Source organism: Erpetoichthys calabaricus, chromosome 8 (genome assembly GCF_900747795.2).
Source record: "Erpetoichthys calabaricus chromosome 8, fErpCal1.3, whole genome shotgun sequence".
Lineage (NCBI taxonomy): Eukaryota > Metazoa > Chordata > Cladistia > Polypteriformes > Polypteridae > Erpetoichthys > Erpetoichthys calabaricus.
The window spans coordinates 66,764,571-66,836,659 of NC_041401.2; the positions used below are offsets into that span (position 1 = coordinate 66,764,571).

Sequence of the window (72,089 nt, forward strand, 5' to 3'; positions counted from 1 at the left end):
ACTTTCAGCTACACTGTAATAATGTGAAGAAGCTGAATGTTATATTGTTATTTTTTAATTGGTGAATGAATTGTAAAAAAATAGATTTTCGTGGTTCCTAATATCACACAGTGATGGCTGCAGATTTTAAGTAGCCAGATGTTTTTTTTTCTCTCTCCAACACTTAAAGCCTGGATATAAACTAATAGTAGATCAAGCAATTCTCACAAAGGCAAAATCCTTTAACCTTGTTACTTGGTGCCTCACCTTTTCCACATCCATGTTAAGAATGAAGACTTTAAGAAAGGTTGCTTCCTATTTGTTTTTCAGTCTTACAGGAAAATTAATAAAAAAGCATAAATACTCATCTTTTTTATTAAAATTTATTAGGCTGGGGCAGCCTTTTTTTTTTTTATTTAAAAGTCTATAGGTGAATAAAAATTCCTACAAAGGTTCATGCTAATGCTCCCATTGGATCCCAGGCTGGGAGCAACACTGGCTCTTGCTTCATCACTTCCAGCACCTCAGCAGAGCAAAACTTCTTGTCCACAACCACCTCGTACACATACTCCGAGAACCACTCATCAGTCATTATCAAGTACCCTGTAGAAAGAAAAAGAAAATTTCTTAAATAAGGATTTTCAGATGCAGGGAAAGAGTATAGTGAGGTTACCAAGAAAAGTACACCCCAATTTAAAAAAAAAAAAAAAAAAAAAGTGGAGATGAGGTTAGAGCTTTCCTTTACTATATTAATTACCACATCACAAATACTTAAATGCAGAAAACATTTAATATCCACAAATGCAGTTATGTCTGCTCCATGGAGCAGCAAACATATTTCCTTTACTTTGTTTAAAACTTTGGTGGCATCCTCCTTGCACAAGACTAACATGTCTCTGGAATAGCCTCATTTTATTCAGATCAAAAATGGATCTCAAAAAGACTCTTCAGAGCTGAAGCAGAATCAATTTGTCTCAACAATAACACTTTCAGGTAAATCCTGTTTAGAATCACAGGTAATCACTTTTTGAAAAAAGCATTGCTGTGAAAAAGACGAAACAAAAACTGATAACTCATCCCTTAGCATCTTATATACCTTGAGGTTTCTACTTGCTTGATATTATTAAACACCATTACTATGAGAAACATAAAATAGAAGTCCTCTGACGGAAACATTCTACGGTAATGCTGTCTTTCTTAATAGTGAACACTTAAATATTAAGTCAGGATTAAAAGAGGCAGACAAAGCTAATTTGAACACCTGGTGGTTTATATTAGAAATAGCAGGCTCAATATGCACAGTTGGGGTTAAACACAATTTGTGACTGGGCGTCTAATCTGTGAAAGAATGTTTCAGCACTGGAGTCTCAATAAACATCTTTCCTTGATCTTGTTTCAGCAGCCCACACTACAGCAAGCATGTGACTAGGAAAGGAATTAATTTCACTGATTCATGATCACTCTGGAGAGAGTAGGAAAAAAGAATTGGGAAACCGAAAAGAGGACATGCTAAAAATGACAAAAGTAAGCCACATGTTGGTCTCAAAGGCATTAAACCATAAACAAACCTCCCATTTCAAATAAAATTTAAGGCACCAGAACCCTAGGTGTCCTTGAGTCACACTGACTAAATAAATTAATCATCTGAACATAGCTCATGGAAAAGCAAAATGACATCTTGCATCAGATACATAAACAGAAGTGGTATTTTCTTGGGTCATAACAAGTTAAAAAAAAAAAAAAAAATTATAAAAAGTTACGAGAATATAACAAAAAAGCACTGTTGTCCATATGATGTTAGGTTGAAAAAGCTCACTCTATTGAAAAAGGTGTACGGGCATGCTAAAATCTCATGTTACGAACGAACGGCGTGGCTGGAATTTTAACTTGGCTACATAACACGTTTTTTTGTTTTCTTTTTTTAAACTTTAAGCTGAAATTTGCTGAAGTATTTTCAGGCTCATAGCATATAAAGGAACAAAGTAACTTTGTTTTGCATAAGATGAAAGTGTTGCTATAAAGTACACCTTTATACAAGCAAAGACCTTGCAGTTTCTCCATTACAAATTAATAGCTTCTAGCTTTTTAGCCATTCATTCAAAAACGGGTAATAAGATGAATGTGTACAGAGGAAGCTGCTCAGTAATGTATATGTTCAGGAAGCTAAGACAGATTGTTTTCGATCTCACCTTTGTTTCCTCGATCATCTCCCCAAGAATTTTCAACTCTCCATTTCTCATAAGCATCTTCCTTATTCTCCTGAAAAATAAAACCACACAGTATTATTTAGTTTATCTGTTGGCTTTCCTGACTATACTGGCAATATCTGATGCCTACAAATCACTATGCCAAAAGGCTTCTGTAAATCTGAAATATAAAGCATGCAACTTTACATCCATTAGTTATATATGTTTGTAATTTATTCTGCACAATACCAAACACAAGCAAACAAAAATATTCTGTTTAAAGGACTAGATGTGCTAGATTTACTTGGCTATAAATAGTTGATTTCCCAACTGAAACAAACATAATATCAAAATATGTGAACTATTAAATAAAGGAAACCCATCACAATAATGTTTTATATCATAATAGAAAAAAAAATTCTTTCACCTGTCAAAACAAAGTTTCTTAAACCCAGTTGAGGGTTGGGGCAGAGCTATTTGTAGAAATGGTCCCATATTGCACTTTGGTATATGCCTGATAATTAGTGATAAGGATTCTTTGTCTTTTCTTTTAAAAGTACATGTACATGCTGAAATTTGCTGAGGACTATAAAGTTTTATCAAAAGGCCACCCAACTGGCATTTAAATGCTAAGCAAAAAGTGGTTACCTTGTCAGTAACTGCAGTTAGGACCATGGCATGTGTCATCAAGGAGTCCCCAAATATTAGCCTCTCTGACTTAGACATATTCTTCACAGAGATTCCAAATACTAGCTCATGATTAAATCTACAAGAAATGAATATCCACTTAATAAAAATCTTTAAAATCCTTGATGTATATAAAAAATATATAACATGTAAAAGAAGTACACCAAACTATATACAAAATTTTACTGCAAATAATCTTTCAGGAACACAATCCACTGGATAAAACAGGGTTTTGGTTTTTGCAGACCTACTCACACATTCATGTCATTAATGCCCAGTTTTCCATGGAAGTGTTTTCCGACATCGCAGCCAAACCATACCGCCTATAAGGGGGAAATCCAATATACAAATTACACAAAATTAACAACAGAATCAGAGAAGCTCCTAACAGTTCTACTCTTTTATGGAATTTTTGTAAAGCTTGTTTCAATGAAAGATTAAATAAATACCAATCTCAAAAAAAAAACCAAAAAAAAAAAAAACACACACACTACTGAGTGCAAAGAACCGAGTTAAATATTCAACCGTTGTAATGGCATGTCGGCTCCAACTTCCTTGCCAACATCTTATATAGGGAATCTGTCTTCAGCATCTTAATGTATAATCCTGTAACATTCCTCACCTATGGATAAGGACTTATTTGTTGACCATTGTTGGGAACAGGATGGAGATTAGAATATCAAGATTAGGAATGAGGTAACAACTGGTAAATAAACTACTTTCTTGAGAATGTTACTTATCCATTATCGTTTGTAGTGGTGGTAGAAAAACATTTTTATGTCATGTTTTCGTGGAGAAAAGACAAAGATTTGAATTTAACAGAATGCAAAGGTAAGCAACTTGGGACAACAGCAAATGATGCAACAAACGCCCATCGGGGGCTGGGGTGGATTCTCACATAACGTTTGTTGCATAACCAACATATCTGTTTGTATTCTCAGAATGTGCAAAATTCATGCATTTTGAGACTATGAACAGATAAGAGACATATGGATTATGCAACACAAGTTATGTGAGACTTTTTTTTATTTTTCATTGACATTTTTCACGTTGTTTGCTGTTGTCCTGAGTTGGTCATCAATGGGTCCTGTTCAATTTGAATCTTTTGATATGTCTTTTCTCCACAAAAACGTGACATTTAAGCATTTTTCTTGGTCACCACTATGAACTACATGGGGCAATTAACACATTAAAAAAAATATATTTTTGGGTGGGTATTCCTTTAAGTACACTTAGAATGCAGCACTTGATAATCCACTTCTCTGCCTACAGCTTTATTTTAATGCAAGTAGCTTTTTAAAACAAGTAACTTCAATAAAAATGTGACATCAGGGCAGTGAAAAGCTGACAGCAAATTTACTTACAGTGCTTTTATAACATTTTCACTGTAAATGAAGATTAAAAACATATTGGATGAATGTAATTTTAAAGCTAATTAAGGTGAATATTTAGCGTAAAGGGTACACTATTCTTTGATGGATGCACAGTTGTATCTACAATCCAAACAGGCTCATGTTTTCCTATTAGCAGTTATGCACACTAAAGAAAGGCAGTCCTGTTTACATGAATATTACCTTAGTTTTTCAGAGATGTGCAAACCAGAATTAACAGAAAATAAAACAAACTGTCCTTTGCCCAAATTTAGCAAACCCTTGCAATAAGCAACCTGTACAAGCAGAAAGAGGTCACTATATACTATGATAGATGTACATATTCAAGTAGTATGTACTACTTTCATATTCTGAATAGTAATCGGACTCCTACTATTATTTTGCCAACTCAAGTCAGCTCTATTCCGTTTAAAAAAAAACAAATCCACTATTTGTTGTTTGCTACAGAACCACATAGCCCATCATGAATATACTATCTGAAACAAGAGAACAGTTACCAAAACTAAAAAAAAAAATTACTGTTCCTTTAAGCGACACATCAAAGAGTCAATGTGTGATACTCAAATCGGATCCTCTCTAACTTGATAACTGAACCACCACAATTTGATCTGCCATATCACCTTTGACTCTCAGGTGGATGGCTGAATGAATAGCTCTGCAACTTGTTCCTCCAAAGCAGACGCAGGTCGGGCAGCATTTCTCTCTAGGTTGGTTTACCTCGCCCTCTTTGATGGAATCAGCTGCCACTTTCTTGAGCTTCTCAATGGGCTGATTGTTGTAAAGAGTCTTCCGCCCACCAACCATGTTTCCCAAGTACTCCACACTATACAGCTTTCCATAGGGGTTCTGTGGTCGAGGATCATTTACCAAACAGATCTACCAAGAAACAATGGCTACAATCAGAAATCAGACACATTAAAAGCTTTATCCTGAGACATGCTTCTCATCTCACTTCTAGTAGTTCGAAAGACAACATCCCAGTCTAAAGAGCTGTGTATGTTTTGTCTGACTTTCAACAAATGGGCTATAAAATAAATATATGCGATCAGATAGACAGATGGTACTTTACTGCAGCTGTGTAGAAATCTCACCTTCTCTTCGACATTGTATAGCGGCTTAACATGTTCTCTATAGAACTCCAGGGGGGTTAGTGGTCCAATCCTATGGAAGTTTTTCTCCTTGTCCCGGTATTCCCAAGTAAATGATTCAGGAGGGCTACCAAGGCAAATATTCACCACTCGATAAACCTAAAAGTGGAAAATGAAGAATTTCATACAAAGTTCCTTTTTGATCATGTCTGAATGTATTCCTCCAAGGGAAACAATTCAGGAAACTGTGTAATATTAAAAAATATACTGTACTCTTTTGCACAATGCTGCACACTTTTATAAACAACTAAAAATAAAACATCTACAGTACATTACATTAAAAAAGTATATCATTTTAGAATAATATTTTGTAGTTACCCTGTATATATTCATGCACTATTTGGTATTTACTAAACTGTTTACGTTACATCTTACTTCTATATGAAAAATATGCAGAGGTGTCTGAACTACCCCTAGCTGTTTGAATCTTCACTTCAACTGCACTCTGCAGGAAACACTGAACAATATAATTTGACCTGTCCTGTGGTATATGAAAAGATACTATCAGTGAGGATAAGGACGATTTTCAATGCTGGCACAATTTATTGGTGGCCCAAAGGCAGCTCTTTTCTGGTTGTTTAATCAGATGGAGTCCAAATATTTCTCAGTGACAGAGTTTTCAAAACTGATACAGAAATCTAAGGAATTTCCTTCCTTCCTCTCCTTCATCCCTATCAAAGCAAAGCCCTGCTTTCCTAAACACACATAAACATACAGCAAGTAGCCTATTAAGTTTTCCATTCCTCATTCTATCTTTGGACCTGTTTTTGGGCCTATTTTGTTTGTTTTCATATAGCGCTCTCCCATGGCTCTGTGTAAATTTTGCCCAGCTGCCTCTAAGACACATTTATAAATATTAAAAAAAAATCATGAAAGCACACTAAAGAGACACCTTGTAGTTTCTTTTCCACCTTTCAAAAAAGAGTGAAATTCCTTTTTAAAGCAAACAGTTGGGAATCTGCTAGTTCAAAGAGAAGAAGAATGAATTATTGCTCTAATGACGTCAAAAAAGTGCCAATAATTACATGTCCACCCTCTGACAGAACAGAAGAGCATCTGGAACTAGATATTGCTACATGGGTAACTTAAGTCCTTAAATTCCCCTACCACAAAGTAAAACAACAACAACTTGTACAAGTAAATGCAACACACTCAACCATATACGTCAATGATAGCATTCCTTACAGGTTTCTTCTCTTATATGTCTACTTTTTTATTGTTTATACAAACCTAAAATTAGTAATGTACATTTAACTGTGATAAATGCATAAGTACAAATAAGTCATCTCAACTGTTAAAAAATACATGTAAATCCAAAACCCTTCTGTACAGTACTCAGATCAGCATAAACGGAAACACTGATTTACATAACTTGCAAAATTTAAAGACCCAAACGTTGCACCAAAACGTCTGATGACTGAGGTAAAATGTAACTTTTGAAAGGCTGCTGTCGCCATCAAGTGGTTAAAAGGAGGAAAATGCAATATTTTCAAACACTCCAAGAACTGGCATAAACAAGATCAAGATAATGGTGTACAGACATACTGCATTGAAATAATTAATTAGCAAAAAAGCCATTTGACATTATAATGAGCATTTACATTTTAAAAGCAAGCTCTGCATTTTTTTGTGATTAAACTTAAGCACTGCACTGTTTTGCACTTCTAAACTGTCTTAACTAGAGAAATAAACAACTACTTGCAAACTCATCTTTGGAACAGCTTGATTTGAATGATAACAGAACGAGTTGCTAATGCTTAAGAGTCTAATTGATTGTCTTGATCCTAATGTGGAACAGGGATTAACCTCTCTATTCTGGTTGAGGTCAATAATGATTAACAAAATGATACAAAACCAACAGACGGATCACAAAAATAAACATTCTATTAGAATTCTTTTGAATAGCTGTTTAACACAGAAATATTGAAGATCATCATTTTCACGGAACAGTTATATAAAGGAAGTTTTACTAACAAACGAGAGAAAAAAAAATAGTCTTACCTCCTCCATCATGCCATCAATGGCATCTGAAATTTCAGTTTTGAATGCTTGGCTGGTTACCATGTTCCTCAATCGTAGACAATATTCTCTCATCTGTAAATGATACTTATGCTTAGAAAGATGCACATGTATGATTAAACATAAAACTTGAACATAAAGGAGAGAGAACTTGACTGATTACTCCTTTACTGTAAAAGTCAAATATTAAAAGGGGTATTTTATAATTATTTCTGAATCTCAGGTTGATGGAGGATAGAAATGCTCTCAAAACTGGATTTAAATTACTCCAGAGTATTGGCACTATTTATTTTGACTCATTTATTTTGTCAAGAAATGTAAAGGCTAGCTAAACTATAAAATGTCCAGCAAAAGCTTGGTAAAAAGTTGTTGGGACTTGTAAAAATGCTACGTCTGGCATCTTACAATAAGTATGATCTTGAAACAATTAAAGTGCTTGTATGTAAAACAATAAAACTTGTTTTCATATTGAGTTTGTAGAATCCTAAACCATTTTCAGTCGAAATTTTAGACGCACATCACTTACCTATAAAAACATTCACATATGGCCAGGAGTTTCTCATTAAATTCCTGTGCTAAATTTTGATCATTCAATCATTTACATTTTTCTGAGGAGTATGTGGGTATTGGGGAAGCATCAATGCCAAACAGGAAACTAGTGAGGTGTCTGTAATCACAGGGTGATAAACCACTGCTACCTTCAGCATTCCCTTGCAATGCATGTTTTCTGAGGAACAATATTAATTGATGAGAAATTTATCCCAGAGATTGCTTTGAATTATGTGAGTCTTGCCTTATGGTCTTTAGAGAGACATGGCTTTGCCCTGATATCCTTGAATCCAAGGTTGATCTACAGGGCTTCTCAATGGAATGTCCCGAGAGAACTGTGCACTTGAGTTGGGAGGGAGGCAGAGCCTCTGTATTTACACCAAGCATATGTGGTGCACAACAAATAAGATGAGAGAGACCATTTGTACACCTGACATTATATTTTTGCAGGATATTTTAAGGCAAAATTACCTATCCAGGGAATACGGCGAAAAAAATCTACTCTGCCTTATATATTTGCTTACTAAAGGCAATCCAGCTAATGCATCTACTCCGTTGCTGACTATTAGTTTCTCTAAACCCTGAACCTGAATACTCTTTTTGTGGGGAATTGTAATCACTGTAAGCTTCAGCTCAAAAAGCAGGAAAAGGAACAGTAAGCTACATGATAAATGCTATGGCAATGTTTAAGATATCTGTACTACAAATATTAAGCCTAATCGCTTGAATTCAGATCAGTAATGTTCACTTTATATGCACATATAAAACCACGGGTAAGAATGGTGAATGTACAAATAACTCAGAGTAAAAACCTTGTGGAGCAATTTTCTTTGCACGGACTAGTCCTAGTGTCACATTATGGACATGGACACTGCCACTGAAAACTATACATATAATTTTTGTGTAGATGTTCCAAGAACACATTACAGCATATATCCGAACTACAAATTTTACGTAAGTGGAAATGAAGAATTGTACAAACTGTGAGAGAGACTGGGTTTTAGGAAAAATCAGGTCGGGCCAGGTTGGGGAGCATACACTGGTACAGCGTGTTGCTGCACCCACCACATGACAGAACAGCTTGGGATCCTGGTGGCAACCCGTGGTCCGGTCCTACCCTACAGAAATTACCCTCTGTCTGCCTCAGCCAGGTGTTACGTGGGCATCCCCTTGGCCTGGTCCAGCCACTTGGGTCCTCAACAATGAGGATTCTGCAAACCAGATCACTCTCGGGGAATCAGCCACATGGCCATAGTGCCATAACTGACGCTACCTCACAATGCAGGTAATGTGCCTCATTAAGGACCCCATGAATAACTGCTCATTTTACACAAATCAAACCAGCGGTACCAAGGATTCTTTGAAGAGACACAGTCTGTTGAGAGCCCCGATCAGAACCTCCATTGACTCCATGAAGATTCACAGCATCATTGGCAAAGTCAAGATCAGTAAGTCTTCCTTCAACAGATGCCCCACAGTGGATGAAACCCACAACCTTGCCTAACACCAAGTCTATTCAAGCATTAAACAGAGCAGGAGCAAGAACACACACCTGACAAACTCCAGAATCAACTGGGAAAAATGAAGAGGTTCTCCACTCACAGTACCAGTGTTTAAAGCTGATCCTCCACCTAGGATATTGGATATAACTGGGTACATGGTTCTTGAGGCTGATCCTCCAGTTAGCTGTGAACCACCCAATCTCGCTGAGATTGCACAGGGATCTGTGGTATCTGGGGTGAACTTCTCCAGGCTGGTGGTAAGGCTGTCCTTCTGGCATTGTAAGCAATCTTTGTTTCCATGTGGGAGACTGGCATCATCTCAACTGACTAGAATACATAACTTGTCATCCCTGTTGGGAACTTGCAGGGTGATCACCTGGATTGTGGCAACTGCAGGGGGATAACACTGCTCTCAGTGTGGGGTAAGGTCCTTGCTAGGGTTGTCCTCAATAGGATCTGTGATCACTTGCTCACCTAACAGCGACCAGAGCAGTCTGGTGGCACTGAGGGTTCTCATGGAGCGCAAATGCGAATATTGGCAGACTTTCTTTGCAGCCTTTGTCGATTTTCATAAAGTGTTCGACTCAGTTGATCGAGCTGCCCTGTGGGGACATCCAGAGACTTTCCGGGATCCTCTCAAGGTTTAGGAAAAATGACACATTAGAATTTAAACAAGGGGGGCTCTGCCCCCTGCTCGCTTCGCTCGCCTACCCCCGAAATTGGGTATCCTGAAATACATTAGTCGAGCTCGTTCGTCTTGGAGCCGTGCCCGCTTTTGCTTGTGGCATTTCAGACGCGCGTTGTAGGCGCCTGCGTTCATTGATCTTATCCAGGTGGGCTCGTGTTTGTATCGTTGAGCTGTATTGTGTTTGAATTTGGTGTAAAGCGTTAAGCGGTTTGTACAATCCCAAGCAGCACATTATTCCTAACTTCACTCCGCAGTAGTGCCACTCACAATATGGCGGGGACGCCTGCACCTTTCGTACTATCATTGTGGACCTGCCGTAGCCTCTTGTTTGAATCTGGGCTGCAGCAAAGAATCCTCTTTTCTGTGTGGCTGTGTCGTTAGTCATTAGCTATGGGCGTGTTGTTGCTTCATTTCTCATTCACGTCAGTTCACCTCTTTCGTTTTTGGGCCGTGACTCCTTCGTTTGCAGTGGATACGACTTCGCATGCGGTTTATGAGATGCGCGCTGTACGCGCCTGCGCAGTATGTCTCATGGTCCCATCGCCGTGTTTCTGCATCCATGCCATCCGGTTTACCATTCTCGCCGTGTACCTGCGTTCATGCCATCCGGTTTACCATTCTCGGTTAGTAATATGGATCAGTAAAACAACAGCTATGACAAAAGGTTAAGAGAGGCCAAAACACAACACAGAGACATGTGTAGCAGTACTATGCATCAATAGACTCCAGAAACCTTTGGGCCACATTGAAATTTCCATTAATGTCATTATCTCTTGTCTCAACTGATGATGTTTTTTGCTACCAATCTGAGTGATTTTTGTTTTTTTACTGAGGCTTTTAGTATGCCATTCCCTATAGTTGACGTGTATTGGAGTAAGACTACAGATTGCCCCTTGAAATGTTAACGAGGCTGCTTTAACATATCACGTAAAGAAATCACCTGCCCAGCTGACATATCAGATAGAGATAGATAGATAGATAGATACTTTATTAATCCCAATGGGAAATTCACATTTTCCAGCAGCAGCATACTGATACAATAAATAATATTAAATTAAAGAATGATAATAATACAGGTATTTAAAACTGAGCAAAGGAGTCAACTCCTGCCTGGTGTTCAAATTTCCAGATGTTTGTGGATTTCCACAGTGTTCCTTCCTTGTGGAAAAGATATAATTGTCCATGTTCCCAAAAAGCCATACCCAAGGGAATATAAAGGATTTTAGAATAGTTGCATTATCAGTAATTATTATTATTTTTTTTAAAAAGACTTATTAGAAGGAAGTTGCTACTCAGATCTATTTCTACATGCTTACAAGCAGATGTGATATACTGGGAATGCTATCAAATATTTCACTTGTTATAACCAAATACCTAGAAAACCCTAAATCCTATGCACAGCTTCTTTTCGTTGTGTTCATATTTAATACTTTGCATCCTTAACGTCTGGTTTATCAACTAAAAAAATATGGGTATCAACCATTTCATTATCAACCGGTATTATACTTTGCTCACAAAGCATATGTAGCAAGTTGGAAATTATTAAAAAAAAAAAAAAAATGTATGCAGGTTTTATATAAATTAGCACTGAAGCCCCATGGAGCTGTATGAATTTACCTGTAGTCTCCTTGTTACACACAAATGAACGTAGTCATAATAACAAAGACAAATATAACATTGTCTTTTAATTATACTGCAATTCTTTGTTTACTGAATAGACATGTCTAATATAAATTAAAAATAGATAGGCATCATCTATTCTTAATATTGAAAAGGTACAGGAAATATTTGACCTTAATTTATTGGAAACACTATTTCCCTAGGAGTTTGCATGTTCTCCCTGTGTCTGCGTGGGTTTCCTCTGGGTGCTCCGGTTTCCTCCCACAGTCCTAAGACATGCAGGTTAGGTACACTGGCGATCCTAAATTGTCCCTAGTGTGTAGGTGCGTGTGCCCTGCGGTGGGCTGGCGCCCTGCCCAGGGTTTGGCTGGGATTCGCTCCAGCAGACCCCCGTGACCCTGTGTTAGGATATAGCTGGTTGGACAATGACTGACTGACTATTTCCCTATAGTGTTAAATGATAAAAACAGTATTCTGATTATACCTTATAAGGACCTGGGTGCACACATTGACTGACAATTAAGATAGAATATTCACACTTAAAAGTACTTGCTCTAGGGTCCAGCAGAGAATACATTTCCTTTGGAAGGTAAGGGTTTTTGGACTTGCGCAAAATATCCGAATTAGAGGTAGGTTTTACCCATTTATTGCCCATAATTAACCATATGGAAAATAATTGTATCTTCCACTGTACAGGCCATCTATGAGCAGGCTGTTATCAAATAAGTATAGAATATGGGTCTGTGACTCTTGCTATATTTTGCCCAATTAATATCGGCTCTTAACCAGAAGGAAAAAGTTCCTGAATGTATTGCAGTTCCATAATGTACCCTGTACCAATATAAACTGTCAATTACTCCTAACGGGCGGCACGGTGGCGCAGTGGTAGCGCTGCTGCCTCGCAGTTAGGAGACCCAGGTTCGCTTCTCGGGTCTGCCCTGCATGGAGTTTGCATGTTCTCCCTGTGTCTGCATGGGTTTCCTCCGGGCGCTCCGGTTTCCTCCCACAGTCCACAGACATGCAGGTTAGGTGGATTGGCGATTCTAAATTGGCCCTAGTGTGTGCTTGGTGTGTGGGTGTGTTTGTGTGTATCCTGCGGTGGGTTGGCACCCTGCCCGGGATTGGTTCCCTGCCTTGTGCCCTGTGTTGGCTGGGATTGGCTCCAGCAGACCCCTGTGACCCTGTGTTCGGATTCAGCGGGTTGGAAAATGGATGGGTGGATTACTCCTAACAGTATGAGAGTTCTTAAGAACTTAAGAAGTGTTACAATCATCTTGTAAATATCTAGACATCTGGGAAGTAGACATATTGGAACAGAAAATATGTATCACTGCAAAAAGATAATTATGTTTTACCAGTGTTTTAAAATCCATCCATCCATCACAGCCAACACAGGGCGCAAGGCAGGAACAAACCCTGGGCAGGGCGCCAGCCCACCGCAGGGAACACACACACACACGCACGCACACACACACACACACACACACCAAGCACACACTAGGTACAATTTAGGATCGCCAATCCACCTAACCTGCATGTCTTTGCACTGTGGGTAGAAACCGGAGCACCTGGAGGAAATCTACACAGACACAGGGAGAACCCGGGTCTCCTTACTGCGAGGCAGCAAGGCTACCACTGCACCTCAGTGCCGCCATGTTTTAAAATTATTTACAGAATTACTAGTAATGTGACATAACATTATTAAAATAAAAGGAATATTGTCACTATGCTTGTCAGGAAGAACTATGAAAGCAAGGAGCTAAACAGTCTGTACATTTTACAATCTTTTATTATCAATACTATAACTACAAATGCCCTCTACATAGTCATAAAAAATGTTTCTCAAACCTCTGCAATTTACAATGGCCTCTACAATTTACAATGGACAAATATTAGTAAGGAATGTTTAAGTCCAAACATATGTAAAAATCACATCATTATTGTAACCTCCCAGCTAATGTGCTGGTGATAAAGATTTTTCTCTCTCACACACGTAATTAGTATATTATATTAAAAATATACAGTGCATCCGGAAAGTATTCACAGCGCATCACTTTTTCCACATTTTGTTATGTTACAGCCTTATTCCAAAATGGATTAAATTCATTTTTTTCCCCAGAATTCTACACACAACACCCCATAATGACAACGTGAAAAAAGTTTACTTGAGGTTTTTGCAAATTTATTAAAAATAAAAGAAAATGAGAAATCACATGTACATAAGTATTCACAGCCTTTGCTCAATACTTTGTCGATGCACCTTTGGCAGCAATTACAGCCTCAAGTCTTTTTGAATATGATGCCACAAGCTTGGCACACCTATCCTTGGCCAGTTTCGCCCACTCCTCTGCAGCACCTCTCAAGCTCCATCAGGTTGGATGGGAAGCATCGGTGCACAGCCATTTTAAGATCTCTCCAAAGATGTTCAATCGGATTCAAGTCTGGGCTCTGGCTGGGCCACTCAAGGACATTCACAGAGTTGTCCTGAAGCCACTCCTTTGATATCTTGGCTGTGTGCTTAGGGTCGTTGCCCTGCTGAAAGATGAACCGTCGCCCCAGTCTGAGGTCAAGAGCGCTCTGGAGCAGGTTTTCATCCAGGAGGTCTCTGTACATTGCTGCAGTCATCTTTCCCTTTATCCTGACTAGTCTCCCAGTTCCTGCCGCTGAAAAACATCCCCACAGCATGATGCTGCCACCACCATGCTTCACTGTAGGGATGGTATTGGCCTGGTGATTAGCGGTGCCTGGTTTCCTCCAAACGTGACGCCTGGCATTCACACCAAAGAGTTCAATCTTTGTCTCATCAGGCCAGAGAATTTTCATTCTCATGGTCTGAGAGTTCTTCAGGTGCCTTTTGGCAAACTCAGGGGGCTGCCATGTGCCTTTTACTAAGGAGTGGCTTCCGTCTGGCCACTCTACCATACAGGCCTGATTGGTGGATTGCTGCAGAGATGGTTGTCCTTCTGAAAGGTTCTCCTCTCTCCACAGAGGACCTCTGCAGCTCTGACAGAGTGACCATCGGGTTCTTGGTCACCTCCCTGACTAAGGCCCTTCTCCCCCGATCGCTCAGTTTAGATGGCCGGCCAGCTCTAGGAAGAGTCCTGGTGGTTTCGAACTTCTTCCACTTACGGATGATGGAGGCCACTGTGCTCATTGGGACCTTCAAAGCAGCAGAAATGTGTCTGTAACCTTCCCCTGATTTGTGCCTCGAGACAATCCTGTCTCGGAGGTCTACAGACAGTTCCTTTGACTTCATGCTTGGTTTGTGCTCTGACATGAACTGTCAACTGTGGGATCTTATATAGACAGGTGTGTGCCTTTCCAAATCATGTCCAATCAACTGAATTTACCATAGGTGGACTCCAATTAAGCTGCAGAAACATCTCAAGGATGATCAGGGGAAACAGGATGCACCTGAGCTCAATTTTGAGCTTCATGGCAAAGGCTGTGAATACTTATGTACATGTGCTTTCTCAATTTTTTTATTTTTAATAAATTTGCAAAAACCTCAAGTAAACTTTTTTCACGTTGTCATTATGGGGTGTTGTGTGTAGAATTCTGAGGAAAACAATGAATTTAATCCATTTTGGAATAAGGCCGTAACATAACAAAATGTGGAAAAAGTGATGCGCTGTGAATACTTTCCGGATGCACTGTACATTATTCTAATTTGTATACATTATATTTATTACATAATACAGTACAGTAGGGTCCACCTAAGAGCACATGACCTTAATCTTGCATAAAACGTCCTACATTGTTGCAGTGACAAAAGGTTTTTCTTTTTTTTTTTTTTTAAATCACAAATAGAAGCAGTAGCTAGCCATGGCAACTGGCATAAACAAGGTGTGCTTTACAGTGGGTCTGTACTGTGCTACCAGATATCCTAGTGGGTATGTCCCTATAACAAGGAATGAAACAAGAGGAAGCAAAAAAAAAAAAAAAAAAATACCCACACAGGAATGCTGAAGGTCTTGAAAACTGACCGTGTCCAGCCTGAGAATCAGAAGTTACTAATTATATCACTTGTGGATGTGTGTGTTCTTTATATATAGGCACAATTTCCTAACAACATGACCAAACCACCTCAACTGACATCTCTCCAGAGAAGCAACATTTCTACTATGGGGTATTGAGATTCAAAAAGTTTCCTGTATCATGATGGTGCAACTATTGAACATCTGTAATGAAAATGTAACTCAAGATAATAAGGATTTATGATGTACAGAACAGAAAAAAAAAGAAAAATAATTCAGGCTAGCATCTTTTAACTAATCATTGTAACGCCTGGACAGCTAAACATCTCTGATTATACAGGAAAAAATGTCCTATGATGCTGCCATTTGTGATCTTCAGAAAGCTACACACCAAAGTTGGCAAATACTGAAAACATGTATGAAGTTCTTTTTTAGACAGTGACTGTTTTTGTGCATTATTATTCATTTTTAAACAAAAAATATTTGAATTAGAGCTTCAGTTTGAGATTTGAGTTTAACACTACAGTGCAAATACTGCCAGCCTATGACAGACGTTTGTTAACATTACTGAAAGTTTTCTGCAATTATGCCATTACTTTCACTTTTCAATGCTTATACAGTATTTTCATCTAAAGAATACATCCCTATTATAGCCTAGGGCAGTGTGGGGAAAATGGACTTTACAATCTGCTTTTAGATAAATTAATCTGAGTCATTTATAGATAAAATACACTTTTATCATGTGTAAAACAAGGTCTTGATTAACCCCAAATTATCCATTGCACATACATTTTGGAAAGTCAGGGTCATAATCTAGATACACATTCTTCTTGACTCAATCTGTGAAAGATTCTGTCATGTTTAGCCCCTACTGAAATTTAAATATGGGGATCATTATCATATATTCTTAATAAGATATTACTACTAAATGCAAAATATATTGTGGTTGACTTAAATTGCACTACCAGCATGAGGTCCTTGCATTACTGAATTCAATTCAAGACGGCATCTTTTTAGAATCCTAAAAGGCATTAATTAGTGCTTTCAACAACTAATAAAACATGCTAAACCACTGCTAATCTTTTGGACATTTAAGTTTTTTTTGAGTAATTATTACATATTAAATGTATATTTTTGTTTGATCTGAATAACAATGTATGTATTGTAATGAAATGTGAATGTCAATTATTAACATTACCATTTTAACAGAATTTTTTTTATCTCATACGCATTTTTTTGATGAGCGTTTTGTTTAAATGAGATCTCTCAACTCATATTATTCTTTTGCCATTTAACCATGCTTTTCACAGCCTCTCTTAAATCCATGTCCTGCAAAATAAAACCTTACCTTATGGTTTAGGATTTCATTCATTCGCCTAGATGCCTCAGAGCTGTGAGATTCTGGGAAGCACTTTTTTGGCATCACACCATATTTTTCTACAAAATTATCAAAAAAAGATAAAATCAGTCAGAATGCCACAGTTGTGGAACATCGACGTAAAACAGAAGTTTCAGACTGCAGGCTATTGAGGTTTCATATCTCTGCTTTTTGTGATGTAGGTTACTATATTGTCTAAATAAAACTTGCAATTATGTTAAAATGCAAATGTAATAAAGGAAAAAAGTACCCAGAACATACTTTGTTTTTAAATTTAGAATACTGTATGGAACAAGTTGCCTCAAATTATCCACAGAACACATTCTCTTGTAGGATCTTTTAAGCTTTGACACAAAAATGAATCCACTGTGTCTGATGTTACATTAAACTTGCCAGACATTTAAAAGGTAGTGCTTTGGAGTGCAAAAAAAAATTAAACACAATATCAGAACCTTTCAATGTAGAGCAGTGTTTGTTTAAACAAATACAGCAGTCATTAGAGTCTCGTAAGTACTTTACAGGTTCTCTGGCATTTAGTATTGCAAGCTGGAAAACATATAGCACAGAGGAAAAAAGATGTTAAACTGTCACAATGAAAATGAAAGTCTTTAGAACAGAGGAGCCCTTACAAGCATTTTGAAGTAATTACAGACTACACATAATGCCATCTTCACATAGTGTACTATAAATATGTGGACTACAAGATGGTTACTACCATAACACAGGCTACAGCCTAACTTTTGACATGGGTTTTCAGAAGTCATCAAATTAAAACACACAATTTGATGTCAGAGATATGAAAAAATAGGAAAAACATTAAAACTAAAAGGAATATGTTGCATACACTAAGACTGACTACTGTTTTTTTAATAGCATCTATTTTAACATTTAGTTACATAACTTGATTAAGCATACTGCTTATAACTCAGTTTACCACAACAGTAAACCATTTTGTGCTACTTGATTTAGCCGAGGCAATATTAAGTATTTGAACTGAACCAGCGCTTTCAATTAAAACCACTAATTCAGCAAATTGTTTTTCCATTTTATATGTAATTGAGGAAGAAATAAATTTGAGCCTTACCAATAAGATTAGTCAGCATGTCCCACTGACCCCCGTCATTGGTTGGGTTAGAGAGCAAGAACTGAACCAAGCGTCCATCTACTGGTTCTTCACGCTGGGCTGTTTCCACAAATACATGAAGAAAAAAATAGAAGCGTTCTATCTAAAAATAAGCACAAGCAGTGTTTGTATTTAATGGTAACGGACACAATAGGCGCCATAATCTATAAACAGATTAAGTTAATCATTACTGCATAATAAAATTTTCAATGTAGGAAGTCATGGCAACATATTGGAACAGAAAAAATTAATATCAAACACAGCATGCAGCTATCCTGGGGCATTCAGAACATGAATTCTTGAATTGTGGAGGAAAAAAAATACTTATCTAAAACTGGGGTTTTCACCCAGAAAAAGTACTAACACAACAACTTGGAGAGATGAAGCTCTACTATAAATGTAAAACCCCATGAACAAAGAAACTGGCAGGGATAAACTGCTGTTAATCTGCGGCAAAAATCAGTCACTATCAGCACATGCTTTAGAAACGGAACACATTAAAATAAGTTAATGAATAAAAGCAGTCACTAAAAACATTGGTTCATTTATGACTTAAAATTTTAGATAAAATCACTGTGAAATGCCAAGAGTTTGGAATCAGCATGCAAACGTTCTGGCATCAAACGGAATACACACAAGAAACTATACACAATAAGGTTGCATACACCATACAAAAGAGTCAACATCAGCAATTAAAGTATAAAGATTTGATTTAAAAAATTAAACATATGGACAGAGAAAAGAAAAAAAAAATTGTAAATGAACATTTAGCAGTACTAATGCTGTGGGATGCTGGGAGTCAGCAAGAAGTCCAGTATCACAAAATAATCCTGTAAAAGTCCAGCCATAAACACAGTAGGTAGCAATATCAGTTATTTTGTGGTCATCAGCTTTGAAAGTCACTTTGAAGAAACTTTTAAATAAGACATAAAGCCAGAGTAGGCAAAGTGGTAATGGGCACTGTTTGAGCTGAATCAGTAGCAACTCAAAATGCTACATAAAGGGAGATGACTAAAACTAACGCAGCAGAAATGTGATGAAAGCAATGCAGAACATTTCTGCTTCTGAAATGATGAGGTAATGCAGAATTTAGGAGATGTTTAATAGATGAATGATGCTTGGACAGAGAATAAAAAAAAAATCCATGACTAGGACCACTCCCACCAAGTACAGGGTTCAGTTACTACAGTAACTTTTGCCGTTAAGTAAATGGGTTGATGATAAAGGACAGCCTTGAGCAAAGAGCACGCTTAACATTCTCTGGCCACCAGAGGAATAAGAAGCTTCGTGAGACTCCCCTTGGTGGGAACAGAAGAAATCTTGGTCAAAAATTATGTTTTAATGCTGATGACGACCTTGAGGAATGATATTTTGAGCTTTCCATCTTTTCTCAATTGTGTATAATAAGTTAGATTCTCTAAATATCCTGTAATAATCAAGTGTCTGCAAATGCTTTCAATATTAAGATTGTGCTCCTTTTGTTAATACGGAATGTTGTTTGAAATGCTTTATATAATATGGTTATTATATTCTTATAAGTCTTACCATGTCAAACCAAGGAAAAATCATCTGGCATTAATTGTTTAAAAAATCAATTTTTTTAGTCTAATAACAAAAAATTATATATATTGTGGGGAACAGCCCGGACACAGACAGGAAGACATCGTTGTAAGTCATCACACACGCTTTATTTACAATATTTACAAATATGCCACACACAACCCAGTGCCCCTGTACCAATCACCCACAAAGTCCAGGCCTCTTCGCAATGCCTCTCTCTCTCTCATCTGGTCCGCCTCCACTCCTCTCATCCAAGCTCCGTCCTCTTCCACCCGACTCCAGCCACCGAATGGATAGAGGCGGCCCCTTTTATATCCACCCGGATGTGCTTCAGGTGCCTCCCAATGAGCGACTGCCGGCACACCCTGGTGTGGCGGGACTGCTGGATGTGCACCCGGAAGCACTCCGGGTGTCCCTGGTCTTCTTCCCCCCAGCACTTCTGGGTGTGGCGGACAGGCATCGGGGCACCCCCCTGGCGGAGACCACGGGATCCTATAGGGCTGAGTTTCTAAGCTCTGTACCCGTGGTCCCCAAAGCCACCAGGGCAGTCGCCCCCTCGTGGTCTGGAGGAGGTGTAAGCCCTCCTCCGGTCCTTCTGAGTGTCCCACCTGGGTACCACCCCCAGCCACAATATATATATTATATATAATAATATCAGCCAAGCTTACTTAAATAGATTTCTCACGCATTAAACTAACTAACTTAAATGGTGAAACGCATAGCAAAAACAAGAAAATGGGGAATAAATGCATTAATGACGAAAACAGGAAGGTGTTCTGTATAAAGGGAAGGGAGTACAGTGCAGTGGTTGACATGCTAGACACTAAAAGTTTGCTGTTTCAGTTCCTGACTCTTCCAGTTACTGAAGTATCTGTAAACATTTGTTAGTGTAGCCTCACCAAAAGTCACTGTGGATAAAAAATGTCAGTCAGATATACAATAGTAATGATAATAAATCAGGTTTAATGTTAAGCTGTTGACTCCCACTTTGTACCAAATGGAACTGAGTTAGCTCCCAATGATCCTTAACTGGGTAAATGGGTCAGAAAATGCATAAGTGGCCAAAACAAGCAACATACCTGTGTTTCTGGACAAGAAAATTGCAGCAAATTAACAGTCCCAAAGATGGGATCCAATGACAATTACAGAAGCTGAACTGGGAGTAATGGTAAACAAATTGGTATTGCTCAATACACTGTAATTAGCATTAAATGATGAATATACACAGCTGCTTGGGAAGCATGTGCCATTTAAGCCTTACTCACCTTATCCCAAAAGAACAGATAGGACTGGCTGAATTCAAATTCTTCTATATTGAATTTTTTCATAAATGGAAGTCGCATCACGTTCAGACAAGAGAATATCCAGCACCTTCCTGAAAGCAATAAGAAAGGAATAAACAGTAATAGGCCTACAGAAATAAACTAGTTGTATATAGCACAGTTAAAGTGTCCAGGCAAACAACACGGCAGGAAAAGAAACATGCAATATATAGTGCATATGGCCTGGTATTTTAATTGAGCTAAAGATTCCAATATTTGTTTTTGAGCACAACTTTACTTAGCTTTTATTTACTGGTTTTCTTCATTAATTCATTTAAATGGGTTCTTTTGGTTTTACCTTCTGTACATTGCCTATGTGTACTTTGTATTCTGTGATGTTGATAGAGTATTTCATTTTTCTCTTGGATATTATTAAACCAGTATATAGTATTTAATAAATCTGTACTTTTCTTGCAAGTGTTCACTGAGTAATGCAGCTTTGGAGAAGGATAAATTTAACCCTCTTGCAGAAATTCACATTTAGCTGAAGTGGACTTAAAATGATTGCGCCATCACTGATTCTTAATTTTCTACAATTTTTTATGAAGAATATCAGGATCATGAATTAGTTTGCATTCATCCATGGAGATGTACAGTGTTGAACTGAGACAAACGGCTGCATTAAACTAAAGATTCCAAACATTTCCCTTTATAATGACACTTTTTAAATAATTAAAAAAAAAACAAAAACAAAAAACTAATTACCTGCAAATACAATCTCATTTATTATCAATATTCTTTCTGTCATCCAATTTTGAAATAAGTTTAGCTTTTATACTAAAATATGTTAGGTATTGGTCACATATAAAATGTATGTCAAACAACTTTTGTCAACTACAAAAATGATCAAAATCATGTTATTTTAATAGGTTAAAGTAGTTTTCTCTATCTCGCTGTCTCTCTCTCTGTCTTTTACTCATAGATTAATCCAAAATGAAATTTATTTTTTATTGCCATTTGTTCTTATTTTGTAAATGTAAATATTTAAATAACACTTTCTAGCATTGGTACAGTGCCTAAGGGTCTGGAAAAGCAACCAATAAGTCATTAAGCCAAGTGAAAAATATTCTTGCAGATGGTAAAGTTCAAAAGACAGTTCAAACTGAACACCATCTGTTTTTTTTTAAACTAATAAGAAAAATACAAATAATGTGCTAAAACAAATATTACACACCACACACACACACACATACTACAGCTAACAACTATCAGAAGATGGTATTTAACAGAAAATTACTTTGGCATTAGATTATCAGGTGCCACATCAAACTACTACCTTTCATCTTACTACCTAAACATAAAAGGGTTTAACAGATTGCCACATGGTGGCAGAAATATTGTGCAGTTCCATTCACTGGGAAAACTCTTCTTTAAAAGTTATTAAGCACAGTGATGAAAAAATAATTCAGTTAGCAATATTTCCAATTACTGACTACCCAATGGACAGTGCACCTCAAAACACACCCTTTGCCATTGCTTAGTGACCAGATTCATCTGGCACATTTGGCTTCTGTAATCAGAAATTAACCAATCTTTGCAGTTCACCGGACGACCACCACATGTTATCACCATGCATCTCTCTAGTACAATTACAGTAAGTAGACAATGAGAAGAGACTCTCCTATGCATGGACTGCACAATGACAGACTCCTAACACCTTTTATAAGTCTCTCATATCAGGGCAAGGTGGACTCTGCCCACAACATTGAGGTAAAGGGACTTTACACAATATATTTTAATGGTTTGACTGTAATTATACAGTACATTTTAAAAAATACATTACATTAAAAGTTTTTATTGCACTTTAAATGTCTACCCAGTGTTGCACATACATTCTTTAGTAAGTCATCTCTTCAAATAATTAGACTACCTTGCTAAGCAGAAGGTCTTAGCATTTGGTATTCAAAAGAAAGGGGTAAAAGGATGATAATGGTTTAACTGGTTATACTAAATACTAATTAAAAAGCTCATTATTGCTAGGTTACAGGAGGAAGTTAAAGGGTTAATGTAGAATGTGTACGCATTTTGCATGATGTTTTAGTCCATTACTAAGTAATTTTCCATGAAGGAAATTTCCTTCATGTTCACTATTCATCATCACTATTATCCCCAAGCAGTACTGTATGATGTTGGCAGATATTTGCATTAGAATTTTGACTGAAATTGCCACATAGGCTCTAAAACATGCAACAAAAACATCTAAACAAAAATATCAGATGTTAAGGCACTACCTTATACTGAAACCATTTTTATTTAATAGGCAAAGGGAAAAAGTGCATCTAAAATTCAAATGAACCTTGGAAGAAATGAAAACTAGTTTAACAAAGATGAATAATGCATCATTTCAGTTCACAAACTGATCCCCTTGTGAGGTGGTTTCAATACCTGAATTCTTCTGGTTGGTCACAGGTTTACCCTCTGCAGGAATGACATGTTGAAAAACATGATTAGTGTCCTGCACTGTCTTTCTGTGCAGACAAACTTCCAATGGATCATTGCACGTGGAAACATTCTGTGCTAGTATGTAGCATTGTTCAGATTTCAGATTCTTGGAGAAAGAGGAGATTTTCTCGAGACTCAGACCTAGAATCGAAAACAAAATACTAATTTCTTTATTTCAACATATATAACTTTACTTCATTACTTCTGTGATCTGTACTTTGCATGTTAGAAGCTGAAAGAATTTTATAAAAGTTTTTCATAAAAACTAGAAAAATTTAAAGCAGTATTACTGATGTCGAAGGAATACTTGATCATACATGAAAATTAATGAAAGCAGAAAATAAAACATCAAAATGAAAGGAGATGTAGTTAATTAGATTAGAAAACAAAGGGCAGTGCCTCTTAATTCCACCACTTCATCATAAATAAAGTCATCATCAGTTTATCACCATTACCCAAACATTTGACATGACCATCAGCAACTCTCAGGGACAGTCTTTTCATCATGCTAGGCTTTACTGTCCCAAGCTAGTTTTTGTTCATAGACAACTATGTGGTTCTCATAGGAGAAAGAAGCCATGAAAGTGTCTGCATCCACACAAATACAAAAGACCAAGGCAATATTTTATCTGACTTTACAATGAGGGGAAACACTCTGTTAAGCCAATGTTGCCTCTTGGTTGGATTCTTGTAGTTCCCCTGAATGATCTAGCTACATAAAATTAACCAATTAAAGCAAATAAACTGTACTGCTGAATTCTTTGCATAATTTGAATTTCTGATTCATTTTGAACATTTCTTTTTTAATACCTTTCCTATATTAATATAGACATCAAGGTGCTGTTATCTAACTTGCTCAGTGCCCAGATTGCTACTGAATATTTAATTATTTTTTATATTCTAATTGACAGGATATCTGTTTTTCTATCTTATTTTTTCATTAATTAATAATAAGGATTCAAATTACCTAATGTAATTAGTTATACAGTTAGGTCCATAAGTATTTGGACAATGATAAGATTTTCATAATTTTGGCTCTGTGTGCCACCACAATGGATTTGTAATGAAGAAATAAATTACATTATTGGAAGTGTAGGCTTTCAGCGTTCATTCAAAGGGTTTAACAAAAATATCACATGAGCTATTTAGGAATGATAGACATTTTTATACATGGTCTCCCCATTTCCAGGAGCTCAAACGTATTTGGACAATTGACTGACAAGCTGTTCCAGAGCCAGGTGTGAGCAGATCCCTCATTATTTAATTGACTATTAAGCAGGTAGAAGGTCCGGAGTTGATTCCAGATCGATTTCTAATCATTTTAATTTTTTTTATTTCATTTTTCTGGAAAGTTTCTGTAATACATTTCCTGGTAAAAGGAAGCTTTCAGGGTGACTTCCAGTGAAAAAGAAATATTGTATTGAGTAATTCAGAAGTTCCAGGGGACCAATTTTGTGCAAATTCAAAAAACTAAGACTCTTTTAGAATTGTAACAACACCATTTGAGTTATGAGACGCAATGAGAGAGACACCCAAACATACGCAGAAGTCATACTGGACACGGTCAGATAATGTTTGGGGGTTTCGGGGGGTTGGGGGGGGGTGTGCCTGAAATACGTATATTATTAGTATCTGAAAATTGAGATTTTAGCTTCATTACAATAACATTTTTTTGAAAGTGGCAGGTGAACTGATCAAAACAAGACTAATCCCTTCTTATTGTGAAATACGTATCATTTCAGATCCACAGGAAAACTACATTTGTACTCTTTAGCATATAAATAAACAACTTGGTGTAATATTTTGCCTCTGGTTACTATCTGTTGTGAATTTAAAGCCAAACTCTATCAAAAATGTGAGTGATTTGCTTAGGAATGTTGTTCCTGTATCATAAGAAGGGACACATTCTCTGACTCTCATGAGTGAAATCATATGGATAACGTATGCTGCTAAAGAGTTTTTTGTTGTGTTTTTTTGGGGATTCTCCATGGATTTATTGTAGCATCTACAGTAAATGCTTTTGTTGAGAAGCAGCCAAGGCTGATATCTACCTCTGCTTCAAGCCAGGGTAAACTGCTTAAAATAAGATATAGCCATGAATATTCTAAATTACCCCTCATAAGCTACTCCATAAAACAGCAGTTAAATTTAATTTACTTTTAGGTAAAGTGTTTGAGGAGTAACAGGGTATTCCGATTTAATAAAGATTTAGTTGTTTCAGAATGGTACATTTATGTAATTCAGTGAAAATCAAAAAATTGTCCTGTAGTTTCCCCTGTAAGTTACAATTAACCATAGTTTTTCAAAATAAAATAAAATGAAATGATCATGGCAAAACTCATCTCCATTTAGATCTGATGTTGGGGCACATTTTTTTCTATTGGCTGGTAATTCTAGCAATAACTGTATAATCTAAATCGGCCAATTTTCACTAAAAGACTCTATTGGTTTTCGGTGAAACTGGCCATCACAAAATCCGATCTTTTCAACCCCTGCTTTTCTGGGCTTTATGGTAATTTAGTTGGAGGGCTCCTTTTACGTGAGGTATTGTGGTAGTTGACCTGCAGCAAACATTTTTTTGGTATTTTGTACCTGTGGATGACAGAAATAAACTGTAATCTTGCTTAAAGAAATGTCATCTTTAACTTTATGCCTTTTGGTGATCAGTTCATCTTCTGCTCACTTAACTCTTCACAGTAACAGACATTTTAAGCAAGGGTGCCCAAACTTTTGCATAGCACTGTATATATTTATTATACACACACACTTTGTGTTGTTAGAGAAAACTACTTTTTTAATAAGCTTTGTTTATAGGTACATTACAGAAAAAAAAATGACAGCTTTGAATTATGAGATGCATTTTATTTTCTTTTATGCCATATTATGGAAAAATATTTTTTTTACATATGATTTAAGGAAATTTTGCTTACTGTATATTAGTATTTTATGGTCACTGAGCAATAAGCCTATAGAACTTTATTTTGTTCATAGAAAATGAGCTGTCAACACCTGTGGTCAATAGTCTAATTATAAAAATACAATTTAATATAGGACATAAGCCATCTGGTTATGCAGAGGCTTAGTGCAAAAAGTTTTTTAAAGGGATAAAGGGGGAAATAAATTGGAATCAGAAGATCAAGTAATATGAAATTGGTGATCGGTATTGGCCTTAAAAATCCTTAACGGAGGATCCCTATTTAGAAACATGACATTAACACACGGATGCCAGATGTGCCACATGACCAACAAGCACACCAAGAATTCATACACAGCACATATAACTTTAGTACAATTGTGATTTTCTAACAAAATATCAAGTTGATTTTTTGAAGGTCTCTACAGTACTACTCTTCACTACACCGCTTGGTAATTTATTCCAGTTGTCAGTATTTCTTTCTATGAAGAAAATTATTTTTAATTCGGGAATAGCGGATTGAAAATTAAATATCCTAGCAATTGCTGTAAAACATAAGTATCTGTTCTGAACTAATTGTGATCTTATGTGACTGATTACATGTAACTAATATAAACAATTGGCCATTAAAAAAATGATAGTATTGTGGGCTTATTTATTTAATCTTTATCTGCAAGATGACCCATAGCTTTATTTTAAAGTCTGAACATATTCTAAGAAAGGGAGATTTGCTAAGTGGATATGGAAGAATCTTCACATAAAGTTTACCGTATTGTTTAAACATTCTGGATGATTGCTGACTTGGAAGCAACAGTGTGCTTTCAATGCTAAATGCTAATTACAGTTTGTTACAATATAGTGGTTACAACCAAGGACAGCAGTGGATGGTGCAATAATACACGGCAAAGTCCACAATAGCACTTCTTTGATGACTGCCAATGTCAGAGTAATAAAAGAGCAGAAATATAGATACAGTGTTGGTTTAAGGCTACAGAACATATTTTATATAACTCATTACAAAGCCTGTTTATTGAGGACCTATATTATGGTGAGAAACCATGTAGAAGTGGATGTTAATGTACCAATGTCAACCTGTAATCACATCACTATTGACTTTTAAAAAACGGTTTGGACCAATTAATAATCTTAAGCATAATGCCTTTAAATTGAATGTAAACATTAAATGTTCACAAAGGGTTCTTCTATTTAATTATTTACAGAAACCCGACTGTTTAGAGACAAGTCTGAACAGCACACATATAAGTAGGGGAATAGTTAAGTTTACTGGAACATACTGAAATGTCAGCACTTGTGCAGTCTGTCCTACTATCTATAGTTCCTGCTCTCCAACTAATGAGGATTAGTTTAGCATCTCTCTGTCAAAAATGACAATACTAATGTCAAAACAGTCAGTGCATAAACATTCAACATGGTGTCAAGCAGGTGGCTTTGATTTCTTCTCTTGCACAAAAAAAAACCAATCATTTCATATACTGATAACCAGGCAGGCATTTAGCCAAACTAAGGTTATTGTTTTTATCTACATAAGTAGGGTCTCCTAAAATAAAATAAAATCCTACATACAGTGGAAAGCCTGGACACTCAAAGGCACTTGATAAAGCAATCGTTAGTCGAAAGATGTGCAGTAAATTGGGTTTGGGTACAAACACTGGAACTGTGGAAGGTCTCCCTGTCTCCCATTTAACTTGCAGAACCGGTTTAAAGACAAAACAACGTGTGCGTTCTAAAACATCGCCCGTTCCCATAGTTACCGCTATACTACGCAAATAAGTAGCTTACTTCAGCATCCTGGAGTGTGGCATGTTTGCCAACGAAATTAACAAGTGTGTCCGCATTAGGCAAATCACAGGACTGTCTCGTGTGCCAAACATGTGCGTATAATGTGACTTAATCCGATGAAATGCCAATGTCGCAATTTATTCCGTGTTGTGCATATGTAGTGTGCCAACTTTGCAAATGAACTTGCCCAATGTACTCGCGCTTGGCTGGACAAACCTTACTTGGAAATATTTAAAACAACAGCCTTTGTCCCAGGCAGGGGAAACAGATATGGCTGAACTTATTTTACCATTTAAGCGTGTCTGTTAAATATCGGGGTTCGTATTGTGCTACGGATGTGAATATACCAGTAAATTAAACTGGTGCACACGCACTGGGTCGGACAAAAGTCGTCTACAATCAAAGCAGCTGCCCATTTCTCTTTCGACTTGCTGATGAGGTTTATTTGCACAAATTAATACATGCCTTTTAAGATGTTCTATCTGCCTGTCATCGCATAACTGTGTGCATAAACCGAAGCCCGGATGTTTGCTGGCAGCCCAGAACACACAAGACAAGCACGGCACCCGTTCCGGAGAAGACGGCCATCTACTGCTTGTCTTTCAGCGGGTGCACGGCCTCTTGTCGCTCTTATACCACAGCACACGGTTTTCAGTTAAATCTGGTCACTTTGTCATGTGGTCCTTGCCTACTGCAAGCGAAGATGTCACGATACCCTCCCCCAGCCTGACGCTTTATTCGGGAGCCCCACTACATCGCTCTCACCACAGTCCGCCATGGTTCGCGCAGGCGTCTTCTTGAAGAAATCCACTTCTGGCTTGAAGGCTGCGTCGATCTGCCGGTAGCCTGCTAAACTCTTATAGCTGTGCCGGCCGCGGGGTTTTGTCTGCGGGAGTGAGTAACGGAGCGCCTCCCTCTTGCACCGGTTCGTCCTTACACCCGGAAACAGGAAGTTAAAAAAGAAGAGGAGGCGGTACTTTTTGTTATTTATTTTTTTGATTAGCAAGAAAAGTTTAGTTTTAGGTCACCTGTCACTTCACGTTTAACTGCCTGTGTGAGACGTTGGACGGATCAACTTAACTGTTCAAATCTGTTCAAATGTCCTAAACATGATTTTACAATGCATCCCTATGAAATTTGATGACTTAGTTATTATAAGCTCTACTTCTTCTCATATTTTTCGTTTATTTAACTGTTTTTTTGCGTTAGTGTTTAATTGCCGCCTATGTAACGTTTGGGTCAATATGGCCCAATATGGTAATTTATTCCTCTAATATGTAATGTTTTTTGTACAAGGACGTAAAAGAAATTATTGTCTTAACACGAAATATATTTAACCAGCACCGTTACCTGACAGGTAAGTAGAATATACAGTGCATCCGGAAAGTATTCACAGCGCATCACTTTTTCCACATTTATTTATGTTACAGCCTTATTCCAAAATGGATTAAATTCATTTGATTCCTCAGAATTCTACACACAACACTCCATAATGACAACGTGAAAAACGTTTACTTGAGATTTTTGCAAATTTATTAAAAATAAAAAAATTGAGAAAGCACATACATAAGTATTCACAGCCTTTGCCATGAAGCTCAAAATTGAGCTCCAGCGCATCCTGTTTCCCCTGATCATCCTTGAGATGTTTCTGCAGCTTAATTGGAGTCCACCTGTGGTAAATTCAGTTGATTGGACATGATTTGGAAAGGCACACACCTGTCTATATAAGGTCCCCCAGTTGACAGTTCATGTCAGAGCACAAACCAAGCATGAAGTCAAAGGAATTGTCTGTAGACCTCCGAGACAGGATTGTCTTGAGGCACAAATCTGAGGAAGGTTACAGAAAATTTTCTGCTGCTTTGAAGGTCCCAATGAGCACAGTGGCCTCCATCATCCGTAAGTGGAAGAAGTTCGAAACCACCAGGACTCTTCCTAGAGCTGGCCGGCCATCTAAACTGAGCGATCGGGGGAGAAGGGCCTTAGTCAGGGAGGTGACCAAGAACCCGATGGTCACTCTGTCAGAGCTGCAGAGGTCCTCTGTGGAGAGAGGAGAACCTTCCAGAAGGACAACCATCTCTGCAGCAATCCACCAATCAGGCCTGTAATGTAGAGTGGCCAGACAGAAGCCACTCCTTAGTAAAAGGCACATGGCAGCCCGCCTGGAGTTTTCCAAAAGGCACCTGAAGAACTCTCAGACCATGAGAATGAAAATTCTCTGGTCTGATGAGACAAAGATTGAACTCTTTGGTGTTAATGCCAGGCGTCACGTTTGGAGAAAACCAGGCACCATTCATCACCAGGCCAATACCATCCCTACAGTGAAGCATGGTGGTGGCAGCATCATGCTGTGGGGATGTTTTTCAGCGGCAGGAACTGGGAGACTAGTCAGGATAAAGGGAAAGATGACTGCAGCAATTTACAGAAACATCCTGGATGAAAACCTGCTCCAGAGTGCTCTTGACCTCAGACTGGGGCGACGGTTCATCTTTCAGCAGGACAACGACCCTAAGCACACAGCCAAGATATCAAAGGAGTGGCTTCAGGACAACTCTGTGAATGTCCTTGAGTGGCCCAGCCAGAGCCCAGACTTGAATCCAATTGAACATTTCTGGAGAGATCTTAAAATGGCTGTGCACCGATGCTTCCTATCCAACCTGATGGAGCTTGAGAGGTGCTGCAAAGAGGAATGGGCGAACCTGGCCAAGGATAGGTGTGCCAAGCTTGTGGCATCATATTCAAAAAGACTTGAGGCTGTAATTGCTGCCAAAGTTGCATCGACAAAGTATTGAGCAAAGGCTGTGAATACTTATGTACATGTGCTTTCTCAATTTTTTTATTTTTAACAAATTTGCAAAAATCTCAAGTAAACTTTTTTCACATTGTCATTATGGGGTGTTGTGTGTAGAATGCTGAGGAAAAAAATGAATTTAATCCATTTTAGAATAAGGCTGTAACATAACAAAATATGGAAAAAGTGATGCGCTGTGAATACTTTCCGGATGCACTGTATTTAAAAGTATTGGTATGTCTTGCCTTACGTGTACTCTCAGCGTTTTTCCTACTCCTTTTCTTTGGTATATCTGTGAGTCTCAACCTCTCTTATCCGGTGCTTTCTCTCTTGATTGTGTCCCATAATGCCTGATTCAAAAACTCCATCATTATAAGGTGCCTAGCTCACCTCCTGTCCACTTTTCGACCACCACCAGTAGTTGAAAGGCTGCCATTACCAGCTGTGAAAATATCATTTGTTTTCTTGAGAACAATACCATTTTGTTAAGGTGACTCAACATTTCCCCATTCCTTTCTTTGGTTTACTCATGTGTCTGTACTTTTATTATCTAGCACTTCTCTCTCGATTGTGTCCCTGCTTCAAGGACTCCATCATTATAAGGTGTCTTTCTGCTTTTTAACTTCCACCAGGCATCCATTATCAGCTGTGAAAATATCATTTGTATTCTTGCGAGTATCATATTTGAAGGTGACTCTCAACATTTCTCTTACTCCTTTATTTGGAATCCTCATGTGTTTCAACCTCCCTTGCTCTGTGCTTCCTGTCGCGATTGTGTTTGGCTGAACAACCACTGCAAGTTTGATCCATCAGACTAACACCAAACTGACTATTTAGATTGCTCGTAGGGACTGCACGCGCACACGCGCACACACACACACACACACACACACACATACATTAGTGTTTTATTATATAGATGTTACAGTCTAATATATGGAATCACCAAAGGCCTGTTTAAGCCAGACCCAAGGAGCCAAAAAGCTAGGGTGGACTCTTATGAAAATTAAGCAAACAGAGTCTTAAGGCATTTTCACACTCATTGTTTCTTTATTCCGAGTAAGAGGATGATTCATTACTTTGTTTCAGTTTCCAGTTAGTATGGTTGAGTTTCACACTGCAAAATTTCAAACAAAACAGAAGTAGTAACCAGTCATGGACACAATGGGCAGAAACATTTTCTTCCTGAGGAAAAAATATCAAGGTCGACAACAGTTGTGTTTTCTCACTGCTGCATTTTTTATACAGTAATTTTATAATTTATTTGGTTTATTTACCAAACACAGCTCTATGAGCAAAACACCTATTATTGAACAACTGGAAGACTACTTGGAAAATTATGCACTACTATGCATGGAAGAAAAAGCACATGTTTTAAAGGGGCAAGTGTACAAAAGTAGGTAAGCTGTATGGAGGGCACACACTGATGTGCTGCAGTTTTATGATGGTAGACTTATTAGGTGAGTTTCATTTAACTGTATGATATTGTGCATTTACTCTACAGTATGTACAGAATGTAACCTCAGATCACAGGTCTACTGTCTTAACTTATGTAACTTTTTGTTAATAATACTCATTTTTAAATATCTGATTAGCATTTACTACATACTGTATGTCAAAGTTAGTGTGCTTCTATATCCACATTGTGCCCGGAAAGTTATTACATTAAGGTGATGCCCCACTTACGGTCATCACTTTGTGGTGCACGATTAGGGGGTTTGATTGTCAGTCTCACAGGGCACTACTATTTGTTCTGCCAAATGTGTATGTTTTTTTAATCAATCCAATCAGAGTAAATTTACACATTTTTTTTCTTTTTCAACTGCTGTATGATCTTGCGTGCACAAGAGGCATGTATCAGGTACCTGATCAGGTGTTAGGCTTGGACTGAGTGTTATTTTATGCACTTTGTGTCACAGTTGTATCTATGTGAAGGTTTATTTTTTACCTTTTTATTGTGTTAATCCTCAATTCATTATGCTGTGAATGAGATTCCCTTATGATGTCCAATAGCAGATGCTTAGCTTGACTATCACAGCACACACAATTTCCCTCATAACACTCAGAATTTCATGTAATTAGATCAGACTTGTGTTGCTTCACATTCATACCTCATGTGGTCCGCTCCAGGGTATGTCCACACCGAGACCATGCTTTCCAAAGGGTACTGGTCCAGTTGTTTTGGTCCACACCCAAGTGTGATTGTCATGTTCACATCTATCTAAATCAACAAGACTTTTGGGGAAATCACACCAGAGTTATTAAAAAAAAAAAAAAAACAGTCTAAATGAGCTAGATGTAAAAAACGCTTTTAGAAGCAGAGTAAAGGTGTGGTGGTAAGGATTTTGGTTCATCTGGAAGGTATGTTTTCGGGTATGACAGAAAGAAGACAGAAGCTGCACAATAACGCATTTATTAATTATTATTTTATATTTCCTCTCTAGTTGCTTTTCTATTATATTTAGACCTGGTGATAAGTGGTGGCCTGTATTGGTTGGTTGAGCTATATGCATTATATTGGATGTTTTTGGTGTAAAAGTGTCTAGGAAAGGCACTTTAACCTCTAAGGTTATTTTTATATTGGTGGACAAGTTCAATCAATCAGTCATTATCCAACCCGCTATATCCTAACACAGGGTCACGGGGGTCTGCTGAAGCCAATCCGAACCAGCACAGGGCGCAAGGCAGGAACAAATCCTGCACACACCCACACACCAAGCACACACTAGGGACAAATTAGGATCACCAATGCACCTAACCTGCATGTCTGAGGGAGGAAACCGGACAAGTTAATACTGGAAATGCCTAAACAGTTAGCCTTGATTCATACAAATGTCCTACAAAATGTTCCTATTCAACATTCACTCAGCACAGATAAGCTCAAATATAAAGCAAGAACATCTCAACACTGGCCGAGGTTAGCTACTTTACCAGGGGCTAAAAGCCATTCCACTCATAAAGCATCCCTGCAGGCATTCAATTACATGTCAATCCGTCTTCAGATTGTTTCCCCTGAAAGGGCTATACTTCAGAATACCCTAGAAAAAACATGAAAAATGTTCATCTTACATTCCCAAGCCTCCATTTTACATATTCTTACAAGCATACACATACTTGGCAGTTTATCTAAGCTTAAATATATATGTTTTAATAAACAATGACACTCTTTAACCATTTATACTTACTTTCCCAGAATTCCTGACTCTGTCTGCTTTGCATACATCCCAGAATTATGTCTACTTCCAAATTTTGACAGTCTACCTCATGAATATTAATGATGTGATGAGGTTATTTGTACCTGTCGGCCTTTTTAGTTACAGAACATTTCTCAAATGAGCTCTGAGCGCACAACTCAAGAGTCCTTATCTAAATACTTCTAAAATAAAAATAGATCAAAATAAAACACACAAATGAAATATTACAAGTCGTATTTAGCATACTGTAAAAGCTCAGTTTTCCAAAGTCCAGTGAAATTCTTACCTGCATGTGCAAATTAACATGCCACACATCACCATTCTCCAATGCCATGATTGAGTGGAACTACATTACATAAAAACTTTTTTTTTGGTCTGGTGAGCGTACAATGCCACTGCAAAGCTTAAAGAATAAAGAAGGCACCCCTACCTCTCCTGTAATTCCTCTTTTTAATCAGAAAGATCAAAAGCCCTCAGGTTACAGTATTTGTGGAGTTTCTGGGCTGAATTAAGTTTTTTCTTCAGCCCATACCTGGCACAGCCTGATCACGGGATGGCATCACTTCCCCAGTCCTCCCTTATTTATCCAAAATTCATTTGAGAAAAACTTATCACTGAAATGAAATGTACCATTTCAAAGATGAAGAGGGACCCAAAGTAAAAGATTTATTGAACAGTATATTTGAATCCATGCTATGAAATATCAGTCATGGTCAACCACTGACTTCTTACCACATATAATGAGCACATTCCACCACTTAATAAGTTGAAAAATGATTTCTGGCCTGTAAAAAAAAAAAAGACTTATTTATTGTAAAACTCCTTTGAACATATGCCACAATGGGAGCACTGCAGCTCAAAAAGTGAGTGTAGCAAAATCTTGCTCCAAATGGGGAATATTTATGAGGGACATCTTCAATGCAGAAGAAAGTTGTATCAAAAATCTACAGGGTATTAAGTCTTGCAGTGACATGCAATAAAGCTGTAATGAACAAGCAGGATTATATACTCAAAAAAAACTGTTCCACAGAAATAAAAAAACAAGTCAAAAGACAAGAACTGATGTGTGATGTTTTACAACCAGTGTAAACGTAGGAATTTACAGATGCGACTAGTGAATTCTTTTTATTTTGAATTTTATTGATTTTATTGTAATCATTCCATACAAATAGATCAATTTTACAAAAATAGGATTGAAAACAAATCAACCCCACGACTAGTGAATTCTAACAGTATAGGCCTACTGTAAACTCCTTGAATTCATCAGTGCCACCACAACCACTAGAATTCAAAATGCTTGTAGTACTAGCAATAAAAGAATGCTTAAGGCTACTGCGTTCAAGTCTCGGAAATCTAAACCTACAAGTTGAAACTATGAAACGACATAGTTGCTGTCTGATGGAACCGAGTCGTCCTTCTTTCTAACTTTCTTGTGTACAGCCTAATGCTGCAGAACAATAATTTTACTACTAATTTTGACAATCTTGTTTTTAATATTGAGGTTTAGCATACTGTATTTACTAGCAGATTCAGTAAAAGGCTAGCAACAGAGTAACATTATAGCATTGGTTACGTTCAAGCAATTCAGTTCCATAAGACAGATCAGAATTTTCTGCCCTTTCTTACTGGTCTGTTGTACATTTAGCTCAAAGGTCAGCCTGTTATCTAATTAAAAAATTGTAGAATAAGAATTTATATTTGGGAAAATGACATTCTCCTTTCTTTGTTTGTAAGTTTTGCCCTTGGTGATGGCTCTCCTCGTTTTCTCTTGAGTGATAGCTGATTTCTATTTTGTTTTTGTTAAGTTCAGCTTGATTGTATGTAATGTTATTTTCATTTTTGTATAAGTTCTTGATTGTATGGAATGTTATTTTCTTCATATAAAATAAAAAAGGTCAACTCAGCATGATATCAATGATTGACCCTAAATATATGTGCTGTTCCATCATCTTTACAGGCTTTCCTTTTATTATTGCTAGAAGAGTGAAAGAAGAAGAACATTAAACACCTACAGTTGTATCACTAGTTTTTGGTATATTTAACTGTTAAAAGGATCAACTGTAGGCTGGGGACTTCAAACCTGAGGTTATGGGTCCAAATCCCACTACTGACACCATGTGTGACCATGAGCAAGTAACTTGACCTGCCTGTGCTCCAATTGGAAAAAAACAAAAAGAAATGTAACCAATCATATCATAAATCTTGTAAGTTTCCTTGGATAAAGGTGTCAGCCTAATAAGTAAATGTTAAAAAATCAGAAGCAATTGGACTGTGGTATGATTTTAGGTATTAGAGCTGAAAGGAAAACTGTGAGGCCCAAAAAATACTTGACAATCAATTAGCTTATTGACTTATTACTTAAACAAAATTAATTGACCAAAGTCCATACACAATTGGCCAAAACAGAAAATACAATTAAGACAAAGGCCAAGCAATGTAAAAAGACAATACACAAACATTATAATAAGTGAAAGGCCAAGATACTAAAATACTATAAGGAAGAAAAATACAATATGGAGAGAAAGGCTAAGTTTACATAAAAGGGCCAAGATAGAAAATACTGTAATGAGGAAAAAACCAAATGCTAATTTTAGTGAAGTAAGAAAAATGGAGCCAACAAGAAAGAGAACAAAATCAGTGTCCATGCATGAAGCCGGGAGCCTGTAGATCCTTAAATTGATGTACAGGGGGCAGCATAATCATGTGGCACTGTCCCCCTAGGCTTATCATTACCAGATAAAGGCAAGGAGTAACATAAAACAGAGCAATTGCAAAACTAGTTAAACGTTTTGGTATACAGAATAAAGAGAGTAGGAAACAAACAGCAGCCATGATGGAAGCTCATCAGAGCAGTGGCCATTCACACTTCTCGTGTTCTGATCCAACCAAACTGAAATTAAAGCATAAGAGAAATACATGGGTTGGTCTCATCCGTTATGGGAGATGGACGTCTGAAGCGGAGCTCCGTTAGCAGTGGCTTTATTTTTTCACTTATTTCTTATTATTTTGAAGTATCCTGTATTTACCTGACCCGAGGAGTTTCCACTACAGTATATAAACATGAGTAACAAGGTCAGAAAGAACCGGAAAGGAAACTTAAAGCTACATCCAAGGCTAGACAGACATCAAGCCCAAGTGCGAGGTACGGCCTTTCAGAGACTGACCTAGAACAGGCAGGCGAATGCACAGACTTCCCAGGACCCCGCTCCATGGCATCATCTCCATTCGAGAGTGAAATTGGGAGCGAAGGTGCAAGTGATGCAGGTCACGATAGCGTGCCAATTCCAGAAGATCACTTGAAACTAGAAACGGCCTTGCAGTCTGTGCTTTCATCTACTTCTCGCGAGCCCGAACCATTGGCTATAATCGGGGTTGCTACTTCACCCGTGGAGCACAAAATCTGAATTGATTTGTCCGAACTGAAGGAAATGATCACAACATTGGCCACGGCCACAGTCACAGCCATAAGTGTGCTTAAGAAAGACATTCAGAAAAATAAGAAAGAAATAAGTGACTTGCTTAAGACAAACGAGAAGCTGCGGCTGGAGCTGCGGCAGGATAATAAAGACCAGGAAATGCGTCTATATAATCGTTCTGATGCGACCATTAAAGGTATGCTGGGGAAAATTGAGGAACACATTCAAGAAAATACGTCTAAACTGAGAAAACTTGCTGATCAGCTGGATGACGTTAAGCAGACATTCATGGCTTGAATTGAAACAGCAGAACAATTGGCATCTGACGCCAATGGAAAAGCTACAGCTGTGAATTCCGAATGCAAAAAACTCAAAGACAGACTTGCGGCTCTGGAAGATGGATGCAGAAGGAATAATATTAGAATCGAAGGTCTACCTGAGAATCGTGAAAGTCCAAACACAGTGAAATTTGCAGTTGAACTATTCTCTAAAATAATTGGGGAGGACTTTAAATTAGATACCGATTATAGCAGCAGCTTATCACATACGCGGATCAAATACCTTCAAACCTAGGTCTTTTATTGTTTGCTTTGAGAGGTTACTATGTAAGCTAGATGTGATGGCACTCCTCAGACACAAGCAAGAGATTATATTTGAAAATAACCACATTCGTATTTTCCCTGATTTCTGTCCCACAACAGCTGCTAAACGTGCAGCCTTCTACAACATTATACAGCAGTTACGGAAAGTCGATATCTAATACAGCCTCTTGTATCCTGCTAAACTGAAAGTGGATGTGCAAGGCCAATACTACGTCTTCTCCAGCAAAGAGGAAGCAGAAAAGGAATTAAGAAAGCTGATCCCGACACTATTCTGAAACACAATAGTGAGTTGCATCCTGCCATGGCATGGCAAGGAGATGTCACCTGCTGTCTGATCTACTTGTAATGATACGGGTATTATAATTATACATCCTTTTCATTACTCGGGCACTTTCTGTTTATGTTTTAATTACAGTTATAGACGTGTGTGGAAGAAATTAATTATTTTTTTACACAACCCAAAGGAGACTGTTTAACATCATACCCTTGGTTTATTGTTATTGTTATTATTGCATTAGGATTTACTATGCTTATCCAAGACCACTTTTTAACACCATTCCCTGGGTTTATTATCTTAATACTTTAAGATTGCTGAAGATTACACTTTATGCTGATAGTTTGTTAATGATTATATTTTAGGTTTATAGTATTTAGATTTTATTGGTAATAGATATCTCTGCTTTTTAACCCTCAAATGCTGCTGCATGGGTGCTTGTTTTGTTTTGGGCGTGCTCTGTCTCTAGGTATGTCAGAGGACGGGACTTTGTGAAGTGGGGTTCAGCCTCACGTGGGAAGGGAAAAGGGGGGGGTGTCTGGATGGGGGGGAGAGAAAGAGAGCAGGCTATATCTAATCTATACTTATAAGAATTAAAACTACTAACGTAACAATAGGCTGCAATAACTCGTGGAGAAATTGGAAATTAAGGTTAAAGCTGTCTCACTTCCAGTTAAGGCTATAAAATGTCATCAAAAATTCAGAATCAATGTCTCCATGATGGGACAGTTAACTTTGTGAGCTGGAATGTTAAAGGCCTGAATCACGAATTAAAGAGAAAGAAAGTATTCTCTCACCTAACAGGTTTAAATGCTAAAATAGTATTTTTACAGGAGACCCACTTACTAAGCAAGGATAAGTTCCAGCTGCAAAAAGACTGAACTGGCCAAATGTTCCATTCCAGCTTTACAAAGAAAACTAGAGGTGTGGGAATTATAATAATCTCATACATAGAACAGTCTCATTTGTAGCATCAGATGTAGTATCTGATCCTGAAGGGAGATATGTGATTGCAATGGGCAACTTATTTAACTGTAAGATGATTTTGATAAATGTTTATGCACCTAATGTTGATTGTATTTGCATCCATTCCCAATGTGAACACTCATAAAATTATAATGATCTTGGAGGTAAAGTCATTATGCCTCACACACTCACCTCACAGATGGCGTCTTAACCCGCTTCTGTTAGCAGACGATAACTGTACAGAATTTATATCCAAACAAATCAGTTTCTTCCTAGAGACAAATACATCCTCAGAGGTTTCTGCAGGAATACTCTGGGAAACTCTAAAGGCCTTCTTAAGAGGACAGATTATTTCATATCTTTCCCACAGGAATAAATCAGAAACCAAGAAAGTATCAGAGCTAAGAAGCAAAATTACTAGAATAGATGAAGAACATGCCAGGCGTCCAAGCGAGGCTCTGCATAGGAAAAGGCAGGCTCTGCATTCAGAACTCAACCTCTTGACAACTAAAGTAACTGAACAACTAATTTATAAATCAAGACATCATTACTATGAACACAGAGAAAAAGCTAATAAGCTTTTAGCTCAACATATCCACAAGCAAGAAGTTTGCAATGCAATCCCAGTAATCACCAACACGAACGGAGATGGAATCATTGACCATAAAAATATAATGCACACATTTAGAGACAACTATAAATCCTTATATTCTACTGAGTTTAAAGAAGACAACACACAATCTAATGCATTTCTGGATACATTACAGATACCACAAATAGATACTTTTAGTGCAGAGGAACTGGATAAACCTCTGGCGCTATCAGAATTACTAGATGCTATAAAGTCACTTTAAGGCGGGAAAGCAGCAGGCCCTGATGGCTACCCTGCAGAATTTTATAAGAAATTCTCCACTCAGCTAGCTCCCCTCCTATTTGCAACATTTACAGAAGCTAGAGACAGTCAAATTCTACCTCAAACTTTTTGCCAAGCATTAATCACCATCTTTCCTAAACAAAATAAGGACTTATTACAATGTGCATCATACAGACCAATTTCACTTCTGAATAATGATGTTTAGATACTCTCAAAAATCATAGCTAGAAGAATGGAGAAAGTGCTGCCTTCGGTAATATCACAAGGTCAAACTGGATTTATCAAGGGTCGACACTTCCAATCTTCGACGCCTGTTTAATGTAATGCACTCACCAGCAAAGTCAAACACCCCAGAAATATTATCATTGGATGAAGAAAAGCATTTGACATGACTGAATGGAAATACCTTTTCACTACATTACAGAAATTTGGGTTTGGCCCGAACATTTGTGCATGGATCAAACTACTGTATACCAATCCAGAAGCTTCAGTTTGTATTAACAACATTTGTTCAGACTACTTTAAACTAGAACGTGGCACCAGACAAGGATGCCCCTTGTCACCACTGCTATTTGCAATCGCCATTGAACCACTGGCAGTTCACTGTCGAAATGCTTATCAGATAAAGGGGATTATCAGAGAAGGACTGGAACAAAAAATTTCTCTATATTGTGGAATAATAAAAATTTGAATCAATATATTAAATAATAGTTGAACAAAGAATCTTGGGATGAGGGCCTTTTGACCTAGTCCAAGGGAGGGGAAGAAGATTTCGTGATTACGCCTTAGTGCAATGAATGTTTTTGTACTTAGCTAAACAAATCTAAATCGCCTTGATGATTACTACAGTATCTGTGTGCATTTGAGTGGATGGAAAATTTTATGCAAACCAGCTGATGCTAAGAAAATGTATATGTATATGTATTTGCAAGTATAAGAGCTCTTTGTGTTAACCATATGAATGCATTAAGATTGTTAAGGTATGTGATGAAGGAAAGTTAAAGGTTATTAAGCATTAGAGCCTAGGTGTAGGAAATAGCCACAAGATGAATAAAAGAAATAAACAAAGGGTGGGTCAGCTTTTGGGAGATCGCACCCTGTCTTAGTTAGTGAAAAAAAAAGAAGTTACTCCACCAGTAAGGAAGGGCTGCTTGTGAAGCTGCAACTATAAGATAAGCTTTGCGTACGTGACTGAATTATTATAAAAACCTGCTGTGAAAACGAGCAGGGGCTGTGACGTGATACTGTCGGTGACAGCTGACAGGCTCTGCACAGACTCTCTGCTCACGAAGAAAAGGCTAAGAAATAAAAAGGTTTCTGTTTGAATCGGTGTCTGCCTGCTGTTGTCTCGAACCTTCGTCTACAATATGCAGATGATATGGTACTATATATATCAGACCCACAAAATTCTGTGCCTGCAGTCTTAACAGCACTTAAAGAATTTCAAAAGATCTCTGGTCTCAGAATTAATCTGAATAAAATTATACTCTTTCCAGTGAATACTCAAGCATATAATATTAGATTGGACACCCTTTTACCATTGCAGATCAGTTTAAATACCTAGGGGTAAATATCACAAGTAAACACAAAGCTCTTTGTTAACAAAATTTTGCCATCTGTATGGAAAAAATTAAGCAAGACTTGCATAGATGGTCAACCCTTCATCTCACTCTAGCTGGAAGAATTAACGTTGTTAAGATGAACATTCTTCCTAAGCTCTTTTTTTATTTCAAAACATTCCAATATACATCGATAAATCATTTTTTAAGCAATTAGATTCAACAATAACCTAATTTATTTGGAACTCAAAACATCCACGTATCCAAAGAGTGACCCTACAAATACCTACTGCAAAAGGTGGCATGGCTCTACCCAACTTTCAGTTTTATTAGTTGGTTTCGTCCGTTATAGGAGATGGACGTCTGAAGCAGAGCTCCGCTAGCAGCGGCTTTATTTTCCCACGTATTTCATATTATTTAGAGGTATCCTGTATTTAACCCGACCAAGGAACTTCCACTACAATATACAAGCATGAGTAACAAGAAGAAATGTCAGAAAGAATCGGAAAAGAAACTTAAAGCTGCATGAAAGTCTGGACAGACATCCGGCCTGACTGCAAGGTATGGCCTCTCGGAGACTGACCTGGAACAGGCAGACGAATGTGCAGATTTCCTGGGACCCGCTCCATTGTATCATCTCCAGTCGAGAGTGAAAATGGGAGTGAAGGTGCAAGTGATACAGATCACGATGGATCGCCGATTTCTGAGGATGATTCGAGACTAGAAAATGCCCTGCAGGATGTGCTCTCATCTACTTATCGCGAGCCCGCAGCACCTGCTGTAACAGGAGCTGCATTACCATTCGCGGAGCACGAAATCCGAAACAAACTGTTTGAACTGAAAGAGATGATTGCTACACTGGCCACTGCCATGGCTACGGCCATAAATGAGCTTAAGAAGGATAACAAGGATGAGCTTATGAATGAGCTTATGAATGAGCTTAAGAAGTCTAACATTGAGCTTAAGAAGGATAACAAAGACCGGGAAACGCGTCTATTTAAACGTTTTGACGTGAACTTTAAAGGCATGTTGGAGAAATTGGAGGAACACATCGAAGATCCAAACTGAAAATACTTGCCGACCAGATGAATGACGTTACAGATCAGCTGGATGACGTTAAGCAGGCATTCTCGGCTCGAGTTGAAACAGCGGAACAATTGGTGTCTAATGCCGATGAAAAAGCTACAGCTGCGAATTCCGAATGCAAAAAACTCGGAGACAGACTTGCGGCCCTGGAAGATGGGTGCAGAAGAAATAATATAAGAATTGAGGGTATACCTGAGAAACGAGAAAGCTCAAGCCCAGTGAAATTTGCAGTAGAATTACTCTCTAAAATAATTGGAGATGATTTTAAACTCGACTTTGAGATAGCAGCTGCTTATCGCATATACAGATCAAGCACCTTTAAACCTAGGTCTTTTATTGTCTGCTTCGAGCGATTACGATGTAAGCTTGATGTGATGGCACTTCTCAGACACAAGCAAGAGATTATATTTGAAAATAATCTTATTCGTATTTTCCGTGACCTCTCACCATTAACAGCTGCAAAACGTGCAGCCTACTTTAACATTAAAAAGTTGCTACAGAAAGCCGATATCAAATACAGCCTCTTGTATCCCGCCAAACTGAAAGTGGAAGTTCAAGACCAATATTATGTATTTTCAAGGAAGGAGGAAGCTGAAAAGGAACTAAAGAAGCTGTTTCCGACACTCTTGAAAGTTAATAAGGAGCTGTATTCTGTCAAGGTATGGGAAGGACCTATCATCTGCTGTCAGATCAACTTTTAAAGAGACTGGTATTATAATTATACATCCTTTTCTTTACTTGGACATTATTTATTTATGTCTTAATTACAGTTATAGACGTAAGTGTGGAAGTAATTAAAGTAGGGTTTTTTTTTTTTTTTTTTACTACCTTAAAGTAGACCGTTTAACATCATACTCTTGGTTTATTGCTATTTCTACTATTACATTACTATTACTATTACATTACTATTACATTTATACTATTACATTAGGATTTACTATGTTTATCCTAGACTACTTTTTAAAATCATTCCCAGGGTTCATTCTTTTATTATCTTAATATCTTAAAATTGCTGAAGATTAGTTTAAGCTTAAAGACTGTTAATGATTATATTTTCGGCAGATAGTATTTGGAATTCAGCTGCAATAGATATCTCTTTGTTTTAATTCTCTAACGCCGCTGCGGGGTGGGGTTTGTTTTGTTTTGGACGTGCTCTGTCTCTTTGTATGTCAGATGACCGGGACATCACGAAGTGGGATCAAGTCTCATGTGGGGAGGCAAAATGGAAGGGTGGGGGGATAAAGGGGGGAGAGAAGGAGAGCAGGCTATATTTAATCTATTCTTCTAATCCTTATAACTATAAACATCAATGCAACAATAGGCTAAAATGCAATAACTCATGGGGAATTTTGAAATTAAGATTAAAACTGCCTCACTACCAGTTAAGACTATAAAACAAAATTAAAAACTCAGAATCAATGTCTCCATGATGGGACAGTTAACTTTGTGAACTGGAATGTTAAAGGCCTGAATCACGAATTAAAGAGAAAGAAAGTATGCTCTCACCTAACAGGCTTAAACGCTAAAATAGTATTTTTACAGGAGACCCACTTACTAAGCAAGGATCAGTTCAGACTACAAAAAGACTGGACTGGCCAAATGTTCCATTCTAGCTTTATAAAGAAAACTAGAGGGGTGGGAATTCTCATACACAGAACAGTTCCATTTGTAGCATCAGATGTAGCATCTGAAGTGAGATATGTGATGGTCATGGGCAACTTATTTAACAGTAAAATGATTTTGATAAATATTTATGCACCCAATGTTGATGATAAGGAATTCATGCAAAATCTATTTGCATCCATTCGCAATGTGAACACTAATCTATAATAATAAAAGGCAAAGCCCTCACTGACTGACTGACTCACTCACTGACTCACTCATCACTAATTCTCCAACTTCCCGTGTAGGTGGAAGGCTGAAATTTGGCAGGCTCATTCCTTACAGCTTACTTACAAAAGTTAGGCAGGTTTCATTTCGAAATTCAAAGCGTAATGGTCATAACTGGAACATATTTTTTGTCCATACACTGTAATGGAGGAGGCGGAGTCACGTATCGCGTCATCACGCCTCCTACGTAATCACGTGAACTAAAAACAAGGAAGACATTTACAGCACGAGTCACACGCGGGAACGAAGGTAAGTTACGTTAATTTTTGACTGTCTTTTAATACTGTGTGAGCATACATATTAACACATGTGCAATTAAACGTGTGCATTTACGGGGTGATTTCTCAGGCTTAAAAGCTCACCTTTTATCAAACGCGGGAAGAAAGGTAACTGACGTTGTTCACTGTCTTTTAATACTGTGTAACCATACATATTAACACATGTCCAATTAAACGTGTGCATTTACGGGGTGATTTCTCAGGCTTAAAAGCTCGCCTTTTACTAAAAAGGTAAATGCAAAACTATTTTCAATCAGTTTATTGAAACACTCCCGTTAAGGATTGCAATAACATATTCGCGAGATAAAAGAACGAAGTAGGGGGAAATGGAGGAACAGCCGCAAACAGCGAAGAGCAAAAAATTAATTAAACAATTGAGAACGGAGCGAGTTAAGCATACAAGCGTGTTCATAAGGGAAACAAAGCACGGTGTAAAACGTAAGTTTAAATTAAGTTAATAGAAACGCTCCCGCTGCAGATTGCAATAACATATTCGCGAGATAAAAGTTTAATGAGAAGACACGAGGTATAAACGAACCACACGCCGTGGCGCAACGTTAGGGGCAACAGTTTCAACCATTCTATGATCTGCTTCTCGCAACTGAAAGACGGCACATGGCGGATGTTAGCCGACTTGCTGACCGCAACGTTAGGGGCTTCAACTATGGCGCTGACGCAACATCTCAGTGCCAACACTTTGCAGACTGTACTTAAAAGACACTCCCTCCTCACTGGACAGTTAAAAACACCAATCAAACTAACGATGACATCAAGTATTACCCAATCAAAAGTAGGAAAGGAGGCATCTTCATAAAATGCGTGTGGGATGATTTGCATGAGACGCTGCTTTAAAAAAAAAAATGATAAAAAAAATACGGGATAAATCCCGTCCAGTATTGATTCAAAACGGGACGTGCAATTTCATTCTCAAACGCGGCACGATTCCGTATTTTAAAGGACGGGTGGCAATCCTACAGTGCCAGGTAACCACCCATACAATCAGATTGTGATTCAGACTAGGAATGCAATGAATGTAATTACCCCGATCTACATACAAGGCGAAAGTCTTGCAACATTCAAAGATGATGGTTTGGGATAAGTACACCATACAACATAAAAGAGCTTATGAAGCCTTGAACCGAAAAAAGCAAGATCTCAGAGATCGTAAAAAAAAAAAATAGGAGGTAATGTCGTTTTACTCGCTGTACATTTTAGTCAAACATTACCAGTTATTCCACGAGGGAGACCAGCAGATGAACTCAACGCGTGTTTAAAATCCATGCTTCTCCCACGCTCGGTTATATGTCGCGTGTTCTCCGGTAGGTGCACCAAAAAATGTATACATTTAAGCATGTAATGGGCAAACAAAAAATGAGGTATACCCGAAGGCACTGCAGTAGTACTCAATGTAACTTTACTTCTTAAATGTTAATGTTTTACTGTTTAATAATTTATACGCTTCTTATATGTTGTTCAAATTCTTTTATCAAAATACCAGTGACAGCGCAATGCACGATAACATGGAGTGAATACACCATACGCATCCGCCCACGGCTGCCCTGCTGTGCGCAGATAGGAGTTGATTCTACAATAAAATAAAATAAACATAAAAAGAGTAAAACAATCATCACCCATAAAGTGTGTGTGTGTGTATATATGTGTATATATATATATATGTTGATATGTGGATGTGTATATGTATATATCACCCATAAAGCGGATAGTAGACGTGACGTACTATATGTGTACCACATTTCAAGTCAATAGGTGAAACGGTTTGCGAGCTACAGCTCATTTAAAATCCTGGACAGACACACAAATTGCCACGGTAGCAAATTACAGAAGAAGATTTTACTGTTTAATAATTTATATTTATATGAAATGTGCTTCTTATATATTACTTCATATTCTCATATGATAATGATGTTAATGTTTATATTGATTTCTGTGTTATTAAAACTGCATGTATGTGTGTATATGTATATATATATATATATATATATATATATATATATATATATATATATATACTAGCAAAATACCCGCGCTTCGCAGCGGAGAAGTACTGTGTTAAAGAGGTTATGAAAAAAAAAGGAAACATTTTAAAAATAACGTAACATGATTGTCAATGAAAGCCCGTTTCAGTCAGTAAGTCTTATGTGTGTGTTTATGTATGTGTGTATATATATGTAGATATGTATATATATGTATATAAATGTTTATGTGTGTGTGTATATTATATATATAATATATATATAGTATATATATATATATATATATATATATATATATATATGTATATATATATATATATATATATATGTATATATATATATATATATATATGTATGTATATATATATATATATATATATGTGTATATATATATATATATATATATGTGTATATATATATATATATATATGTATATATATATATATATATATATATGTGTATATATATATATATATATATATATATGTATATATATATATATATATATATATGTATATATATATATATATATATATATGTATATATATATATATATATATATATATGTATATATATATATATATATATGTATATATATATGTATATATATATGTATATATATATATATGTATATATATATATGTATATATATATATATGTATATATATATATGTATATATATATATATATACATATATATATATATATATATATATATATATATATATATGTATATATATAAAAGACAGCAACAGTTATAACAATGACAACACTATTACATTGACAATCATGTTACGTTATTTTTAAAATGTTTCCTTTTTTTTTCATAACCTCTTTAACACACTACTTCCCCGCTGCGAAGCGCGGGTATTTTGCTAGTAAAATTATAAAGGCTGGGGACTTTAATTGTGTTTTGAATCCACTCTTAGATAGGACTCCTGTGACAGGGGGGATGACATCTAACACTGCAAAGACAATTACACAGTTTTTAACTGACCACAACTTATCAGACCCCTGGAGGTTTCTTAACCCAAACTCAAGATCATATTCGTTCTACTCACCAGTGCATCATAGCTACTCAAGAATTGATTATTTTTTTATAGATAATAATTTCCTGCCTACGATTAAATCATGCAAATACGACACAATTGTTATCTCCGACCATGCCGCTCTAGTCTTGGAGCTAAAATCATTGAGCCCCTCACACTCACCTCGTAGATGGCGCCTTAACCCTCTTCTATTGGCGGACGAGAACTCCACAGAATTTAGATAGATAGATGGATAGATAGATACTTTATTAATCCCAAGGGGAAATTCACATACTCCAGCAGCACCTTACTGATACAAAAAACAATATTAAATTAAAGATTGATAATAATGCAGGTAAAAACAGACAATAACTTTATATAATGTTAACGTTTACCCCCCCCCCCACCCCGGATGGAATTGAAGAGTCGCATAGTTTGGGGGAGGAACGATCTTCTCAGTCTGTCAGTGGAGCAGGACAGTGACAGCAGTCTGTCGCTGAAGCTGCTCTTCTGTCTAGAGATGACACTGTTTAGTGGATGCAGTGGATTTTCCATAATTGATAGGAGCCTGCTGAGCACCCGTCGCTCTCTGCCACAGATGTCAAACTGTTTAGCTCCATGCCAACAATAGAGCCTGCCTTCCTCACCAGTTTGTCCAGGCGTGAGGCGTCTTTCTTCTTAATGCTGCCCCCCCCCAGCACACCACCGCATAGAAGAGGGCGCTCGCCACAACCGTCTGATTGAACATCTGCAGCATCTTATCTTATATCCAAACAAATCAGCTTCTTCCTAGAGACAAACACACCCACAGAGGTTTCTGCATGAACACTCTGGGAAACTCTAAAGGCCTTCTTAAGAGGACAGATTATTTCATATCTTTCCCACAGAAATAAATTAGAAACCAAGAAACTGTCAGAGCTAAGAAGCGAAATTACTAGAATAGATGAAGAACAAGCCAGGCGTCCAAGTGAAGCTCTTCACAGGAAAAGGCAGGCCCTGCGTACAGAACTCAACATCTTAACAACTAAAGAAACTGAACAACATATTTATAAGTCAAGACATCATTACTATGAACACGGAGAGAAAGCTAATAAGCTTTTAGCTCAACAAATTCACAAACAAGAAGTTCGCAATGCAATACCAGTAATCACCAACACGAATGGAAAGGAAATCATTGACCATAAAAATATAATGCACGCATTTTGAGATTATTATAAATCCTTATATTCAACTGAGTTCATAGAAGACAACACGCAATCTAATGCATTTCTGGATACATTACAGACACCACAAATAGATGCTTTAAGTGCTGAGGAACTGGATAAACCTCTGACGCTAACAGAATTACTAGATGCTATAAAGTCACTTCAAAGTGGGAAATCAGCAGGCCCTGATGGTTACCCCGTAGAATTTTATAAGAAATTCTCAATTCAGCTAGCTCCCCTCTTATTGACAACATTTACAGAAGCTAGAGACGACCAAATACTACCTCAAACATTTCGTCAAGCATTAATCACCGTCTTTCCTAAACAAAATAAGGACTTGTTACAATGTGCATCATACAGACCAATTTCACTCCTGAATAATGATGTTAAGATACTCTCAAAAATTCTAGCTAGAAGGATGGAGAGAGTGCTGCCCTCGGTAATATCACAGGATCAAACTGGATTTATTAAAGGCCGACACCTATCTTCCAATCTCCGACGCTTGTTTAATATTCACCAGCAAAATCAAACACCCCAGTGATATTACTATCATTAGACGCAGAAAAAGCATTTGATATGATTGAATGGAACTACCTTTTCACTGCATTGGAGAAATTTGGGTTTGGCCCAAATATTTGTGCATGGATCAAACTACTGTATACCAATCCAGAAGCTTCAGTTTGTATTAACAACATTTGTTCAGACTACTTTAAGCTGGAACGTGGTACCAAACAAAGGATGTCCCTTGTTACCACTGCTGTTTGCAATCGCCATTGAACCACTGGCGGTTCACTGTCGAAATTCTTATCAGATAAAGGGGATTATCAGAGAAGGACTGGAACAGAAAATTTCACTATATGCAGATGATATGGTTTTATATATATCAGACCCAGAAAACACTGTCCCTGCAGTTCTAACAGCACTAACAGAATTTCAAAAGATATCTGGTCTCAGAATTAATCTGAATAAAAGTATACTCTTTCCAGTAAATTCACAAGCATAAAATATTAGATTGGACACCTTGCCTTTTACCATAGCAGATCAGTTTAAATACCTAGGGGTAAACATCACAAGTAAACATAAAGCTCTTTATCAACAAAATTTTGCCGTCTGTATGGAAAAAATGAAGCAAGACTTGCATAGATGGTCAACCCTTCATCTCACTCTAGCCGGAAGAATTAACGTTGTTAAGATGAATATCCTTCCTAAACTTCTTTTTTTATTTCAAAACATTCCAATATATATCAATAAATCGTTTTTTAAGCAATTAGATTCAACAATAACCTCATTCATTTGGAACTCAAAACACCCACGTATCCGAAGAGCGACCCTACAAAGACCTCAGGCAGAAGGTGGCATGGCTTTACCTAATTTTCAGTTTTATTACTGGGCAGCAAACATACAAGCCATAAAAACCTGGACACAAAAAAATAAACATACACAGGCTTGGTTCGCAATAGAAGAAAAATCCTGTAGTACTTCTTTATACTCCCTGCTCTGCGCTCCAATAAATGCAAGTTATCGCAAATATACTAATAACCCGATTGTGCTTTACTCACTCAGAATATGGAACCAACTTAGAAAGCATTTTAAGATGGAAAATCTTTTATCCGTGGCACCTCTGCAAGAGAACCACCTCTTTCAACCCTCGCAAACATATCCAGTTTTTAATACCTGGAAAAGTTTTGGGATTAAAATGCTCAGAGATCTTTATATAGACAACATATTTACATCTTTTGAACAATTATATTCCAAATTCAACCTCCCAGCTACACATTTCTTTCACTACCTTCAAATTAGAAATTTTGTTAAACAGAAACTGCCCGATTTTCTACACCTCGTGCCCTCCACCATGCTGGAAAAAATACTGCTCAATCTCGAGGAAATTAAACACCATTTCTGCATTATATAAAATCTTATTAGAGTCCCTACCTTTCAAAGACCCAAGAGGACATTGGGAAGAAGATCTCTTAATCAATATATCAGTAAAGGAGTGGAAGGTAGCAAAGCAGAGAATTCACTCGAGCTCCATATGCGCAAAGCATAGAATTATTCAACTAAAAATTATATATCGAGCTCATCTGTCTCGCTTAAAACTGTCCAAAATGTTTCCAGGGCAAGATCCAACCTGTGAACGCTGCAACCAAGCTCCTGCCTCACTGGGTCACATGTTCTGGGCCTGCACCAAACTAACATCATTTTGGACCAAACCTTTTAAGTGCCTTTCAGACAGCCTTGGTATCACAATTCCTCCTAACCCATTAACAGCTGTGTTTGGTGTTCTTCCAGACAGACTTGAAGTGGAGAACGGTGATTGCATTCACTACACTTTTGGCACGCAGACCTATTTTGTTAAATTGGAAGAATCCTAACTCTCCTCTGATAAGTCAGTGGGAAACCGATGTTTTATATTATTTGAAATTGGAAAAAATCAAATTCTCAGTTAGAGGATCTGTACAGAACTTTTTCAAAACCTGTCAGGATCTAATCAATAATATTTTAGAATAAGCTCTTAAACCACAGAGGAAGCAATTCTCTCAAGACATCTCCGCATTTCTTTCTCTTCTCCATTCATCTCTGTTGCCCTATTAAACTAATCAATTTAGGTATTTTTACAAGCTTTAAGGTTTACTCCATTGGCCATGCTCTCTTTTTCAGGGGTGGGGGTCAATTTGTTTTCAATCCTATTTTTTGTAAAAACTGATCTATTTGTATGGAATGATTACAATAAAATTTAAAAAAAAAAACAAAAGAAGAGAAATACATGGCAATTTGTCATGGGTTTTGTAAAGGCAGCACACAATATTACCAGAACACAGCCATCTTCTGCTCCATACATGACAATATTTGGTGTTTTAGAAAGGCAAACAGGATTGTTAAGGGTCTCAGCCAACATCCAATACATTCCATTCTTTCCACTTCACTTCTGATAAACAGTGCAGAACCACTGGCACTTGCACCAGTACATTCAGGGATAGTTTTATCCTATTAGTCAAAATGTTGGGGGATAGTCAATCAAATAAAAAATATTGTGACATAACAAACAGTGTATATTAATCTGCTTCTTGTTATTAAAATATACATTGACAGATCTGTTCAAAATTGAAACAAATGACATACAACTGGTATCGTATGTGCAGAGAAAGCCCAAAGAGGAAGCGCCTCCTAGTGGACCTAACTTCTGTTAAATACAGTAGGAAATAAATGGCTCAGATTAAAATAAGAACACACATTTCATCATATATCAAAGTCTTTCACTGGAACACCCACCTTAAGCAATGGGTTTAATTCACAAAACAAATGAGATCTGACTAAAACCTGAGTTATAGCAATTACTTGGTCAATGCTGGAATTTCTTAAAATACTGGCCAGTTAAGAAAGAGTCAAAAACTATGAAAAGTATGACTGCACATGGCTGTTTCTTTCATTTAGATTGTTATTTAAGAAACAATACATAATAAAAAAAATAAACCAACCACGTCAAATGAAAATAACATAGCAAGTACAAAAGCACGCTCTGAAGACACTCCATGAAACTCATGGCATATTTCTATTTTTAAGTTAATGGATACTGTATTATTGAGTGATGAGCGAGATTTACTATACAGTATTTATTACCAGGCTGGTCTGCTCTCGCTCCTTAAGAGTAACGCACACACACATCCTATTCGCACAATTACATACGATTGATGCCTAACTGCCAATCGCTCTGTGGTATTCCACATAGGATCACATCCACAAGTACAAATTAGTGATGCTTACAATGCCTGTCACTCCACAGTACTCCACATAGTGACTCACTATCTCTGAAACTAACAAACATACAGGTGTTCCTGAGAAACATGGAGGCTGATACACCTTTTGGTTATATGTCTTACTTCTACTGCACTATTGAGTTGCAACATGTCTGCCTTGATAAACCCTGCAAGCCAGATGCCCTAATATTTACTGTCTTTGTCAATCTACCTGTAGATACAAAGTCAAAGTATAGAAATGTAAAAGTAATATGGTATTTAGTAAAGTAAAACAATATCAATAAAAGAAACGTCTATTAGAAAATACAATAGATAGCAAAGTCGGTGTTAAAAAAAGTTACTGAATATCAGCAGTGCCAAATGTGGATTTTTTTTTTGATTCAACCTTTGGTGGGATGCATGAGTTACGTTTTCCAACAGATTAAAGGGTCTGTCTTTCTCTTTCTGACATGCCTAGGTCTCTGACGTTGCTTCCTCTGTTGTTTTTTCGTCCCATGTTTTGTCTGCCTTATTTGTATTAAAATTTCATGTTTTCGCTCCAGAACATATGAATTATTGATAGATGGCTCTTCCCAAAACCTTTGATCCTGTAAGTTTTTGTACAGCTCATATTGTGCCCATTTACTTTCACTATTAAGTAAGAAAACTTATCTGAATATATTAACTAAAAGCACCATAGATTCAGTGAATAACAAAACAGATGCATTAAAGTTATACATATATAGTGCAATGTAGAAAGAATGAACAAATATATTTAGCTAATAAATTATTAGTCCACAAGAGAGAATGTTTTCGATGTAAACAGCTGCTGTACATTAGTTACTTAAATTGCCTTAAGGGTCCTGTAAATTCCTTTGTAAGTTAGTTCATCATTTTTTGTTTCAAGCAAAATTGACAACTTTATATATGCAGTCTGTAGTTTCAAAAAGTGACAATTTTATTCTCCAGAACAGATGCCATTCAGTAAAGAACAGTTCTGTACTTGTGTTGAAGAGAATCTAGAAATTACACGTGAATGGACAGACAGACAGAAACAAAGTCATTCTTATTCTCTAAGAGGGACAGTCGACTCTTTTCACTCACTCAGAAATTTCATACAAAGGGGACAACATAAGGAAATCTACAACTTGTATGTGAGAATGCGAGTCTCACACACCAGCACATTCTGTAATTTCTATCTATTGCCCTACATTACAATAAAAGTGATAAAAGCAACAGAAAACCCAAAACACATGTATTTTGTCCAATAAATCCAGAACACCTGTAACAATGTCCATTAGTTGTTTTGGTGTTATTTATATGTTTTTGTCTAGGTTGTGTGTTTAGATATAACAGTTATCTTATTTCTAATTTTGGTCTTCCAACAGGTATTGTGAGTTTGTAAAATGCCTTTCAAAGTAAGTGAAGTAGATTCTTTTTAACTAACATGGCAATAGAGTTTACTAATAAACAAGGATTAGAAATATGATAACTGCTTATGTCTAAACACAAAAGCAAGGCTGACAGGACTAAATAAAGCATGTTACGTTAAATCAGCGTTGTTAGATTTGTTACAGGTTTTCCGGGTTTATCGTCTGAATACTGTGACTTTGCTTCTAGTGGATTTTAAGGGATTTTCCCAGGACTCTAGGTCAGACTCACAATCACCTTTCTTTTCTTTGTCTGTAACTCACCCCTTGCGTTATGTTATCACATTTCTGTCACACCAATGCACAGCTTGGTTAGGAGATGAAATGTTTAACTCTACCTGTGAAGTTGGGATACTAAATGCTTATAAAATCTAGAGACTTTATGTGAATGTGATTATAAGGCAGAGTACAGTTTTATAGTAACTGCTTTTATCATGGTTAGTACTGCTGCCTTTTTCCCTGTGTCCTTCAAAAAGCAAGTTTTCCTTCGAGTACCCTGCTTTTCTTCCAACACCCCAAAGATGACCATATTAAGTCATTTAGAAAACTAGATTGGTGTCATATGTATCATTACAAAACCTTTCACAATTGTTCAAGCACCTTGCTCTGTTATCAACAGTGCCGTATCCCCTGCACAATTCAGAGTGCACTCAGGTGCCACCCATTCACATCAGCCTTGGCCAGCTTAGACCTTTATATAGAGGAGAGACTGCATACATGTGTGACGTTTGCCTGAGAGACTGCTTCTAAAGTTCACAGCAACCTAAGAAAGGTGTGGCGCATGTGACAACTCATGCCTATTTGCTTAGCATGTTTCAGCAGGCAGCACCGGAAGCAAGTGCCAGTCTCTTATTTGTTCTCTATTCTTTGGATTGGTCATACTATTAGAAGTTAATCTGCACTGCAAATGGCTACGAAGCAGCATCGCGTCCAAGCCATGGCCACGCAAGAGGTAAAAGAAACTTCTTTGGAACTTCCAACATCTGCAAGTACACCATTTCATCAATGCAGGACATAGACAGAAATGTATAGCTTCCAAAAGGGTACTGCATTTTTATATAAAATCTCAATTTTGGAGCTGCTAAGGGGAGACGTGTACACTTTGAGAGATGAGAACACAGAATCCTTGCCACTGTGTTGTATATGTAGTAGGTTGGAGCCTTATAAAATCCACAGTGCCATCAAGCTGTCCAGATGGCCCCTGCGTTTGGTGGATTAACAGTTTTGAGAAGGTTTAGATGAGGGAAGCAGAAAGAGCATCTGTGGGCATGCTGGGACTGTCAAAATGCACCAGTGATGCGTGTGTCAGGGCTTGTCTACCTGATGTCTTATGAGTGAAGGTGAGCAGTCTGCTGCTGTTGAGTACTCCACTCTTATACAAATGTAGGCTTCAAAAGTCAGTGTGGCTCCTTATAGCGTGAGGTTATGTATACTTCTTATTTACTCTCAATGTCAGAGTCAAACGTAGGCTGAAACAGACTCTGTTACACTTACAGTATTTTCCTGAGCTGACAACTTGATAACTCGTTGCTATTACATTTGGTTACACTGTCATAGCCTGCTCAGGTGCCATTCACTGGACAGCCCAGTCCCATACTGCTTTTGTAATGTTTTTTTTTGTTCTTGTTTTTTTTAATGTTTTTTATTTGCATTTTCTTCCCTCTTTTAAGCCATGAAAACAAAATGAAAAAATGGCATGTGTTGTATTTTCACAGCTAATTGGTTCACAGCTGAGATTGCACAGGTGGTGAACCAGCTGAATGGGGGAAAGGCTGCAGGGATCTGTGGTATCCGGGGTGAACTTCTCCAGGCTGGTGGTAAGGCTGTCCTCCTGGCATTGCAAGCAATCGTTGCTTCCATTTGGGAGACTGGCATCATCCCAACTGACTGGAAAACGGGACTTGTCATCCCTATCTGGAAAGGGAAGGGTGATCGCCTGGGTTCCAACAACTACAGGGGGATAACACAGCTCTCGGTGCCGGGTAATGTCCTTGCTAGGGTTGTCCTCAATAGGATCCGTGATCACTTGCTCACCTACCAGCCACCAGAAAGTCTGGTTTTATGCCTAAGAAATCTACCATCGACCGCATCCTGCACTGAGGGTTCTCATGGAGCACAAACACGAATATCGGCAGAGTTTCTTTGCAGCCTTTGTCGATTTTCATAAAATGTTCGACTCAGTTGATTGAGCTGCCCTGTGGAACATCCTGAGAGTTCGCGGGATCCCCTCCAGGTTGCTGGATATAATGGCCGGCCTGTACACTGGTACTGTGAGTGCTGTGCAGAGTGGAGGCAGAACCTCTGTGTTTTTCCCAGTTGATTCTGGGGTTTGTTGGGGTGTGTTCTTGCTCCTACTCTGTTCAATGCTTGTATGGACTGGGTGCTGGGCAAGGTCGTGGGGTCCAGCGGCTGTGGGGCATCTGTTGGTGAAGAAAGATTCACGGATCTTGACTTTGCTGATGATGCTGTGATCTTCGCAGAGTCCATGGAGGCTCTGATTGGGGCGCTCTGAGTCTGAGTGTCTGGGCTTGCGAGTGTCCTGAATAAAAACCAAGATCCAGGCCTTTAATGGCTTCATGGGCAGAGCCATCAGCAGTGTGTCTGTTTGCGGAGAGAGTGTCGACTTTGTCAAGAGGTTTACTTACCTTGGCAGTGACATTCATGTCTCTGGTGACTCTTCCTATGAAATCGGTAGACAAATTGGGAGAGCATGGGGGGTCATGAGGTCGCTGGAAAGGGGTGTGTGGTGCTCCCGATATCTATGCAAAAGGACGAAGGTCCAAGTCTTTAGTGTCCTGGTGCTTCCTGTCTTGCTATATGGTTGTGAGACATGGACGCTATCCAGTGACCTGAGACGAAGACTGGACTCCTTTGGTACTGTGTCTCTCTGGAAAATCCTTGGGTACCATTGGTTTGACTTTGTGTCGAATGAGCGGTTGCTCATGGAGTCCCGAATGAGGCACATTACCTGTATTGTGAGGGAGCGTCAGTTACGGCACTATGGCCATGTGGCGCGTTTCCCCCGAGGGTGATCCAGCTTGTAAGATCCTCATTGTTGGGGACCCGAGTGGCTGGACCAGGCCAAAGGGTCGCCCACGTAACACCTGGCTGTGGCAGATAGAGGGTCATTTCCAGAGGGTGGGACTGGACCGCGTGTCTGCTTGGGGGGTTGCCAACTGGGATCCCGAGTTGTTTCATCATGTAGTGGGTGCCGCAACGCTCTGTACCAGGTCATGCTCCCCAATTTGACTTGACTTCACTTGTTGTATTTTGAGTGTGAGTATTATAGATTAAAATCCTCGTTTGGCAATACATCCTGTATACTAGGAAATGGAGTCCTTACCTCTGTAATGGAGATGTAGGGTAGGACCACTATACTGTACTGTATAATATACCACCATGTAGTGGAGGGCAATATAAGCAAAATTGTTTAATTGTAATCATGATATTTACAGAATATTGGACCGTAGCATTATATATCATGGTATAGAACTAAAAATCTAAGAATGTCAAAAATGAAGTCCTTCTGACATAAATTATATCAAAATGATTGCTGGAGTCTTTTTTTAAACATGATATCAAACAAGATGTATTTTTATTATATTTGAACAGGCATGAAAATTGGAATTAAACAAATCAAACAGAAAATAAATTTACGAAATACTGTTTTAGAATGAAAACCTGTCTGGCTGAAGTGCAAAAAGCTGTTAAATAAAAAGTCCACAAAGTGCCACCTTGCATGTAACGTTTTCACACAACTTGGAACACAAAGTATGCAGTCAACATCAAAGTGTGCCAAGAGAGCAGCAAAGTTATGAATATACAAATACACATTCAACACCAGTTTGATGTGGGGAAAGGAAAACACACGAGTTGGCATATCGTGGATGAAACATACTGTGTTTACGGAGTAATGCACAAATCAAATTGAGGCTGGCTATCTACTTTGTATTACAAGGTGTGTGAAATGTTGTAAAGCACACAAATAGCATATCCGACAATATATACAAATGCAAGAATAAACAGTGGGCTTTCTTTGCTTGTGTAAGCATCTGCCATAAAACCGTGTGTGTGAGTCAGTACATGGGAGTGTGTGTATATGATTCAGTACACGTGCCAGCATTTCCATATAGCTGTACTCAAATCATATATTTTTTTTTCTAAAATCCACCTCATTCATTGCCAAAAACCATGTTGCATTGGTCCTTCCATGTTCACAAAGAAAATCCACTGTTCATTCTTGCATTTTCTTACATTGCTATCCACAATTCGCTCCATCCACAATGTGCCACCTCGTGTGTTCTCCTTTCCTCACATCAAGTTAATACTAGCAGTGTATTTTGTATTCAAAATGTGTAAAAACATTACAATGGATGTTTAGGTGGTTTTGTTATATTTTTTTACCTGACTGAAATAACCAATAGTTTTCAGATTAATTTATAATATTTTTTATTATATGTGATGAAAAAAAATAGTGATAATTGACATTTTTTCTGTGATTGTATTGTTGCCTGGAGATGAATGAGACAGCAATTAACATTTGGGTAGCAACATGCAAACTGTTTTAGTGTGTATATGTGATTCAGTACAAGTGCCAGCATATCAGTATAGTGGTGCTCAAATCTTATTTTTTTAAGAGGCACCTCATTCATGGCTAAGTACAACATTCATGTTCACAAAGAAAGCTCACTGTTCATTCTTCAGCTTCTTTTTCCATCTCCACAGTTGTACTGCCAGAAGACAATGGAACGCCCACTCCTCAACATGTCACTACAACACGTGTGTCACTTTGGTGACAAGTAGCTGAGGCAGCTTCCTGATATGCTAAACCACAATAAAAATGATATACAAAAAAGTCTCCCATTGACAAATTTCAGCCAGTGTTGTTTCCATCAATGCACCATGCACCACTACCACCACAGTACCTCCAAAACTGAAATCCTAAAACATATTTATTATCTTTTCTCCTTCTTCCAGAGAATGGTATAATTGTACAAACATGAACTCAAAATGAGACACATTCAAGAATGGCTTGCAGTGGATACTAGTACTGCTTTACAGCTCGAGGATGATGAATTCAATTAAATGGTTTTGTCTCTGTTTGTCTGTGAAGTTTAGACATTTTCTATGGGTTTGTGTGTTTTCTCTGGGGATTCTGACTAGCAGATGTAAACTGGTCTAATGGATGTGTGTGTCCTGTGAGGGACAGCAGTTTTCTGCCTTGACTACATTATTGTGGTGACATATCAGGAAAATGCTGACATAAAAAGTGGAGAGATGGATAAACAATACATTCATTTTCGGACCTAATTTTTTTTTGTCTTACTTACAAGATGTTGGAGACTATCACAAAAGGCAGGAACCTAAAATTGTAAGCATGTCATTCTATTGCATTACATAAGCAAATACTATCATATTCATCATAAACATGCAATCAAATTAGTATGATTGCATGTGGCTGGGGTTTACTGTGATGACAATGGGCACAGGCAGGAAACAGCACTGAACAAGACATCAGTCAGTCGTCAGGCACATATTAATGCCCACACTAACCTGTATGTATTTCAAGTGTGTGAATAAAACCAGAGTATCTGTAGGAAGACCCACACAGACACAGGGAGAACCTGCAAATACAGTACCACACAAAAAATGACCAGCAGTAGGATTCAAATCTAGAACCCCAACTCCTTGAATTAGCACCGCTTACCATTACACTAAAGAGCCCTATTTAAGCCAAGTGGGCTTTATTGTAATATCATCTATACACATACCTTGGTACATTACATAGTGACAGGAAGTTAAGTTTCTTAGAGTCACCATCCAATAATTCCACAATTAATATGACAATATTACAATGCAGAGGGGAGGATAATTTTTTTTACATACGGGAATATTTACCAGTACTTTCTATTAACAGTTCAATATTCCTTATAGTTGTTTATCAGAAAAGGGTAATTAGTAATTAATTTACTGAAACATTTAAACTATGGATTTCTGAACAACTCACACTTCTCTTTCCAACTTGCTGCTCAGGCCCTGACCGCAAAACCTAGGATTCACCTTTCTACACACTTGGTCAGATTTGAGCTTCCCATGGATCTGTGCAAGCTGGAAGGTAAGAAAAGAGCACTTGCAGCAATCATACAGTATCTATCTATCTATCTATCTATCTATCTATCTATCTATCTATCTATCTATCTATCTATCTATCTATCTATCTATCTATCTATCTATCTATCTATCTATCTATCTATCTATCTATCTATCTATCTATCTATCTATCTATCTATCTATCTATCTATCTATCTAAAATCACATCTGGTCTATTTAACTCTAAAATGAATTATTGGTAAGCAAACATCCACTGTTGTGTGGATGGTAAACTTAATTTGTGGAGCATTATCATACTGACTGTAAGTTACGTGCTTAGGGTTTATCATGGCTATACCTGCATCACTTTTATAACTTATTTCAGAAAGGCCTACTTGAAATACGCAGTATGTCGCCACAGCAATATACATTAATTCCTAACAAGCAACTACCCACATAATCACACACAACCACTCAGATTGCTGTATTGGAAACCTACAATTCCTGCGTTCAAGCATAATTTTACTGCTTACTTCTTAACATTATTTCAAACAATCAGGCTTCATTTATTATAATAGTTTACATGGTGTGCAACAGCTGTATTTACTTTAGAAGAAAAGAATCACAGAACTTTAACCAAGACTTGCATTTTGTGGTGCATTCAGGTTAGCATGTTTTTGTAAGATCACAAGGTGACATGGATGTTTGTTTCCATTCCATTTCCTAAACCGCCAGACCACATTCTGTTTCCAGATACATACACACACAAACACAAAAACCTATATGTAAACAGAGACACACAAAAAATAAGCAAATGCAAATGGATAGCCTGCTAAAGCTTCTGCCCTGAGAAATGACTCTCAGTGTACTCCAAATAGCATCACATAAATATGAGAGGATCTGCACAGTTAACAGTTTATTTTAGATAGCATCTTTTTTGTTTTGTTATGGGATATGGGAGGAAGACCAGAGAAAAACCTGTTCATAGTACATGCATTGTCAGTCAAAAAGTACTTACAATAATGTTTCAGCTTTTTTATACTTCAGGTTGGAGCAGTATTTCATATCTGTGTGTAAGCTTTGATTGTCTAAGTGGATGCAAAATGGTCTGGTTAATTGTTGGCATGTTATACCACTGTTAACATGGCCTTCCCCTTTCCATACACAACACAAAGCAGTGTGTTATTATCCATTTTCTAGGTTAATGGTATATTGGGAGCAAAGATCCATTTGTCAGCTTTTAGCACAGTATTTAAACATTGCTTTGCCTTTCCAAAGTATCTTAAAAGGGACTGAAAAATTCAGGGTTGCCTGTCCAAGTCCAGCACTGCTAACAATATTGAACATGCCTGTGACATAGTTCTGGCAAACATGCATGCAATTGTTGGACTAAGTGTGTGAATAGGAGACTATGGAAAAAATGATGCTCAAGTAAACACTGTATTGTTTCTGTACTCATTTGAAATATATTGCAGATTCTATCTTACTTACCATCAACAAAACAACATACCCACCTAAACCAGTTAAGTCATGGTGGGCAGGAGTCTATCCTGGCAGGACAGGGTACAAGACATGAGTTATCCCTGGACAGGGTTCCAGTCCATTGCAGGATCCACTCAAGCTCACCCTTCCCATGGACTTATTAATGAATGTAACATACATATTTTATGAATGTGGGGTGGAAAACAGAGGGCATCCAAACTGATCTGAATATTTCTCCACTGTTATGGTGACAGGACAGTTCTTTATTTCATAGAAGACTCTCAACAGACTAATTTTTAATAAACAAAGTGATGCAATTATCCATCCATCTATCTATTATCAAACCAGCTTAATTAATTTCTTATAACATCTACTCCCCTTTAAATCCAGACAGTGATTTGGCTGCTGAATGCTGCTGCGCAGTGCCTGTTAGGATTGTCTGGTAAGATGCATTCCCCTGCATTCACAGGCACTTTGGACACGGCAGCTTTCTTACTTTCCGAGCTGTAATGGAAGCTTGTGTGACATCATCCAAATCCAGTCTGTGACACTAAGCTTTTGACGGCAAGCTCACTGCAACTATTTTTTATAATGGAGAAATTCAGTTTTAGTCTTTAAACTGAGTCTTTTCTATTCAGTCTGGAAATGAGAAACAGTCAATAGACATTTTACCTGACAGATATACAAATTAAATTAATTGGTTAAAAAATAAATGCTGCATCTGGTTACCTGCTTTTACATTCTGCTAATTACATTCAAACGAAGTTGTAACGCTGTCTTATCTGGCCGATCATTTGGTGGGCCAGGGTCAGGTTCATCATATTGCATATGTTCAAGTACAGACATGCTTGCACACTGTGACACACTTTCTGTCCCCTATAGAGCAGCACATTAATAGAGTGGAAATGCTTTCTATTTACATAAACAAATTCATTCTCTGAAGGTGCCTTTATAGTGTCGCGATGGCACCGAGTGCCACAACGGACTGATTCTCTGCCCTCTACTTTGAGGTGACTCGCTATTCTTAAAAGGACTGTTTGCCTAATGCCGGACTAGTTGGAAAAAGCACCTGTGACTTTGCGGAGCTGTTGTTTTCATAGATTTTCCAGCTATATACAGGTATGATGTAATGTCAGCTTATTCTTTAGGTGATTCATCCCTGGTTGATGTAACTTTTCTGGCATTGTTGCAACAGCAATGTGCATGCTGTCGCCAAATCTGATTACCTTTGGAAAACCAGACGTCACTGCGAATTGTGCTTGTATGTTTGCCAGTTTAACCACAGTGTAAGGAAATCCTACATATCTGGATGACAAGCGGATAATAGCATCCTATACAGTTGGCATGGCATGACTTGGTGATGTCTCTGAAATATCTGAACTTGCAAAAGAGCAGGTAGAGCACAATTCCTCAAAGTCTACCTCGGTAAAGCTGGCACCGGTTCAGCACACAACTCCAAGAGGATAGCTGCTGGAAGTCGAAATCGACTTAGAAGCTAGTCATCATCTTCTTCTATAAATGCACACTCTCTAATTCTTCCATTTGCGATGTCTTCTAACAACACTAAAGCAGCTATGGTAGCTATGGCACCATTAAATTGTTACAGAATGATTACAATCAAGTTAATTAAATTTGTAAAAAAATATGCAATTAATTTTGGTGTATTTGATGAATCCTGCGTCATTGATGCGAATATAAAAAAGGATAGTAAATGACACAGGAACAGTAGCACAGCTTTGACGCTGGGTGCTGCCAGTTTGCAAAACTGAGCAGAAATGTGTGTACGCAAGGCAGGGGGCTACCATGAAAATGTGCGTGGCTTTATGCCAAGTTTAGTTTTTATACATCTCTAAGTGTGTGAGGAAGCAGGCATATGCAACATTTTTGTGTGTAGATAGATAGATAGATAGATAGATACTTTGTACGCACTGTTTATACATGAGGGCACTGAAGAGAGCTGACCAGAAAGAATTGAGTGTAAGTACAAGTGTGTGTGCCCTGAAACTACACATCAGGCACTTTCAAGTTGTATTGGTTTGTAACACCACATTCTATTTGCTTTATATGGTATTAGTTATAATAAAATATAACTATTTAATACTTACTATTTAATATTTAAAGTATAGTACTACTATAGTAATAATATACTGTAACTATATTACAGTCTATTTTCTATAAAATATAATCAAATGTGACACTGCCTGGGGTTATAGATATAAAAGGCATTTTGTTAAGATGTACATAATAAAGAGTGTAAAGGCGACACCAAAGAACCCTAGTTTGACAAAACACCAGTGATGGTTTGAGTGGCCATTCTTGTCAAAAACGTTGTAATTTTCTGAAGTTCAGACTGCGTGTTGCCACTGTGGCTCTCACCAGGACTAATGGAGGGTGAACCAGTAGAAAAATGTAAAAAAAAAAAAAAAATGAATTCAATAAAAAGCGTTTCTTTCATTCATTTTGTTGTTTTGTACTAAACCATGCTAGTCTACCAATCTAATTCTGTTGCCCAAATACCAGTATATTTATTTATGTTTTTTATTTTAGACTTGTCAGCTGTGCAATACTTGTGTGCCTTCTGTCGCTGTGATGAACCCCTGGTGACTTTGTTCAGAAGTGCTTTCAACCAGAGAGACAGGAATAAAGATGGACTGCTCTCAATGAAGGTACTAGTGATCCCAAAATCAGCAACATAAATCTGAAAATATTCAACATAAATAATTAAAAAGTAGGAGCAAATTGAAATAGAATGAAATAGAAAGCAGAAACAGACTATTGCCTAAAGGCTCTCTTTAAGTCTGTTCTAACAAAGTCTACCCTGGCATCTTCCAAACTTGGATCAATGCCTAGGTGAGGCCTCAATGTTACAAATATATAGTACTATTTACTATGATGGCTGGAGGTGACCACAGTAAACGTAACCAAGCACAACATAAAACTTGGCATCCTTAATAGGCCTAGTTATCAAGATTAATCCTGACTATGTAGTGAGGCAGCTGCTCCACTACCCCACTCCAAAGTGTCATCAGACCTCTGCCTGTAATCCTCCATTTTGTAAGCCTATGCCCAACTCAAATTCTAACTTAAAACACAATTAATTAATTTCTGGAGGGGACAGCCATTAAACAGCAAGCCCAAAAATCATTTCCAAGATCTGATGGCCACAATATTAGAGCACCCTCTACCAGCTTCTGGTGTCATCAAAAGCCCTTTAAAAAAGTTTACCTGCAAGACAATATTTGTGCTGATGCCGGGGTACCTCTGCAACCACCATCCAGTCTAGAAGTGCCCTACTGGCTTCCTGTTGATCTCCCAGTTGCCAATCTAGCTGTCTGGTGCCCTCCTCATTTTCACTTCTATGGGACACCATTTACAGCTTACTATTCTTTGGATGTCTCTGTCCGTCAGCACTGATGTGCACTGCAAGTGCTGGTTTCTCTCCCTCAGTCTGTTGAACTGACCACCCTGACCTAGGTATATACCTATCCTGGTATATCACATTTTCCCTCGGCAATCCCTTGCCAGCTAGGCAACATTTTAGTGTGCAATGGAATCATTACAATGTAGGAGAACATCAATTAAACTGAAAACAAACCAAGGTTGTATACAGTTGTCATTTTTCTCTTTTCTCCATCAAAGGAAGCAGAACAAGCATTGTTGTCCATCTTCATCCTTGACCCAGGGCACCTTGACCGCCTTCGCCAGCTCCTGATGATTGACGGCACATTTCGGGTAGACCCACCACTTTTTGTTGCCCTGTCTGCCCTGGCCAGTCGAGTCCTCCTCAAAGAGCCAATGTGAGTCTTGATCCTTCTCATTTCTCTTGTGCTTTCCACTTTTTTAACATCCTCAGTTCAATTACTAGTATCTGTGTTGCATTACATTTACACTTTTGAACATATATTACATAAATTGCTTTACACAGCTGACAACCTGGAGACATGTCTATTATGTATGGTAAGATATACTATAATTTCCTAATTAATAAAAGCTTTTCTGTTAAATGAATGTAAGGAGTACGAGACATGGCACACACATATAGCCTGGTCTAGAAATTAAACTGACTTCTGAATGTGAAGATGCATGTCATTATACAATATATTCGTGCATCTACAATTACTTATTTGGCTAGAGCTCTTGACCAAACCATCTTGCTACATTTGAGAGATACAATTGGTTACATTTATTTTGTTTTTCCAATCGGAGCACACGCAGGTGAAGCAACTTGCTCAGAGTCACACAGTGTCAGTAGCAGGATTTGAACCTAAAACCTCAGGGTTTGAAGTCCAAAGCTTTAACCAGGATGCCACTGTGATGGTCTGGATTAACTCCATGCTCCCAGTTGCATCAGGAGCCACTTGAACCCGAACCATTGATAAATATGAACCGAGATGAGTCGAGCAAATGAGGGCAATCATTTAAAGTAAGGGGAAGGTGTAAAAGCGTCAGTGCTTTTATTAACAAATCCAATCTAAAAATGCCAAGTGCAATCAGTGCAGTGCATCAAATCTTCATAATTAAATAATAAATAATTCATAAAATTGTGAAATCTGTGGAGGTTAAAAACTGTTCAAATAAATAATCTGATAAAAATATAGTTAAATTCCAAAGACAGTTCAGAAAAAAAACTGTGATCCCCAACACTTCCCTCTAAAACATGGCCTCTTGTCCCATTATCCAGTCCAGACCTTGCAGTAAGAGGAGACGCATCAGCAGGGCTACCCAGCTGAACTACAACTCCCAAATAGTGTAGTGCCCTGCAGGTGTCCAAACTGGAGCGATACCACAGAGATGCTGCCACACATGGACCTGGAAGGCAGGTTCCCTCCAGTACCAGATCTAATTTTTGGGGCTGTGAAGCTTGAACTGTTATGGGGCCACTTTGCAACCAGCAATGAGGTCTGGGTAACCACTGTTACCTTCTTGAATGGATTTGTTCCACAACAGATCACCACTTTTTTTTCTTTTAATGTAACCTGTATGTGTAGGGGTTTTAAAACCCCCTTCTAATTCAGTAGACACCCAAACTTTTTAAGCAATGGGGCCCTTCCGGAATTAGGTATCTTGTAGCTTCATAGCAGATTCACCCCTGGCTCCCTCTGTCCTCCACTATGACAGCCTCCCAACAAGGAAAGGTATCACTAACCAACCCGATGCCTGCTCATCTGCTTCCTTCCATTATATAGGTGTCCCGGCTGGGTAAAGAACCATCCATCCCAGCCTGGATGTCAACAATCCCATGTCGTGGGATGACACAGGACAAGGTTACAAAATTGATCATCCTAAGTGAAAACCTCAAAACAAAATGCAAGCTAGTTATGCTTCTTTAGTTGCAAGAGCCTATTAAAGCCATTATCACTTAGACGAAAGTTCACAAAACAAGGTGGGCATCTTGTTATCCAAGAAAGGAGCCTGGATTAAGTTATGATGTCACACAGAGGTGGTATCAGCAGACCTGACTTGGTGAGAGGAAGCACAGGACCTCACACGTGTCTTCATATACATAGGTGCTGACACATTGACTGCTCTGTAGGAAAGCATCAAGGATCTGAACCTAATGTGTGTTGCAACAGTTAGCCAATGTAGTGATCTGAAAAGGGGGGAAACACCACTGCAATTTGAATCACCTGCAATGACTTGGTGACATGTGCCGGTACTCCTTCCAGCAGACAGTCTCTATAGCCCAGATGTGACAAGACCAAAGCCTGGGCCAGCAGCTGTCGACTCCTGTACTTGTGCAAACTTCACTGTGAGCCAGCTTCCATCTACGCTCCTGTGTTGTTATTGATTGAATCACTATAATATAATATAATCTTATATATAAACGTCTACGCATGGAAGTGTGTGTGTGTCTGTCCGCCCGGAAGTGAGCGGTGGAGTCAGGGTAAGGGCTCCAGCTCTGAGGAAACAGAAAACTTGCGTAGCCGCTAATAACACAAGTAAGGCCAGCATGTCAGCATAATGAAACCTCAGAAGAAAGACAAAGTCATTTAACTGCTAACAACATCGGCAAAACAGTATCCCTTTTACTTTTCCTTCCACCACTAATACACTGGCGAGGTAAGCATGTCAGCAAAACGAATCCTCCTAGGAGAGAGACACCCAGAGTAGTTCCTTTCAATTATCTGACATCTCTACATTTCAATTTTTTTTCTGACAATTTCAAAAATTTCTAGGACCCTGGGTTTTTACAGCACAGGCTTACACAGCTAGTATAATGTAATATATATATATATATATATATGTTTATATATATATATATGTTTATATATATATATATATATATGTGTGTGTGTGTCTTCTGGTGAAGTGCGCATGCGCGGGGTACGGTGCGATGCTTCAAAGGAATCTGCACAAAACTGGAATTTGCCTAAAAGCAAAATGCCCATATCCCCCCACCTGTAAAATAAATGCACTTTTTATACCTATTTTCACAGGAATGATGCTGTGAAGCCAGAATCAATATCAGGGAAAGAAGGCCTGGAGTCTGCAGATTTCTTTGCTCTACAATGGAAGCTCTCAGATATCCTTGTCCAGGATGACCTCAGAGCTCTACTAGCATACTTGTCCTGAGCAGCACTTTGTCTTTTCATCTGAATATTTAGCCCTGGTAGTGATCGCCTAGCAAAGCCAGTTTACTTGTTAAACCAAAACTCTGCATGGACTTTCAGGGAAAAAAAAAAAAAAAAAATGTATATATAATACACAAGTGTGTTAGTATGGAACAACTCGATATAACTGAATTATTCCTGTAAGTACATCATAAAAGTTAGAAGGAATCTGTACTTAAACATCTCTCCATTACATTCACAGAACAGTTAACACTTTGCTCGGTCTTACTGTTGGCCGATTTAACTGCCTGATTGGTAGATGGCTGCCACAATTGAAAATCTGTAATGACTTCATGGTAGACTTCGGTTACATTTTTGTAAGTCGCTTTGGATAAACACAACAGGACAAGTAACTATCTGCCAAGCAACAACATTTTATTCAAAATCATGGATACATTGCAGGGGACACCAAGTACTGGGACCATATTTTGCACCATGTGCTGCATACATCCAAGAAGCTGCACTGAGGTACCAACATTTCAGGTATGCCATCTGTTGTAATAAAAAATAATCCACAATACTGGTACACACAATTAAACACTACTGAAGAGGCATCAACAGCAAATTAGCACCCTTCACCAACTGTGCAACTGACAGCAAACAACTGACTTTGGGTGGCAAGCCACTTTCAAAAGATCTCAGTGATCGAGTTGTGGACAGACATAAGGCAGGAGGTGGATACAAAAAAATCTCAAATGCTTTATCAATCCCAAGGAGCACAGTAAAGTCCATAATAAAGAAGTGGCAAGTGATTCAGTCTACTAGGATCCTCTGTGGATCCGGCCATCCCTCTAAACTGGATGGAAGAGCAAGAAGGAAACTGGCAAGAGAGGCTACCAAACCAAATGGTACACCTGGCGGAAATCCAATGCAGCTCACCATCCACAACACACCATACCTACAGTAAAGCTCGAACTGCAGGAGGTGGCAGCATTTTGTTGTGGGGGTGTTTCCCTGCCACAGGGCCTGGGGCTCTTGTTAGAGTAGAAGGAAAAATGGATGGGGGAAAATATCGTCAAATTGTTGAGGAAAACCTGCTACTCTCTGTGAGAAGATGGTTAGAATGTTCACCTTTCAACACGACAATGACCCGAAGCACACAGCAAAATTGACCACACAGTGGCTGAAGGAGAGAAAAGTGAATGTCCTTGTGTGGCCCAGTCAGAGCCCAGAGCTAAATCCTATTGAAAATCTGTGGAAAGATTTGAAGATAGCAGTCCACCAATGCTCACCATCCAATTTGACCGAATTTGAACAATTCTGTAAAGAAGAGTGGGCAAATATTACTCAGTCTAGATATGCAAAGCTGATAGAGAAGTATCCCAACAGACTTAAGGCTGTCATTAAAGCAAAAGGTGGTTCAACCAAATATTGACATTGGGGAGTGATCCTTTATTAATCTCAGTATGTCTTGTTTTAGATTTTGTATAATTTTTCTGAACTGTAGCTGTGGTATCTTTCACTTGGATTTTATAGGTTGCATTGAGTAAGTAAAGCTGGGAAGAAATATTGGTTTGGGAGTTTTCATTTAAGGCTGTAAAGCAAAAAAATGGGAATATTTCAAAGGGGGCGATTCTTTTCTATACCCACTGTATACACGCTGAATTGACCACTCTCAAGGTAAATTTGGAAGTGTAAATTAATTAAAGTTGCACAGGATGCTACTCTGTGTTAACACAGATGAGTTTCAAATTTCAAAACTTTGTACAGCCTGCTGCATCACAAATAGCTCAATGAAAAATGAATGTTCCTGACAAATTTCTTAGTAGAATAAGTATGTCAAATTTCTGCAAAACTGGTCCACTGGAAACCAAATTGTCTCATGCTGACAGACAGACGGACATCACAACCACAGTAGGTGCTTTTTGAACTACACATGCACACATCTCAAAATGGTTACAGTTCCTCCATACCTTACATACACGTGTGCTTTCAAAGTCCATGCACTTCAATACAAAAAATGAAATTTAAATATAGCAGCTGGGCCAATTGTGTTATAGACGTTAAGCTTACACGATAGATTTACATAATCTCTAGGTTTAAAATGAATTTACATAAAAGTAGATTCTTTCCAGGTACCTCCCTACAGTGATATGCTGTATCTGTCCACTTTCTGCTAAGTTTTGTGTATCAGTTCTGTTGGAGAGACAACACCGATCGGGATACACGTCTCACATTTCAGGGAGCACAGCCCAGCATTCACAAGAGCACGTAATATTAGGCGATGCACGTACTCGTCATTATCGCAGGGAGAAACAATAATTTGTAATAACTAAGAGTCCATATTACACCAAATCAATGAGAAAGTGTGCATTTAATTAGCAGAAGTACGTTTATTTGTATTTAACTTGCATTGTTTGCTGCAGTGTTATTTATATATAGTAATATTTACTTCAAAAACAATTTCATGTTGTGACATTAATATTTACTTTAAGTTTGTTGATATTGTTTATGGATAAATTTAATTGCTTTAAATTTCATACTGGCAACAAGTTAGCAAGTAGACTAATTTTAGAATAATACTGACATCTAGTGGACTTCTGTGTAAGTTACCAATAGGTTTTTGTGTATTCTTTCTTTTACACACACCTACTCAAATACATGTATACAGTCATCCCTCACCTATCGCGGGGGTTACGTTCCAGAGCACCCCGTGATAGGTGAAAATCAGTGAAGTAGCGACCTTATATTTATTTTATTATTTATCTATATTTTAAGGCTTTATAAACCCTTCCCACACTCTTATAAACCTTACCGCCTTATTACGTCCACTTACAACTCGTTTTACACCCTGGTTAAAGGACACTGCAGCCGTAGATGTTATATTCTTTTCCTCCTTTTTAAATAAAACATATCGAAACCGTTTACCTTTTTCGGCAATCCTTAGCATCTTCCGTTGGCGCTTGGGCATGGCCCCTGAAGCAGTAGCAGGAGCAGATCGTTTTGGAGCCATAACGAAGGGCTTGACTATGCACAAAGATAAACACAAAAGAGCACAAAAGTTAACTCTTTACACAGCGAAACACGTTGATGCTGAATGAGCGAGACGAGGCTTCCTGGTTAACGCAGTGGAATCGAATTCGGCGCTCCGTCGCTGAGCCAATCAGCACACAGGAACTTAACTCCGTGCTCTGATTGGGTAGCTTCTCAGCCATCCGCCAATAGCGTCCCTTGTATGAAATCAACTGGGCAAACCAACTGAGGAAGCATGTACCAGAAGTAAAAAGACCCATTGTCCGCAGAAACCCGCGTTATACAGTATATTTAGATATGCTTACATATAAAATCCGCGATAGAGTGAAG

The 72,089-nt window shown here is 37.9% G+C and overlaps 1 protein-coding gene across 1 annotated transcript; it reads right to left on the bottom strand.

Annotated features, from left to right (window-relative positions):
* Nucleotides 1-343: 343 nt before the first annotated feature.
* On the bottom strand, nt 344-29,219 carry blmh (bleomycin hydrolase). The gene is made up of 12 exons (XM_028806681.2): nt 29,051-29,219; nt 23,515-23,712; nt 21,073-21,182; nt 18,209-18,350; nt 17,095-17,183; nt 7,393-7,485; nt 5,335-5,490; nt 4,961-5,119; nt 3,108-3,175; nt 2,814-2,931; nt 2,169-2,238; nt 344-582 (listed from the first exon to the last, which is right to left on the bottom strand). The coding sequence occupies exons 1-12, from the start codon at nt 29,061-29,063 to the stop codon at nt 434-436; spliced, it is 1,365 nt and encodes a 454-aa protein (XP_028662514.1). The 5' UTR covers nt 29,064-29,219; the 3' UTR covers nt 344-433.
* Nucleotides 29,220-72,089: the final 42,870 nt, after the last annotated feature.

Excerpts from the sequence above, each read along its gene's own strand:
- blmh (XM_028806681.2), bottom strand. Across the intron at positions 5,491-7,392 it reads TTGATGGCATGATGGAGGAG|GTTTATCGAGTGGTGAATAT; the intron begins GTAAGACTATTT and ends TTCCACTTTTAG. Across the intron at positions 2,239-2,813 it reads TAACTGCAGTTACTGACAAG|GAGAATAAGGAAGATGCTTA; the intron begins GTAACCACTTTT and ends TTTATTTTTCAG.